The sequence below is a fragment of the Spinacia oleracea genome, chromosome 2 (assembly GCF_020520425.1).
Source record: "Spinacia oleracea cultivar Varoflay chromosome 2, BTI_SOV_V1, whole genome shotgun sequence".
In the NCBI taxonomy this organism is placed as follows: Eukaryota; Viridiplantae; Streptophyta; class Magnoliopsida; order Caryophyllales; family Amaranthaceae; genus Spinacia; species Spinacia oleracea.
Window position 1 is genome coordinate 57,755,306 of NC_079488.1, and position 72,089 is coordinate 57,827,394.

The following is a 72,089-nucleotide window of genomic DNA, read 5'->3' on the forward strand; positions in this document are numbered from 1 at the left end:
CCAACTTGATGGGGAAATAAACGCGGGGTAGGATCGTTTCACCCTTCGGCTATTTTGATTACCTACAAGCACGAGTATTTCCTTCACTATCCCCAGTGGAGTCGCCACTGTGAGGGGGTCGAAAAAGCGCGAGGCTAATGCGTGACCTGTCCCTCGTGGGTGTGACGATTCTTTTTATTCAATCAAGTGTAATTGGATTTCCTGTGAGTATACACCCAATCGACTAGTAATATAGGAGTCGCCATTCAGTTTTTAACGACAATGAGAAAAACTGACAAAACCCGGTTATCGTGACATAAAGGGAGTGCAATTATGTTTGACCACGACGGCCGTAGGTTCCCTTGTGATCCCTGGTGTGGGGATCTCTCAATATACACCCGCAAGGTAGAGATTGAGGGTTCGGGGGACTGTAACTACCGAGAGGAGTAATTCGCTCGTCGATAACTCCAGAGGAAGGATATCCTTACTAGCTCAGCATAAATAATTGAAGGGACATGCGTTAACTATTAAACTAATCTGAATTGATTTTAGCAATATGCAACATATAATACTAATTCGATCGTGATTATCTGATTTAAATAACATTAAGGGACCTAGCATGATAATCCGATTTCCCAAAAATATTATATTTGTTAGGCGTGATAGAACAATCATATTAGGTTAGTTTAACAGTTCATAAAAAGGGCGAGGAAAGCGGTTAAATCATCGAAAAGGGACACATTACGACGCACCCTTGAGAGGTGCGTCAGGGTTCTCAGAAAACTAACCACTTTGACTTTGCTATTTCTCCTTTTTATTTAACGAATCTCGATTATGGGACAGGATACGTTCTGTTCGATTTATGGAACGATTGCGACAGAACGCGTGAACAGTTTCGCAGCGAGAGGCTTAGGCTAAGGGGTTTAAAGTCAATACTCAGAATATATTATGTGTTGTTTTGTGTTGTTTCACGTCGAAACTAGGGGTCTATTTATAGGGAAGAGTTCGTGGAAAGATAGAATTGCAGAGTTCTAATCCACAAAGAATTAGGAAAAGAAACGTACCCAGGTATTTTCAGCGCCCAGGCCTGGGCGCCGAAGATTTCGGCGCCCAGAGCCAGGCGTTAAAAATAGGGTCTGGGCAGTTTTTTGTTTAGTCAGATTCGGATTCTAAAATCCGTAGAGTTTGAGATTAATTTGAGTCTTTTAGCGCGTATCAATTTGTGACGGAATGCGTCTGGGCCCGTTACGAACTCTAGGCTCCTTAGGATTTTAATTAATACGTAACTCTTATTTCCGAATCCTATTAGGAATAGGATTCTCGCGGTTTTCTATCTCATTTAGGATTTATGTTGGAATGCAACACCTAATTCTGACAGGTTTCTATCTTTTATGATTTGCCACTTTTAGAAGCTACCTTTTACGGCAGTTACTATTTTTAGCAGGTTTCCATAAATAGCAGGTTACGGGTAAAATGAAATGGGGAATCGAGATTCGTTTATTTTATAGGAGATGCGTTGTCAAGTGGAGCTTTTATGCTTTCATCATCGAACCTTTCCCTTGCGGGAATGGAGACAAAAGTAGGTGTCTACAGATACGATCCATATTTCCGGCAATATCATCGTTTCCGGAGTATTCATTTCTTGCTTGTGACGATCTCAGCTCCCACTGAAACCAAGATCCGTCGATTCCGAATATCCATAGATGCAGTATTTAATTCCATTAAATACTTGACCCGTTTACGTACTATTTGTGTGACCCTACGGGTTCAGTCAAGAGTAAGTTGTGGATTAATATAATTAATTCCACTTGAACTGAAGCGGCCTCTAGCTAGGCATTTAGCTCACTTGATCTCACTGAATTATTAACTTGTTAATTAATACTGAACCGCATTTATTAGACTTAATATTATATGCATACTTGGACCAAGGGCATTATTTCCTTCAGTATAGTATCATGGCGGAACTGCAATCTGACGGAGAAGAGCCTAACGGCAACTCGGGAGAAAGGCGTCCACGTGAAAGGAGCCAACACCATATAGAAGAAGCAAATTGAGTTGCCAATGCTGGGAACACACCTCGCCGAGTCTAAGAAGCCGAGGTGACTGTTGAAGAAGAACCGGACGTCGAGGCACCCCTTCCAGGTGGCCATCTTAGTGTTAGGTTATGATACATATAAAGCATATATATTTCATGCGGAAAACCATAAAAGCCAGGAATCCAAATTAATTGCCACATAACAATTAGCATGATTTAGGATGCATAGATTTGTAGCGTGCCCTCCCTAGCTGCTGTAATACCTCGTATTTTTATAATATTTATAAGTATAATTTATTATATTTATAAAGAATTTTACGATTTATTAGCATCTAAATAATATTTAAATGTATTTTATTTAAATGTACTTTAATTAATTAAAATATTTATTATTTTAATTAATTACGAAACGAATTTAAATTCTTTAGTCGGGAAATTAAATGGGTTGCAAATGATTTTTAAGGCTTCGGGTTTTTAAATGAAAAGTCCAATTCGTTTTATTAATCGAGCCCAATCAAAATAATTTAATTCAAGTCCTAAGTTAGCCCAATCATTTAATCCCCTAAGCCCAATTCTAATTTCCTAAGCCTAGCCCATTAATACTAAGGAGCCTATAAATAGGACTCCTCATCATTAAATGATCCCCCTGAAATTCATAAACCCTATTGTTGCTTGCTTGCCCATCACTCCAACTCCCTCTCTTTTCCTCTCGTCCGCACGCCCGCACGCACGCAGCCCGTGCTCGTGCTGCTGTGCCTCGTGCTGCTCGGCCTCACGCCCCAGCTCTCGCTCCCTCGCTCTCGCTCCCTCGCTCCCTCTTCGCGCGCGCCCAGCGCCCACACTGAAGGAAATAATGCCCTTGGTCCAAGTATGCATTCAATGTTAAGTCTAATAAATGCGGTTCAGTATTAATTAACAAGTTAATAATTCAGTGAGATCAAGTGAGCTGAATGCCTAGCTAGAGGCCGCTTCAGTTCAAGTGGAATTAATGATATTAATCCACAGCTTACTCTTGACTGAACCCGTAGGGTCACACAAATAGTACGTAAACGGATCAAGTATTTAATGGCATTAAATACTCCATCTATGGATATTCGGAATCGACGGATCTTGGTTTCAGTGGGAGCTGAGATCGTCACAGGCAAGAAATGAATACTCCGGAAACGATGATATTGCCGGAAACGGAAATATGGATCGTATCGGAAATATAAATATTATCCAAGTCGTTGATGTTGCCGGAAACGGAAACATGGTACGTATCGGAAAATATTATCGGAAATGGAAATATTGCCGGAATCAGAAATATTACCGGAAACGGAAATATTGTCAGAATCGGAAATATTATCGGAATCAGGAAATAATTCCGGAAACGGAAATATTAAATATTTGTTCGAAACGGAAATTGATTCCGGAATCGGAAATATTGAATATTGTTCGTATCGGAAATGAATTCCGGAATTGGGAAATTAATCGGAAGCGTGTCGTACGAATTAGCATCGGACGAGGCCTGCCAGACGAAGGCCCAGCACGAAGCCGGGCCATCGCCCAGCAAGCCAGCGCGCCACAAACGCACCAGCCAAGGCTGCGCCAGGCCCATCGCAAGGCAGGCCCAGCGCGCGCCAAGGCTACGGCAGCGTGTGGGCTTGCGGCAGTGGGCTGCGAGCTCGCGGGCTGCGCGCGCGCGCATGGCGCCCCTCGTGGGCTGCTGTGCGTGCGTGTGTGTTTGTGTGCTACTCGAATCCTAAAGCTACCGGGATTTGTCATATGATTAAATCTAATCCTAAAAGATTTAGTTTATTTAATTAGAGTCCTAGTAGGATTATAATTAAATAAATTAGTATCCTAATAGGATTCCAAATCCTTTTCCATAACTCTATAAATAGGTGCCTAGGGTCACATATTTACATCGAGCATTCAAGTATTCAAAGTGAGTTTTTGAGAGCAAAATTCAGTCATACAATTGCCTATAAAGTGCCGAAAATTCTAAGTACCTTAAGGGCGATTCTAGTTGGTCAATCTTAAGGCGGATCCGGACGTGCTGTGGACTATCTACGGAGGGACGACACTTGGAGTCCTAAAGACTTGTTCTTGTTCGGTTCGGGCGCAGCAAGGGAGGGCACGCAACAAAGAGTATGCATCTAAACTATGCTAAATGATTATGTGTAAATAATATGTTTTCCTGGCTTTATGGTTTTTCCGCATGATTTATGAATTGTCATATGTATCATAACCTAACAGTGGTATCACGAGCCTCTTATTATTTTCATAATCTAAAATTGCATGAACATGGTTAAATATCACAAATTTGCAAGAATTAAAAGGGGTGATTAATTTTCGTAATTGTTAATTAATTGCAAATTGCGTTTATTTAATTATACGTACGCAATTTTTCGGCAGTTTCTTCGTTACTCATCCAAATCGAGTGATTTTTGTGTCAATTCCGCATGTAAAAGGCATTCTAAAATTTTGACAAAAAGAGTATTTTTCTGCCGAACCCAGAATTCTCAAATTCGAAGCCTAACTATGACTTTTCGGAGGTTTTAGTTTTTCGAATGCAAAATTTCGTAAATTTAAGATGTTAAATTAAATATTTGCGATTCTTGTTGATAAATCTTGAATTTTTGATTAACCTACTGTATATGTTTAACAAGTTTGAATGCCTAGCCTTTATAATTATGCATTCTAATTTGTAATTATGATTAATTTGTTGAAAATTAGAATAATTTAGTATTAATTTGATTTTCATAATTAATAATAATTTAATTAGATACCTATGATTAAAAACCACCATAAAAATTGTAAATTTATGTTAAATTTTAAATTTTTATGACCTAGACTTGAATCCATGTTAATCGGAAATCAATTGAATAATAAATTTTCGATTTTTTGCCCTAAAATTATGAAATTAATATTATTTATTAATTTGTCATTAATTTTAAATATAAATTTTTAAATTTTATGCGATTCGCTCATATAACTTGCACGCACAAAGCAATGGACGCTACGTGTTACCCTTAAGGGGTGTTGTATAGTGCGGGCATGTGACGACGAGCAATGGAGCTCGTCGCCCATGCGGCACGAATGCAATGAGCAAGGCCATGGTGCACGAGCACAAGGCAGCAGCCCTGCCTTGTGTCGTGGGCTGTGAGCAATGGACGAATGGGCGAGGGCGAAAGCAAGGCACAGCAGTCGTGTGTGGGCAGCAAGCGAGCTGCGCCACAGCGCGCACTGTCTCACGCAAGCGTGCGGAGCCTCGCGCGCAGCGAGCGCAAGCTCGCGTGCCACGAATGCTACGCCCAGCGTCGATGCCTCGCGCAGCGAGCGAGGCTCGCAGGATGCCTTGCGAAGGAGAGCAGCAGCAGCGATGCGACGCAGCGCATGGGCTGCGCGCACATGGCCAGCGATGGCTGTGTGCGTGTGGCCCATGGGCGTGCGTTGCGTGGGGTTGTTGCGTTGCGATTGGATCGTTTTGAAATTTTAATTTGAAATTTTCAGTTTACGTAATTTTAATTAATTTTAAAATTAATAATTTAAATTATTTTCTTGGATTTTAATTTTGAATATTGTAATTATAATAAATTTTATTTATTCTAATTATTTTACTAAAATTAAAATCATGAATTAATTTAAATACGACTGAAATTAAATTAAACTTTTTGGATTCAATTATAAATTTATATGAGCTTTAAATTTTAATTAAATTTGTATGTTTCCGGTTAGACTAGAAATACATTTTTATGTTTAAAATTAGTAAAGCATATGAATTTATTGGTTTAAGTGGGAGCCCTTTTAGTCATAAACTCTTGATTAGGTCTACAAATCCTTAAGGTTAAAACAACTTGATTAGAATTAATAAGGACTGAATAATTGGTAGATTATTGGTGCCCTTGATTAATTGCTGCAAATGTTTACGTGATGCATAATGTGTTTTACTAACCAGCTATGTGGGCCATTCATGATAATGAATGGGTGAATGGTATATATTGTATATGTACTGTTTTGCAGGTTATGAAGTGACTAGTATGGCCCAAATAGGATAGAAAATATGGTCTGCGTACCATTAATTTGAATGTAATTGGTCTAAAGTACCAAAGTTGTTTTTCAATTCAAATATGGTCTGCGTACCATTAAATAGTTGTAATTAGTTTTAATTATAGCTTATCCTATTTGAAGAAAATGGTGCCTCCCACGGAGATTTTCAAGACGGACTTTGAAGTTAAAGCTTCAAGATGAAGTCGGGCCATGCTAGATCACATTTATCTTATGCATGTTTTAAGTTATTTATTGCTTTTAAATATGTCTTAAAATGCATGAGATCAAAAGCTTGATTATGTTGCATGATTAAGGATTTTAGTTCACTTAAAATCTAACCAACATAGTAAGAGCCTTAAGTTCCAAACTTAAAAATTGAGTTAAAAGGTGCCATGCCAAAATATACACTTGCTTGGATATCCTTTACATCAATCTAGTAATAGTTTTCGCTCAGCGAGGTGTTACTTATTGGTCCTAAAGGGGCAAGGTACACAAATAATTGTGAGTACATGTTAGTTTTGGTGAAACTCAACGATATAAGTAAGGAGTCCTTTTATGTCGTGGCAAAATCGATAGGTTTACCTAATAAGTTCTTAGACGTACCTATCAACCAAGAATAGTTTCTAGACTATTAGCAAAAGGCTTTTGCTTACCTAAGATGTTTTAGAATTAAGTCGACAAACTGTGCTTAGTTCTTCAATGATTTTAGGATCTTGGAATCATTTTATTCACACCTGCCGGAACACATAACTTGAATAAAATGCTTAATAAACATTGAATTATGCATGTATGCTAGAATTTAAGTTTATTAAGAGAAACTGTGAATGGTTATTTATTTGTTTATTCTTTTCAATTGTAGTTTTAAATATGGCAAACAACAATTCATTCAACATTCGATCAATTCTCGAAAAGGAGAAGTTGAACGGGAAGTACTTCCTTGACTGGCAAAGGAACTTGCAAATAGTTCTTATGCAGGAAGAAAAGGAGTATGTCCTAGAAGAGGCGATGCCCGAAGCCGCAGGCGACGGGGTCACTCAGGCAGCCCTCAATCGTTGGATTGATGCCAACAAGGATGTGAAATGTCTAATGCTCGCCACCATGAGTGCGGATCTGCAGAAAACGTTCATCAACTCAGATGCTTTCACAATCATCAGTGAGTTGAAGAACATGTTCCAAGATCTGGCTCGAGTCGAAAGATTCGAGACTCATAGGCAAATTCTTGAGACCAAGCTTAAGAAAGGCGAGCCCGTAAGTCCACATGTTCTCAAAATGATTGGACTCATTGAGAATATGAGTCGGCTGGATCAGCAATTTTCTCAGGAAATGGCTATAGACACCATCCTCCATTCTCTTCATAGCGGGTATGATCAGTTCAAACTGAACTACAGTATGAATAGTCTGGACAAAACACTCACTGAGCTTCACGGTATGCTGAAGACCGCTGAAAAGACGCTCAAAAGTGATAAGCAGGATGTGCTTATGGTGCGTGGGGGCAAGTTCAAGAAATCTGGAAAGAAGAGGAATGCTAAGAAAGGTGGCAACAAGGCCAGCCCAACTAAGCAAACTGGCGCCAAATCTGTAAAGAGGAAGGTCAGTCAACCCACTTCTGAATCCGAATGCTTCTACCGCAAGAAGAAGGGGCATTGGAAGAGAGATTGCTTGAAGCTAAAGGAAGATCAGAAGAACGGAACAGTCGTTCCATCTTCAGGTATTTTCGTTATAGACTGTATACTTGCTAATTCAACTTCTTGGGTATTAGATACAGGTTGTGGCTCACACTTATGTTCCAATCCACAGGGACTAAGAAGAAGTAGAAAGTTAAGCAAGGGTGAAGTCGACCTACGAGTGGGAAATGGAGCACGGATTGCTGCATTAGCTGTAGGAACTTACTATTTGTCGTTGCCCTCCGGGCTAGTTTTGGAACTGGAAGAATGTTTCCATGTTCCAAGTCTTACTAAAAACATCATTTCAGTTTCTTGCTTAGATGCTAAGGGATTTTCCTTTTTAATAAAAGACAATAGTTGTTCGTTTTATTTTAAAGAGATGTTTTATGGATCTGCTAGATTAGTCAATGAACTTTATTTATTAGATCACGACAAACAAGTATATAACATAAATACCAAAAGGGCCAAAAAGGATGATTCAGATCTCACCTATTTGTGGCATTGTCGATTAGGCCATATAAACTTGAAACGCTTAGAAAGACTTCAAAAGGAAGGAATTCTAGAACCATTTGACTTAGAGGATTATGGTAAATGTGAATCATGTTTACTTGGCAAAATGACAAAGCAACCTTTCTCTAAAGTTGGAGAAAGAGCAAATGAACTATTGGGTTTAATCCATACAGATGTATGTGGACCAATGAGTACAAATGCTAGAGGTGGTTTTAGCTACTTTATCACTTTCACTGATGACTTCAGTAGATATGGTTATGTCTACCTAATGAAGCATAAGTCTGAATCCTTTGACAAATTCAAGGAATTTCAGAGTGAAGTAGAGAATCAATTAGGCAAGAAGATTAAGGCACTGCGGTCTGATAGAGGCGGTGAATATCTGAGCTATGAATTTGATGACCATCTGAAAGAATGTGGAATTCTATCAGAATTGACTCCTCCTGGGACACCACAATGGAACGGTGTGTCGGAACGGAGGAACAGAACCTTGCTAGACATGGTCAGGTCAATGATGGGTCAGGCCAAACTTCCATTAGAATTTTGGGGACATGCACTAAATACAGCTGCACTGCACTCACTATAAATAGAGCTCCGTCTAAAGCTGTCGAAAAGACTCCATATGAATTATGGTTTGGAAAGCCTCCAAATGTGTCTTTTCTGAAGATTTGGGGATGTGAAGTATACGTCAAACGATTGATTTCAGACAAACTTCATCCAAAATCTGACAAATGTATCCTTGTGGGCTATCCAAAGGAAACAAAGGGGTATTACTTCTACAATACATCTGAGAACAAGGTGTTTGTTGCTCGAGATGGTGTCTTTTTGGAGAAAGATCACATTTCCAAAATGACAAGTGGGAGAAAAGTAGACCTCGAAGAAATTCGAGTCGAACAACAAACTCTAGAGAATGCTCAAGATGACATTCAAGATGAAACTCAGAGATCTTTAGAAGAATCTGGTGAGAATCATGGTCAAACTAGAAATGTTACCCCGCGTAGATCGCAAAGATATAGATCTCAACCGGAAAGGTACTTAGGTATTTTGACGACGAGAGCTATGACGTTCTATTACTTGAAAGTGATGAACCTGTGACTTACAAACAAGCTATGACGAGCCCTAGCTCCAAGCAATGGCAAGAAGCCATGCAATCTGAATTAGACTCCATGTCTGAAAACCAAGTATGGGATTTGGTCGATTTGCCAGATGGCTACCAAGCCATTGGAAGCAAATGGGTTTTCAAACTGAAAAAGGACAAAGATGGGAAACTTGAAGTTTTCAAAGCTAGATTGGTTGCAAAAGGTTACAGGCAAGTCCACGGTGTGGATTACGATGAAACCTTTTCACCAGTTGCAATGCTAAAGTCTATTCGGATAATGTTAGCAATCGATGCATATTACGATTACGAAATATGGCAGATGGATGTCAAAACTGCTTTCTTAAACGGCGTTTTAACAGAAACTGTGTTTATGACACAGCCTGAAGGTTTTGAGGATCCAAAGAATGCTAAAAACGTATGCAAGCTAAAGAAGTCAATCTACGGATTGAAGCAGGCATCCAGGAGCTGGAATATACGTTTTGATGAAGCAGTCAGTGACTTTGGTTTCATCAAGAACGCAGACGAATCTTGTGTATACAAGAAGGTCAGTGGGAGCAAAATTGCTTTCCTAGTATTATATATCGACGACATATTACTTATCGGAAATGACATTCCTATGTTGAACTCTGTCAAGATTTAACTTGGGAAATGTTTTTCGATGAAAGACCTAGGAGAAGCACAGTACATATTCGGCATCAAGATTTACAGAGATAGATCTAAAAGGATGATTGGACTTAGTCAAAGCACTTATATCAATAAGGTGCTTGATAGGTTCAAGATGGCGGACTCCAAGCGAGGCTACCTACCCATGTCTCATGGAATGACTCTAAGCAAGAATCAGTGCCCAAAAACACTTGATGAGCGTAGACGAATGAATGGGATTCCATATGCATCATTGATTGGTTCAATAATGTATGCTATGATATGTACACGCCCGGATGTTGCGTACGCACTCAGTGCTACGAGCAGATACCAGTCAGACCCAGGAGAGGCGCATTGGACTACTGCCAAGAATATTCTGAAGTACCTGAAAAGGCACAAAGGTGACTTCCTGGTCTATGGTGGAGATGATTAATTAATTGTTAAAGGCTATACGGACGCAAGTTTCCAAACCGACAAAGATGATTTCAGATCACAGTCTGGGTTTGTCTTCTGCCTCAACGGAGGAGCAGTAAGCTGGAAAAGTGCTAAGCAAAGCACCATTGCGGATTTTACAAATGAAGCGGAGTACATTGCTGCACATGAAGCAGCAAAGGAAGCTATATGGCTAAGGAAGTTCATAGGTGAACTTGGTGTAGTCCCCTCCATTAAAGGACCAATAGCCCTGTATTGTGATAATAACGGAGCTATTGCACAGGCAAAGGAGCCTAGACACCACCGGAGAGTCAAGCATGTACTTCGTAGATTTCACCTTCTACGAGAGTTCGTTGAAAGAAAAGAAGTCGAGATAAACAAGATTGGAACTGATGACAACATATCAGATCCATTGACTAAACCTCTGCCGCAGGCGAAGCACAACTCGCACACTGCAGCTATGGGAATCAAGCATATTGGAGAATGGCTTTGATGACCCTGTTTAATGTTTTAAAGTTTTAGAGTTTAAATCTTTGTAAAACATTATTGGTTAATCATTCACAATAAATGAAAAGAATTCATTTTTCCATTTAATTTGTGGTTTATTAAATGATGAGTCCCTTCAATTTGACGATATATTCAAGATAGACTGTCAAGACCAGTCCTGTGACTAAGAAATATCTATCAAGTGAACTTGAATGTCAAAGGTTGAAAATGGTCCCTAGTCGGAGTTTTCTATAAAATTGGACGCATAGAAAACATTAGACGACTAGAATGCAAGATGACTAGTAGTTCTGTTTCTTGAACTATGTGGACATGGCAATGTCATAATCATTTGCATAGATACTTACTTTGGGAAGACTAGTATCGGACAAAACCTATGAAACTTTACTGTAAGAGATGAAAATCTGTCATAAGTAAATTTCATTATAATTATTAGACACTAAATCCTCAATACCTGAGTGATTTGAGATTACTTGTTTGAGAACTGGTTGCTTTGACGTTGACCAACCGTCGCACCGTAAAAGGAGGCTATAAAGGCAACGCTCAGGTAATCACCTATCAAACGAAGTCTAATCTCAAGATCGCAAGATTGGGATTGTCCTCCCATAAATCGGGATGAGATGCTTAAAAGTTGTACAAGGCCACTCGAAGAGCTAGAAACTGTGAAATGCATGGCCGTGCTCGGATGAATCATAGGCTATGATTATCTGTTTATTTGATCAGTTGAACTCTGAAACCGAGAAAGACCTCTGGACATAATAAGGATGACAACTCTTACCTTATGTTCAAGAGCAAGCATCGAGCGACAAAGGAATTAGGAAATGCACACTTGTCCCTAAGGACAAGTGGGAGACTGAAGGAAATAATGCCCTTGGTCCAAGTATGCATTCAATGTTAAGTCTAATAAATGCGGTTCAGTATTAATTAACAAGTTAATAATTCAGTGAGATCAAGTGAGCTGAATGCCTAGCTAGAGGCCGCTTCAGTTCAAGTGGAATTAATGATATTAATCCACAGCTTACTCTTGACTGAACCCGTAGGGTCACACAAATAGTACGTAAACGGATCAAGTATTTAATGGCATTAAATACTCCATCTATTGATATTCGGAATCGACGGATCTTGGTTTCAGTGGGAGCTGAGATCGTCACAGGCAAGAAATGAATACTCCGGAAACGATGATATTGCCGGAAACGGAAATATGTATCGTATCGGAAATATAAATATTATCCAAGTCGTAGATGTTGCCGGAAACGGAAACATGGTACGTATCGGAAAATATTATCGGAAATGGAAATATTGCCGGAATCAGAAATATTACCGGAAACGGAAATATTGTCAGAATCGGAAATATTATCGGAATCGGAAAATAATTCCGGAAACGGAAATATTAAATATTTGTTCGAAACGGAAATTGATTCCGAAATCGGAAATATTGAATATTGTTCGTATCGGAAATGAATTCCGGAATCGGGAAATTAATCGGAAGCGTATCGTACGAATTAGCATCGGACGAGGCCTGCCAGACGAAGGCCCAGCACGAAGCCGGGCCATCGCCCAGCAAGCCAGCGCGCCACAAACGCACCAGCCAAGGCTGCGCCAGGCCCACCGCAAGGCAGGCCCAGCGCGCGCCAAGGCTACGGCAGCGTGTGGGCTTGCGGCAGTGGGCTGCGAGCTCGCGGGCTGCGCGCGCGCGCATGGCGCCCCTCGTGGGCTGCTGTGCGTGCGTGTGTGTTTGTGTGCTACTCGAATCCTAAAGCTACCGGGATTTGTCATATGATTAAATCTAATCCTAAAAGATTTAGTTTATTTAATTAGAGTCCTAGTAGGATTATAATTAAATAAATTAGTATCCTAATAGGATTCCAAATCCTTTTCCATAACTCTATAAATAGGTGCCTAGGGTCACATATTTACATCGAGCATTCAAGTATTCAAAGTGAGTTTTTGAGAGCAAAATTCAGTCATACAATTGCCTATAAAGTGCCGAAAATTCTAAGTACCTTAAGGGCGATTCTAGTTGGTCAATCTTAAGGCGGATCCGGACGTGCTGTGGACTATCTACGGAGGGACGACACTTGGAGTCCTAAAGACTTGTTCTTGTTCGGTTCGGGCGCAGCTAGGGAGGGCACGCAACAAAGAGTATGCATCTAAACTATGCTAAATGATTATGTGTAAATAATATGTTTTCCTGGCTTTATGGTTTTTCCGCATGATTTATGAATTGTCATATGTATCATAACCTAACACACACCCCCTTGTCTCTCGCTCTTTCTCTCGCAGCCCGCCCAGCCAGCACGCATAGCTGCTGGTGCTGTGCTGCTGTGTTGTTGTTGCTCGTGTGCACCGCACACCCCTGCTCTCTCTCTATCTCGCGCACAGCGCCCAGCGCTCGCGCCCTCGCCCATCCGTCCCGTGCGCCCCATCGCACTGCTGAGCCTGCCCCTCGCCCGCGCGCACGCACGTCGAGTGTGTGTGTGTGTGTGTTGTTCGTTTGTTCGTTCAATTCTTTTCGCCCAATCACCCTAATTCGTGATTGTTCCATGCTATAGGCCGGATTGGTATAATTCTCTTCTTCCTTGCCTATTCTATTTAAATTCCGTATTTTAAATTATTATATTAATATTGTTTTGAGTAATTAAAATGCTGGGAACCGGTTATGAATACCGTGGTTTGAGGATTTGCGTGTTGTGATTCATTATGTTTGTTTTAATCATTAAAGGATGAATTTTCAGATTTGTTTATTGAATAAAGCATTGATTTTTATGATGATAAACTAGTGTTATTGGGATTTTCAAGTTAGGGCTTTAACCTAGACCTAATGAGTCAATTGATTAGCATAATTAGGTGATGATTTTAATTATGATAATCAATTATATTTTCAGATTTGAATAAAGGTTTAAAGTGTCGATTTTTATTGATTTTAAAGGCGGAAAAAGTATGTTTTTGTACTAGGGATTGATTTTGCAAATTGAGACGATTTTATTATTGAAAAACGATTGAATTCTAAAGTTTAAAGGAGGTTTTAAATTCTATAAAGTTGCTGGAAATTTAATGAACATGGAAATAATTTAAGTTTCATTATTTTGATGATAGGAGGTGATTTCTAGTTGAGTGCTCGTTTTTGCAAAGTGGCCCCTACGCTTAGGTATTCAAGGTACGTACAAGTCTAAGGCGACCACACCTTTTGTCAATGACATTACATGATTGTTGATGATGTGAATTACATTATGTGGAATCATGTTTATTTTGGTGAACGAGCATGTGATTTGTGATGTTGGATTTATTGGATTAATTGTTGAACAAGCATGTTGGAATTATTATGAGTATTGATTTCATTGTCAATCATGTTGTTCAATATTTATGCATGTATGGTTTATTTCACATGCAAGGGATGAATTATTTATTTGTATGCTATTGTACGGGATGTCTAGCATACTTTGAGCCAATTATTCGTACTTCATTGTACTATTTATTTTACCACATGTGAAGGGTTAGCTCACGTAAGCCACCGCACATGTAGGGTTCAGTTGGGAATATTATGTATGAAATGAATTAGGATTTGTCGTGCAAGGGCACAACCCTCATGTTATTGTGCATGATGTGGAGTCTCACCTTGGCGAGGAGGAACATGGTAGTAATATCACAAGTGTCTTGCCTTGTTGATCACAAGTCCTAAAGCATTTAAAATAAGATTGTTTTGGTTGTTGTTTATTAATTGTATGTGTGCATGTTGGTGAGTCTTGAGTTCGCCTTTAATAAAATATTAATAAACGTAAATTGCAACCAGAACAAGCATCAAAACTCTTGGAACGTATATACCTTGAGTATGAACAATGGGGGGAGTCTTGCCGGAAAGCTCGTACTCCTACTAATGATACAAGACGTTGTTTCATTTATATTATGCGCAGGAATTCCGTCGGTATGGCCCGACACTCAGTATGGCGCGATTTTATTATTACATATTTGGTGTATGGTTGGCTCCCATCACCTTTTCCCTTTGTGGATTATTCTTTTGGCCCGTTCGAAGCTTATTCTAATTAAATTGTGAGTCAAGAGTAGAGTCAAGAGTCGAGTCTTGTATTCATGATTGATTTTTTATTATTATATGGCTTTTGCATGTTGATTAGTACTTAGTGAGTGATGCATGTTTTAGTTTCATTCACTCTATGCTTGTAAGTACTCAGCTTTTGCTGACTACGTACTTTGTGTGTTTTGGTCATGGCCTTTGCCTTAATGACCCTATGATGATCTATCATTTGCACTTGCATTGATGGGGAGTAGAATAAAATAGCAGGTTGGTAGATCGGAATCATGTGGCTTGGGATGATCGAGAGAGTTGCATGTTTTCGTATTTTGAACTATTTAATAATACTTTAATTATGTTTGAAATGTTTGAAACTATTTTTATGTTTTGGTTTTGGGCCATTATGGTTCCAAATTGTAGGAGGCCTCAATATTTCATTAATTATGTTTTTAAAAGTTAGTTGACATTTAATTCCGCTGCGTAATTCTGGTAATAGCCTTAACCGTTATCACGGTGGCAGTAATACTTTAGTAATTCCTTTATTTTAAGTTGGAAAATGGTTTTATAAAAGCAAGGAATTATTAGGGTGTTACAGCTGCTCCCGAACCGAACAAGAACAAGTTTAGGACTCCAAGTGTCGTCCCTCCGTAGATAGTCCACAACGCGTTCAGATCCACCTTAGGTTTAATTAACTAGAATTGCACCTAAGGTTTTAAGTTATTCGAATAATTTGTGGCAAATTAACTTTAGTTTTAATCCTTAAAACTATGTGAATACTTGAATTGGAGTGTTTATAAATTGTGAATGCCATCATCTATTTATAGGGTTGGAATAATGGAATTAGAAGTCCACTAGGTTTCAATTAATCTAATCATATTAGAATTAGACATTAATTAAAACTAATAAGTTATTGTTTAAACAACTAACTCTAGTAACTTTAGGTAAATTAATCTTAATCTAATCATAATCGCTTAAGGATTCGATGCATGCACGAACTCAAAGCACACACGCACGCACAGCCCACGAGGGGTGCTGGACGCGCGCGCGCACGGAGCAGCTCGGCCCACAGCGCTGCACGCAGCCCACTGCTTTGGGCGCGCCAAATTCCTTGCGCGCTGGGCCTGGCCTTGTGTGCTGCTTGGTTGGGCATGCGTGCCTTGGCTTGTTGTGTTGCGCGCATGGGCTTGCTAGGCGCAGGCCTGGCTTTGTGCTGGGCCTTGCGTCTAGCAGGGTCGTCCGATGTTTATTTCGTACGACGCGCTTCCGATTAATTTTTCGATTTCGGAATTCACTTCCGATTCGAACAATATTTAATATTTCCGATTCCGGAATTAATTTCTGTTTCGAACAAATATTTAATATTTCCGATTCCGGAATTATTTTCCGATTCCGATAATATTTCCGATTCTGACAAAATTTCCGTTTCCGGCAATATTTCCGATTCCGGCAATATTTCCATTTCCGATAATATTTTTCGATACATACCATGTTTCCGTTTCCGGCAACATATACGACCAGGGCCGGTCCTGGCATTTAGTGGGCCCTAGGCGAAAAAATAATTATGGGCCCCTATATATAAATAAGAATTTTAAATTTTGAATCTACATGATAAATAAGTTCATTAAAATAGTACGCTAATTATACTTTTACGGTGCATTTTGTTACAAAGTACAATACTTTGTAAAATTAAATCAGATGCATTAAAATTCATCTTATTTCTATGAAGTCGTTAAAAGAAAAATAAGACTTTATGTCTTTCATATACATTTCACGAAGAGTATGAATGTGTAAAGGAAACTGATCATAGAATGTGCAAGAAGATTATGACACGTTAATCTTTATAGGGACAAGATTCTTAACACAAGTAAATTTCATAAATGTTAATATTTTTAAAAATAATTTGAATAATTTTATTATATTTTGATTTTGTTGAATTAAAGATGTCAAGCTATTGAGTGAAAAAATTACAATACACTGAGAAACAAATACTCCCATAGGTAAAATAAGAAAGGGGAAAAAAATGAAAAAAAGAGAAAAAAACAAAGGGATATAAGCCTTAGTAAAAATAAAGCGGAGGAGTTATCCGCAGGAATCGAACCCGCGATTTATCAAACCAAATATAAGATAGTTACCACTGAGCCAGAGATTATTATGGTCATTTACTGCGTAATTTTGTATCTATAGATAATTGGGCATGTAGATTATTTTTGGGCCCCCTTTAGCCTCGGGCCCTAGGCCGGCGCACTCCTCGCCTATGCCTAGGGCCGGGCCTGTATACGACTTGGATAATATTTATATTTTCGATACGATCCATATTTCCGTTCCGGCAATATCACCGTTTCCGGAGTATTCATAGTTTGTCTTTGACGATTTCAGCTCCCACTGGAACCGAGATCCGTCGATTCCGAATATCCATAAATGGAGTATTTAATTCCTTTAAATACTTGATTCGTTCACGTACTATTTGTGTGACCCTACGGGTTCAGTCAAGAGTAAGATGTGGATTAATATTATTAATTCCACTTGAACTGAAGCGGCCTCTAGCTAGGCATACAGTTCACTTGATCTCACTGAATTATTAACTTTGTATAATTTAATTAATACTGAACCGCATTTATTAGACTTATCATTGAATGCATACTTGGACCAAGGGCATTATTTCCTTCAGTCTCCCACTTGTCCTTAGGGACAAGTGTGCATTTCCTAATTCCTTTGTCGATTGATGCTTGCTCATGAACATAAGGTAAGAGTTGTCATCCTTATTATGTCAAGAGGTATTTCTCGGTTTCAGAGTTCAACTGATCAAATAAACAGATGATCATAACCTATGATTCATCTGAGCACGGCCATGCATTTTACAGTTTCTAGCTCTCCGAGTGGCCTTGTACAACTTTCAGCATCTCATCCCGGTTTATGGGAGGACAATCCCAATCTTGCGATCTTGAGATTAGACTTCGTTTGATAGGTGATTACCCGAGCGTTGCCGTTATAGCCTCCTTTTAGGGTGCGACGGTTGACAACATCAAAGTAACCAAATCTCAAACAAGTAATCTCAAATCACTCAGGTATTGAGGATTAGTGTCTAATAATTTTAATGAAATTTACTTATGACAGATTTTCATCTCTTATAGTAAAGTTTCATTGGTCTGTCCGATACTAGTCTTCCCAAAGTAAGTATCTATGCAAATGATTGCGACATTCCCATATCCACATAGTTCAAGAAACATAACTACTAGTCATCTTGCATTCTAGTCGTCTAGTGTTTTCTATGCGTCCATCTTTATAAAAAACTCCGACCAGGGACCAATTTCAACTTTTTACATTCAAGTTCACTTGATAGACATTTCTTAGTCACATGAATGGTCCTGACAGTCTATCTTGAATATATTGTCAAATTTGAAAGGACTCATCATTTAATACTAAACCAAGATTAAATGGAGTATGAAAAATACATTTCATATATGATAAATGTTCAACCCTAATGTTTTACAACCATGTGCCTTAAACCCATCTTTAAAACAGTTCATGGAATTCAAAACTATGCTTAATTTCCAGTGCTATAATGCGAGTGTTGCTTCTCACTTGTCGCATAGGTTTAGTTATCATGCTTTGCCAATCTTAATATCCTTTTCATCGAATGTTCTTTGAGATAAGATGATAAGATCTTTTGAGTTTGTTTATTATGCGATCTAGTCTTTCTTACTTCAATATTGGTTCTATGCATTTTGGAATGAAGAACCATCAAGTCAACAGACATGTGATCCACCCAAGTTCAGTGAAGAACTCTTTAATGTAAACAACTCTGTTTTATTGCTTCTTAGGCAATAATTACTTTTACTTCAGCTGTTTAGGTTGCTAGTGATGCTTTGTTTGGATTTACTTATCCAAGCAGTTCACAGATCTTAGGCAATAATTACTTTTACTTCAACTGTTTAGGTTGCTAGTGATGCTTTGTTTGGATTTACTTATCCAAGCAGTTCACAGATATACGGAAGACTTTCCAACTATATCTTAGAACATAGAAATTATTATTTTAATTTCCCACGCAACAACTCATGTCTCCAATCCATGTTGTCATTTCAAAACACGATGCGATAATAGCTCTTGTTTTTTAATAACACAAGTATGTGATTAAAAACGGGATTTGTTCATTAATCCGGTGAATAAATTTGATTTTCGTTAAGATAAGTGTGATAATTATCAAACAACTATGTTAACTATAAATTATGTGTATGTGTTTGTGACGTGTGTTATGAAATGATGAATTAATTTTTAAGTCATGAACTAAGTATAATTGATAAGGAAATGTCATAAGAAAAATTTAGATAGAATATTTTATGAGAAATTGAAGAATTGAAAACAATATTGGGAATTCTGATATTGACATTTTGGGTAATGTGGTGATTCCCGAAAAACGCATTCAAGGACCTAGTTAATGAAATTAATTATAATGGGAACTATTTGGGGAATACATGTGACATATTAGGGTATTAATCAAGGTATTATATCCTCCTAATCACCCATTAAGTCAAGCTTAAACATAGATACTTCCAGCAACATTCTGCAGCAGACCCACCTTGGGAAATGACCAAATTGACCCCCCCTAAAAATGAGAAATTACAAAACTACCTACACCCAACCTTTCTATAAATACAGATCAACCTCTCATAGTTTTCTCCACCCCAGAAGAGTCCGGAAACCCTCTGCCCAGAGCTCTTCCCTCCTCTCCTTCTGTCTCGCCAGTTCTGGCGTGTTCCAGGTGAGGATTCACCTCCAATTTTCGTCCCTTTTCCTTCTGAATTTTTGCATGAAACTTTAGAAAATTGTTCTTTACCTATTTTTTCAGATTGGGTAAGCAATCGTTTGTGGAAAAACCAAGGAAAACCAAGCCAACCGAAGCCAAACCCACCAGCTAAGGTAAATCTGCTAGGGCTGTAACTTGGGTTGAATTAGTACCTTATTCTTGGGATTTTTCTTGTCAAATTCTTATATTATGTTGGTATTGAACTAGGGAAAGTGTTAGGGAAGAAATCTCTGATTCGTGAGTTCATAGTTGAGGAGATATCACCCCACAATTAAGGTACACAAAACAACCATCATAAGCTTCTTTTTAAAAGCTATGCTATTTGATATTTATGAATGAATTTTCGGTGAAACGAATTGTGTGAATTACATGTTGTTCTTGGTGATGAAATATACTTGGTTTCCTGTTTATTAAGTGGTTTTAGTTGCTGGTCAAGTCATGATTTGTAGGTAGTCCAGCAGAATCTGTCGAAACGAACCGTAGTTTCAATTGCAAAGTCTCTTTGTGTGATTTTCTTTTATAAACTAAATCAGTTGATTCACAGAAATTTTGGTGTGGAACCTTTGTAGTCAAGAAATTCATGTATTGACCTGTTTCCTTAGGGTTTAATTAGTTTTGAATAGAAAGGATTTAAATTTACACGAAAACCTCGAAAATTGCTCGTTTTCGCTTAAACTAAAAATCTTAAATTTCAAGCTCTTGTTTCGAAAAGAATTTGTGAATGTTGACAGGAATTATTTGAGAACGAGATTTCAATGAAATATTCACTAACATTATTGACTTTCTATCAATCAAACAAAAATTCGAAACCAAGTATTTAAGCGGTTATTTCAAACTAGATTTTCTAAAAGCACAATTTGAAAGGAGTTATTTTTCCCTTTTCCTTATGAATCACCATGTGTGTTTTTAAATTCGTTAATACCAGACTTGGTTGGAATTGATTTAAAATAAAGGTGTGAAATCTTAGTGAATGTGTTTCAAAGTGTGTGTGAACATTTAGGATCTTGAAGCAAATGAATTCTTTTCAAATACGTTTTGACGGGGAGAGGATTGTGTGTAAATGTGTATGTGTAAATGTACATCTGTACATTTGTGTGGGGACATGTCCTAAAAGTCTTGAAAGCATGTGTCAAAAAGGTAGGGTGACGACCCTCAAACTACTAGAGACTGTGGTCAATCGACCCCTCTCTATTGTGTGCTCCTCCCCCGCTCACAAAAGTTTTAACTATAAATTTTAAAATGTTTGTGAAAGCAAGTTTGAATTTGCGTGCGATAAGATTTCCTTTGAAATTTTTGGTTGAAAAATAAGGTATTGTGAAAATAAGTTCGTACAAAAATTTGGTTATTCAAATATTTGTTCTATATAATCAACCTCATAGCATGTATGTGAATGATGGGAATTTGTGTACCAGCTTTTGCTGATCGTTAATTTTGTTTTGAATCTGTCCTGGTAAGGGCAGACTCTTCTCCGTTGCAGGAAAAATCTTAGAAGGTAGCTTGTCGTGTTCTTTGGGTGAATATTATGTTCCTTAGATGAAGTTTTCTTTTATTACGGCGAGGACGCGTTCACTTTTGCTATAGACAAGTAAATTATGTTAATATGTAAATTAATTTTGGTTTTGCATAACTCTGTAATATGTAATAAGGGCACTAGAAAACTAATAAAACTTTTGAACTGTGTTGTTTTGTTTAAGATGCTAATGTGACCACTAATCGTCCACCTAAGGGAAGATTAGTGAGTCAGTAATGGTGCACTAATCAGCTGGCTTAGCTTCCGCTTAGAACCTAATTGTGCCGTAAATAGCAGCTGATTATGTGGACTGTTACAGATGCTCTTTAGCTCGTCCTTGTCAATGGTTAACTCCAAAGGAATGTTGCTTGATCCTTTTCTAGTGTTTATGCGTGTAGCATCAATATTTAGCATATCTTTATTTCCTTGAATCAAGAACTATTCCTATGTATTTTTTCAAGTACCATAAGTTTTTCTTGATTTCAATCTACTTGATCTTTACTTAGATCAATAGAGATTGGTATATGTTCGTTATGCCTAAAGCCATACGATACATTTTGGCGATCCTTATATTATATCATACATGATAAATTCTTTTGCAGAAATTTCCAATTGAGTTCTATTCATGTAACTTAATTTAGCTAATCTAATTTCAGTAGATACTAAATCCAGCTAAATTCTATGACATATAATATAGGTTAAGAATCTCATTTATACTCTTTGATGTTTAACTTAGTTAATGCTTATACATAGTTCAAACATTCATTACTTAGATTTATTCATATGGGTCGAATATCTCAAATGGAGTCTTTCGTGTTTGATTTAGTAAATTCCATTACTTAATCTAAAAGGATGTCATAAGATCTTTGTAAATAGATCTTAATACCCAATATGTACTAAGTTTCGCCTTGGTCCATCATTGATGAATAATTTCAAATCTAAGTCATTAGCATTTGAATGTTATTTCACAATAGAGAGATATGTGTGTGATACACATAGAACCAATTAAGTTTTATGTACTCCCACTAAACTTCTTATATATCTATAAGAATCATGTTTATTTTATGAAACTAAAATACTTATTAGCTTCACTAAAATACAATTCCAATTCCAATTGCTTGCTTAAATCTGTACTTAGATTTCATAAGCTAGCTTTCCTTTTCAAGTATTTATTTGAATCCACAAATACTATGACACACCATGTACATAGTTTATTCCAACATTTGATTGAGGAATACATTTTGTCATCCAATTTCCATAGTACCAATATGCAATCATTGATTGATTTATAGACTTGAGCATTACGATTATGCATGAGGTTTCAACACAATCCATGCCATGAATTTGCTTGTAACCTTTTAGCAACTAATCTAGCTTTGTGTGTGAACACAGTTCCATGTTTGATGGTTTTTATCCTTAAAACAAACTTGCAACCAATAGGTGTGAAACTATTCTTGGAAATCAACAAAAATTCAATTTTGTCATCAAAACATTGAGTATGTTTTATGGCCTCTAACCATTTAAAACTTTGAGTCTATATATGGCCTCTAACCATTTTAGGGAATATGGGTTTCGTCATAGCTTTCTTACAAGTCACAAACTCATTAATCTACATGATAATAGTTTGACTGCAAGTTGTAGGTTTCTTCACTATCTAATAGAAGAATCTCATAGTTTCATTGACCTGAACTCTATGTTTCTTCACTATCTAATAGAAGAATCTCATAGTTTCAATGACTTGAACTTTATGCCTACTTGGGTATAGACATCAAACAATAGAATATCAACAGGCACTTTGAGAGTCCTTTAAATGTTTTGTTCTCCTTGAAGCACTTGTAAAGTCTTCTAAGAGATGTCTATTCTTTAAAGCCACTTCTAAAGTCCTTAAAGAACATGTGTTCGGATTTTCTAAAGAACTTCGAAAAGCCTCCGGAATGTCTGTTTATGTTTGTTGTTCGCCTCGAAGACTTTCGAGGTCTATTTTCTCCCAATTGTCATTTTGGAAACGAATCTCCAAAAGGACATTATTTCGAGCAAACAAACATTATGTTCTCAAAAATTCATGGTAGAAACAATACCCTTGTGTCTCATTTGAATAAATCACAATGAAACATATATCTAGTCTTGGGCCTTAGTTTGTTGAATAACAAACACTAAGCTCCCACAGATTTTAGCAACTTTTTAGATATATTATATATTATTGAAAAGATATTCTGAAATTACTTTTCAATAGCTTTGACGAATTTGGTTTAGTTTGGTGGTAGTTGAGCATTTTGTTTTAGAAATTATAGGAAAAGTCTTTATGATTCATCATTGATCGAATCAAGTACTAATTGACTTCGATCATTCCAACGTAGATATGCCATTTCTTATGGAGCTAGATCGTGAAATTACAAAACACAATCATTGATGATCATTTTTGGTCTTAAGGTAATCATCATCATGATCTAACCTAGATCTTTATGATTTCTTGCCAAGTGCTGATTTTATACTTCTAAATCTTTGAACTAGCCAAACAGATTCAAACTTATATCACTCAAATCCAGGTGATATAATAAAGTCATAAAATATTTCTTTAGCTTTGAACTCTATTGTCTAGGCGTTCTAACAATAGTTCATATCTTTTGTTACTTTCAACAAGTAAGACTAACTTGTCTTGAATTGATCTAGAAATGAATCAACTTTCAAAAGTCCATCAAAATAGAGCTTGAGAATGTTAACTTGTTGACATGGTCTAAGAAACAATGCTAAAGGGTTAGTGGAACTCAAATCAAGGGATTGATTTGAAACTAGTAAAGTTCTTCTTGTTAAAGAGTTGTTTGTTTTAATCAAGCATATTGACTCAACCCGTAAATGACAATTTCATTCAAATAAACAAACAAACATTGTTTTTGTTTTTCTCGAATGTGAGTCTTTCTGTGTTTGAAAACAGAAAATTAGGTATGCTGATTATGGAACAAAATAGCCATTAAGTTCCAGCCTTTGAAAGGACTTAAAACAAACTAGATGACCCTACAACTAATGTAGCATTGTCATGCTTCATTTCCCACTTGTAGGCCATTAGTGTAGCCTAGCTTCCATTGTTTGAGTTATTACCGAAGTAAGAACCTCAAGCGGTATATGATACCAAGGAAGTTTGATTTCTAGGTCACTTCTCTTTAAACATAAACTTTTAGGTAGAAACGGAATCGTAAATTTCTTTCAGTTGTTCCTTGTTTTCCTATTTCTTGTACCCTTTCTTATAGTCTTAAGAATTGACTTCTCTAGTGTTGACTTTTATACTTTGTTAGACATGTCCAATGTCACTCTAACAAGGTCCTAACCATTTAATTTATGTTGAATATTTTTTTTCAACTAGATGATCTTACCAGAAGCTTCTAAAGTTCTCTAAGCATCGATCTATTCGAATGTCTAGGGACTAGACTCATTCGAGAATTAAATGTATAAAAGATATTAGGTTGTTAACCATTGGTAAAGCTGAGCGTTTAAACTCAATGCTTTATGATCTCAAAACTACATTGTATTTTGAATTCACAAGCACCAATCGGTTTGCCATTCGACTTTGATACTCGAAAACAACCATAAAAAGTCACTAAAAGAAACGTACATTTTAAATCGCTCATTCTCTCATTTCCGTGAATCGTACTTGGATTCACTACCAATCGAGGAAATTTACTGTTACCTTTCTAAAAGGATTTACTGCAGTGCAATATGTTTAATTATAAACAATAATTAAAACATACATTGAAGCAGGGAAAGTCTAAACATTTATCATGAGTAATAACTTGAAAATAAAAGCAATCATGCAATTTAAACAAGTTATTGGCATTTTATTCGAATTTATTGTTCTGGCAGGTGTGAATAAAATGAATCCAAGATCCTAAAATCATCGAAGAATTAAGCACATTATGTATTTAGACTCAATTCTAAAATATTTTAGGTAAGCAAATCCTTTGCTAATAGTCTAGAAACTACTCCTGGTTGATAGGCATGTCTAAGAACTTATTAGGTAAACCTATCCCGTTTGCCACGACATAAAAGGACTCCTTACTTATATCGTTGAGTTTTACCAAAACTAACATGTACTCACAATTATTTGTGTACCTTACCCCTTTAGGATCAATAAGTAACACCTCGCTATGGCGGAAAACTATTACTAAAATTGATGTAAAGGTTATCCAAGTAAGTGTTATTTTGTCATGGCACCTTTTAACTCAATTTTTTTTAAAGTTTGGAACTTAAGGCTCTTACTATGTTGGTTAGATTTTAAGTGAACTAAAATCCTTAATCATGCAACATAATCAAGCCACAATCTCATGCATAATTAAGATATATTTAAAGCAATAAATAACTTAAAGCATGCATAGGATATAAATGTGATCTAGTATGGCCCGACTTCATCTTGAAGCTTGAACTTCAAACTCCGTCTTGAAAATGGATTGGAAATTCCGTCTTGAATTTCACCATGGGAAGCGCCATTTTCTTCAAATAGGATATGCTATAATTGAACTAATTACAACTATTTGATGGTACGCAGACCATATTTAAATTAAAACTTTGGTGCATTAGACCAATTTTACATTCAAATTAATGGTACGCAGACCATATTTTCTATCCTATTTGGGCCATACTAGTCATTTTCCATAACCTGCAAAACAGTACATTTACAATATACCATTCACCCATTTATTTATCAATGAATGGCCCACATAGCTGGTTAGTAGAACATATTATGCATCACATAAATATTTGCAGCAATTAATCAAGGCTTCCAATAATCTACCAATTATTCAATCCTTATTAATTCTAATCGAGTTGTTTTAACCTTAAAGGAATGTAGACCTAATCAAGAGTTTATGACTAAAACGCTCCCACTGAAACCAATAAATTTACATGCTTTACTAATTTTAAACATAAAATTGTATTTCCTAGTCTAACTGGAAACATAGAAATTTAATTAAAATTTAAAGCTCATATGAATAATTATTTGAATCCTTTAATTTATTTTCAGTTTATTAAATTAATTAATTTAAATTTAATCAAGGTTTTAGTTTTAGTGAAATAATTAGTATAAATAAAATTTATAATAATTAAATTATTCAAAATTAAATTCCGAGAAAAAATTAAATTACGAATTATAAATTTAATTAAAATCGTTTTCCAACTAAAAATCAAAATTAAATTCAAAGCGTATCAATCGGGTCAAGACGAGGCCATGGGCTTGCGCCCATGCCCCGTTGAGTCCACGAGGCAGCATCGCCCCACAGGAGTGATCGCACAGCAAGGCAAGAGAGCAGCCACGCGCAAACGCAACAAGCCACGCTTGCGCGCAACAGCATGCTCGCTATGTCGTAGCGCAGCAGCTGCTTGGCGAGGCAGCGCTCGCTGTGGGCGAGCCATCCCTCATTGGGCGAGGCATCCCTCGCTGCGCGCGCGCGCCTGCCTGCTCGCTTGTGCCTTGCCTCTCGCCCATCCGCCCATGCCTCATCGCAGCAGTCGACGCGAGGCAGGGCTACTGCCTTGTGCTCGCTTGCCACTTGCTTGCTCGTTGCATACGTACCGCATGGGCGACGAGCTCCCTTGCTCATCGTTGCATGCCCGCACTATACAACACCCCTTAAGGGTAACACTTAGCGTCCATTGCTTTGTGCGTGCAAGATTCATGAGCGGATTACATAAAAATCAAAACTTTTTAATTTAAATTTATAGACGAATTAATAAATCATATTAATTTCATAAATTTAGGGCGAAAAATCGAAAATTTATTATTCAAATTAATTTCCGATCAAGTTTATTTTCATGGATTCAAATCTAGATCATAAAATTTTAAAATTTACCAAATTTAACAAATTTTATGGTGGTTTTTAATCATGGATTCCTAATTAAATTGTCAATTAATTATGAAAAACAAATCAAATTCTAAATTATTCGAATTTTAACAAATTAATTACAATTACAAATTAGGTTGTATAATTAACAAGCTTAGGCACTAAATTTGTTAAACATATACATTAGGTCAATCATAGATTCAAGATTTACAAACAAGAATCGCAAATATTTAATTTAACATCTTAAAAATTACAAATTTTGCGTTCGAAAAACTAAAACCTCCGAAAAGTCATAGTTAGGCTTCGAATTCGAATTTGGGAATTAAAAACTAAAACCTCCGAAAGGTCATATATTGCTCATCCAGACTCATTTTGGGCCTATAATAGCTTGTTGGAAAGCTACGAGTTCCTACTTTCTGACCCAATTGCAATCATTGGATTATCATTTGTAGGACTTGAGATATGACCTAAATAGTGAACCACTTGCAGTTTTAGAAAACGACTCATAACCTTTTCGCTACAAATCAGAATCGAGCTTATGATGTATGGATGGAAAGCTTACTTAAAGGGTTATCCAACCATGAAAGATTCAATGGATAATAAAAAAACTAATGGATGGAATGAAACTCAATTTTGGTTAAATCGGGCTTATCTGAAGCTTGATCGAGACAACTTCAAGGCTTAGTCGTTGGACTAGGCCCGAAGGAATGATTTGAAAACGTATATAAAATGCATAATGATTAATGAAGATGTGAAATGACGTTTTTTCCCTTTTGTGAGCGAACCCATATGATTAAAGTCGGACCAAGTAATCAACCTTGAATTAAGTCCGATCATATGATACTTTGGGGAGACACTTTTTAGGTGTCTACAAATACCTTTATTCTGAATTTGCAAATTTCCACTTGACTCAAATTCATAAATTAGTTTGTTAAGATAAATATGTGTGATTTCTGCTAATTAATTCTCAATTACTTAAGAACTTTCCATTGCAATTCAATGTTGTTATTCGATTTTCTTTGCCGAGAGGAGAGATAATTCCATTGAAGTTTGATGAAGGAGATGGTGTGGGCTGAAGAGTGAAGGTGAGGCGCAAGCTAAATGTTGGTGGAAGGGAATTGCAGTTTTCCCTGTATTGTTTGGCACGCGTGGGCTTTGGGTCCACGATAAATTTGTTGTGGATCAAGTCCCCACAAGAATTTTCCACCTTAGGATGTTAGGATTAGTTAAGTGATATTAATAGATGCAATTTTGAAATTTGCCCAAAATTATGAAATAGGATTCAGAATCCATGTAATAGAAAATCTTTGATACTTCCCCTTTCGCTGAACCTGCTGCTATTGACTCGCGTCTTTCTCTGTTGTCATGTATTATGCTGCCAGAATCAGACTCCGGAAACAAGAGAACAGTTTTCCTATCATTTGTGCTTTAGACAATTTCTTTGAACCATCATACTTCACTATACGTTGAACTATCCTTGGCCAGGACAGTTTTCAGTTTTCAGTTTTCAGTTTTCAGCAACACAAATTGCGGTGATTTAGTGCCAATCCAGCAGGGAACACTACCTCTCAATAGGGTTTCACCAATCTTCCTACGCAGAAATATTGTGGTACAATATCGAAGAATCATGAATTTTAAAGCATCACAAATAGCACAAGTGCACTAACGAATACAAAGTATTAAGGTCAAAAAATCGGTATGAATTATGTGGAGTAACTCCAAGTTTACAATGACTAAATATGACCCAAGGTGTACTCACTTCCTGAGTTCCACATACATCACTTTACAGAAGTTTTGATACATCAATAATGTATTAAAGAATGCATTTGTTTGAATTTCCTACATCTTAATTGATGATTTTTTTACAACAATTGCAACGCTGCAACATTTGAACCATAATCAGATAATCATTAACATACCTGTTCAATTAGTTTCCATTGTTTTATCACAGGTCAGAAACTTGCATCCTCCGTTGTTGGCCGTCTCAAGAAGTACCGCAGACTATTTGCAATAACCTAAGCCATTGCAACTAATCAGACTAGTGTCTCGATCAAAACGTCATAAGCCTTACTGAAAATTCTAATGCCTTTTACTAAAGTTTTACCTGCTGGAGAGGCTTTATTAGGGCTTTACCCCGATAACTGACATGAAATTTGGCCTTTGCAAGTAAGCCCTGAATATTCATGGAAAGACTTGATTAAGTGACCAAAAGAGAACAAATATACAGCAAATGGAGGAACCAAGGCGTAAACATTGTAAATTTAATTAATTACGGAAAAAGACAGATAATACTTAGTTAAAGGTTTACTTTTGGACTGCTCCAAAATACCCTATTTAGTGGCTATTACAAGTTACAACACTTTTTTCTTTCAGCATAAAAATAAAAAATACTCAATTAGCACACAAATATCAACACTTTCTTCTTTCAGCATAAAAATAAAAAATACTTATTTAGCACACAAATATGCAGATGTCCAACAAGGGACATTTATTCTCAACTCCATATATTTACAGAAATTAAAAGGGGATAAAGGAGGGAACAAAAAAAGAAAGTCGAAGTTTCACCTCAGTGTCAAATTCTCCAGATTCAACAAAAATGTTAATATCAGCTATTGTTCGCACTAGATCCACCAACAATCCAGGATGATCAACGGTTTCAACATAAAGCAAGCTGCAAGATGCACATTATTCTGTTAAACAAACACCTTTTCAGGGAAAATCTCAGGTGATCTGCTGTGCTTAATCTTTTACTTGAAAGATCTGTAGCTTAGGGTCTTAGGCACACACATAAACATAGTAGACTAAATGCTGTATTGTTGTTATCCCCAAATCAATGAGGTGTTCCCTTTATTTAAAGGGGTAAGGAGGGATCACACAAAGGAAGAGGGATAAGGTAAGTAAAATCCACCCCTTAACTTCGGTGGAACCAAATCCTCATCATTTGGTAATGAAACTGGACAAGGAGGCAATGCTGCTAAGCCCAACTCTCATTAATGGTATCTTCAATAAAACATCAACAGATATTCACTACTCTACTATACAGCAACAACGAATAATCATCACAGCCTTAATCCAAAAGAATGAGGCTGGCTAAACAAAAATGGATGTCATCCCCGTGAGTCGCTCATGTTAATAGGTATTCAAAGTCCATTGCTATAAGCAACTATGCAAACAATGATGACATTTTCTTTTAACAACACTGTATGTTTCAGAATTCAGGTATGCAATATTAAGAATACAAAGGTAGAATAATAAACGTTGAGCAATGGTTCTTGCTGAAATCCAAACGTTGAACAATCATTCGAGAATCAATCATTTATGATCGGGAGTTTGGAAAGTATGAATCTACTATGTACATTGCATTTTAGAGTTTAAAACTGTAAAAAAAAAAAAAATTAAAAAAAAAAAAAGAAGGGAAATGTGAGGAATCCAAAAGCATTTTATGACACTACAAGAGGGTAAAATTTTGTGGGAATCCAACTCTAGATTTTGATCTAAGACCTCAGATTTTTTGGCAGGTCTCCTTACTTTTACACAGTTTTGAACCTCAAAAGTAATGAAAGTAGTGGAACACTATTAAAAATCACTTGTAAGCCTTTTGGTTAATACAACATCTAATAGATACCTTAGTTTCTGTGGTCATGCTAGAAAAAATTTCAACAATGTCTTCCACTACACAAGTTTAATTCATCAAACTATGGCAGAGATCCACTTTTTGGTAAACTTAATCAATTAAAATCAATTTAGTATAACACAAATAATAGACATGCAGGGCATTTCATTACCTGCGGTTTGGACCGTCATCAACAATACTTATGTGTGTTGCTATATCCACATCAACCTGACCAATTTAAAGTTAGTTGAGAGATCAGAGAAAAAGAAGAAATTTATATCATTCAAAATAGCAACTGAGGCATCACTCGGGTCACAAACTAGTTAGCCATTAAACCAAAGATTTACTTTTTTCTGCAATGTCTCTCTTGGGATCTTTAGGAAAAAACTTGGCAAACTAAAGCATACATATAGTCAAACAACTTAGCAAACATGTAACTCTGATGAATAAAAAATAAAATAAAGTCAACACTATCAGCTGACAAAGAAGCAATGAGAGATAATTGTCTACTCCATTTAAAATGAATATACCATCCTCTTCAATGAAAACAAACTGTGTCTTACTTTTCTATGATACCCTGCAGGCCTACACTAGTTTAAATTTCAAAGGATGCTTCACTAATGTGACTGTTCTCTCATTGATTCAGTTTTTCCAGAAAATACCTTTCAGTTTGTCGAACGAGAAAATGAAAATGAAGATAGGGAAAATGAAGATAGGAAAGATCAAGAGGAACAAGGAAAGGAAAAGGAGTGTGTTTGCGTGACAAGATGTCAAGATCCATTAGGTAATAGTAATTGTCATATACTACAGGAACACTGCAAAAACCCAAGACAGAATTCATAAGAGAACATTAAGCATTAAGATTATTAGCAGAGGTGTAACCTCTTGTTTTGGAGGGGTGATTCCAAAAGTTGCTCCCATCGCCAATTGCTCACTTGACTCCTAAAAGACAAGAGCGCAATAGAGAAATGTACGATAGTTATTTTTCCTCTGATGTCACAATGTATCGAGCACTAGAGAAAAGTTAGGTGTCGGTAAATACCGGATGATATTGAAGCAAGTTGTTAATAATAGTTAAGCGAATTGACTCCAGCAACTCTGGATCGTCAACCTTTCGTCCACTTTCACTACAAGAAATTCCCAAAAATATATTAATGGAGATGCAGTTCACCACACACAAAAAATATAAAAAATAATAGAGCAAAACTTTAATCAATCTGAAACATGAAAAGAAGATTTAACAACAACAAAATAATGCAGAATTATAACATAAAATAAAACTCATTCCAAAACACGAGAGCAGAAGTTAAGGTACAACCGTACAAGTACTGGGTAAAACACCTAACAGCTTGCAAAAGCTCATATCTGGAATCAATCTCAGTTCTAATCCTAATATACCGTTTAAGGAGATACAAAGGAGCAAAAGAGTAATTCACAGAAGCTATTAAGTATTGACACTTAACACTGAAATGATGGCATACATAAACAAACAATTCGTAATAAAAATTGAAAAACATAAGGATAGAGAAGATGAAGCATATGAAGACCTTTTACCATCGGCATTGAGCGTTCAACAAAAACAGAAATAACACTGAAAATTACGATGAGTGACGTGTAACATAAAACTTAAAAAAAACAAAGAAGTAGAATCCTACAACAGCACCAGACATACGCTTTAGTGATGGCAAAGGTGTTGTGCTTCCCAGATGAATCCAGAAAGACATTTGCCTTCACCACATTGAGCCCGAGATTTTTCAGTGCACTCATCTGGAAACCAGATTGTAAGGGGTCACATGATAGTCACATGAGTACCATAGCAGAGAAATCACACTAGTCCATATATACAAATAAGTAAAAAAAACAAAACAATCAAAATCAGATATATGCATATTGTGTGTGTGTGCGTATGTGAGTATAACAAAAAGCAATATGAGTACTTGGTATCATACAGTATCAAGAAGAGCACCCAAACGATCACCAAAGGTTATCTCCACAATAGTGGCATTAGGATCCGAATCCTGATCAATTATAACTTTTGGGGTAGGAACATCTTCCGTGTCGCGGTAGCTTCCATCCTGACACCACCAAAAGAATCAATCAAACCTGAAATTCAGCTATCTTAATTTTTAAAAATTCAACCAAAACCCATAAATCGAGTAAATACCTCCACAGCAGTAGTCAAGGATGATTGTGGACTAACAGTGATTGGCGCTGTCAATACTGGGAATCTGTTGCAAAGAATACTACTTTCAATTCTATGCTAAACAACATAATTAACAATACCCAAATACCCAATTAAATGTTTTAAGTTTTAAGTATGAAAATAATTTTTTCATTAATGGCAAAAATTATGCTACAGTATCTACAACAACAAGTCAACAACCCCTCAAAAAATTCTACTACAACATTATGCTGAAACCCATATTCATCACAAAAACAACGAAGAACATAATTAACAATGCTTAATTAAAGTAATTAACTAAGAAGATATTAAAAGTTCGGTCGTGGATGTCAACTAGTTTAAATGATTAAAGTGTTGGTGACAATAAACCAATGATCAAAGATTGAATCTCGTCTACATCATTACATTTAACACTCACTCTACAGCCAAACAAGAGAGAGAGAAACATACTTTTGCCGGGGGGAAATGTAGAGCCTCCGAGAAGAGAAACCAAACACGGCCTTAGAAGAGAAAGGGATTTCAGTACTTCTACAAAGAGTATGAGCTCTTGATAAGCTTCCAGAAGCCATGGCAACAGCCATATTTGCTAAAATCGATGAAATTGAACAACTAAAATGAAGAGAAAACTTAAAACCAAGATCTGCAAAAGAAATTGGTGAGAATAAAAGAGGGGAGAATTCTAGAGGAACACGGGAAAGTGATAAAGAAGGAAGAAATGGACGAAACTGAATTCGTGGGGGCGAATGAAAGAAGAATATGTAGTGCAGTTGGATGATGTTACTATTGGATTATCCGCCATGGGTGCGTGTAGGAGAGAGAACCAAGAAAGAGACTTTTTGTGTGACAACAAAAATTGGACATTTTTTTCCTAAAAAAAAATATAATAAAAACAAATAAAAACAAATGGACTTCTTTTACCTTTTCTTTTTTTTAAAAAAAACAAACTATTATAGGAAGTACTAAAAGTTGTATTTTACCATACAAAAATTACTCCTCGGTCCTTTTTTAAATGACATAATTTTTAAACACGTTTGTAAGTATGATTTCAAACATTAATATCTTCAATTTATGGGGGAAAAAGTTATAAAAAGTTGATATTTAAAAAATATTTATTGAGACGAATCTAATAAGATCTCACATGACTATGTTTTTTTCTTAAGTATCTCTATTCATAAGAGACCTCATGAGGTTGTTAACGTAAATAAACTTTTGGTATCCTCTATAGAAAAGACTAAAGCACCTCTTTTAACCACAAGTTATATTAACATTGATTATTAAATACAATAGAAAGACAAAAAGAAAAATTAGTCTGCATACCAATTTTATTACTAATAAGAACAACACAATTTTTAGCTTTTTATATAATCTCGCATGCATTGCGTGTATAAAATACTAGTAAATCACAAAAGAAAGTTAAATGAGCTTGTGTGGATAGTGTACAAAACTCAATTGTGTCATATAAATAAAAACAGATGAAGTATTGTCTCCACTTAACGGATTTCATCCTAAAATTCGTTATGAACCCAAATCATCATTTACCCTCTCTTTTCCACGATTTTCCTTCTTCCTCTGCTCTTTCACTTTCTTTAACCTCATTTCACACAGAAAAATCAATCTCCCTCCTTTTCTTTAATTTCTTTGCATTCGTAGCTTCTATTAATGAGTTTTTTTTGTCAATAATCCTTTTCAGTGATAATTACTATATAAACGAAAGACTATATTTTCCTTTATATGATTTGAAACAAAGTAGCCAGCTTAATTAATAAGGAAATAAAAACTAAGTTAGTCTCTGACATATGACTAACCTAACTCATCCTTCTGGATTATTGTGGAGAACAAATCGTTACAAGAGTTAAACCAATAAATCATAGAAGGATGATTATGACCGTAACTTTTCCATAAAATTCGTCGTCTGATTTGCCTCCCGAAAACAGTGGTGAAAAGAGACCGACTCGAAAATTGAAAGATCTTTCTCCACATCAGCAATAATGTTAAAGATCGTCCAAGAGATCTTCGATTGTCGCTTGATAACGTTGATGGTGCAAATTTTGTTGCCTTCAACAATGAGGTCCCCGAGAACAATGGCTCCTTGATACCTTCTCGAAGCGCCAAAAAGTATCCTAACAAGATTCTCGGGTTGGATCCAATGAATTTGGCGTCTGGAAGATTAAGGGTAACGAAATGATTTCTAATAACAGACCTTAGGGTTGAGTTCCCATTTGAGAGAAGGGAACCATCAAAATTTAGCTTAAATTAGCTAGGGGAAGGAGGGGATTGCCAATAAATTTATTTGTTTGAGAAACTCTTGTCTTTTAAGCTAGACTTTGACGGGGAGATAGTTGGCCCAGGTTTTCTAAATCCAAAATTTTTGTGAATGGCCAATCTTTATAAAACTTTTTTAATTAACTCCACTCCTTGAATAAGAGTAACACTTTCATTCCTAAAAGTAGTATTATTATGGATAAATCATACAGTCCACCACACAAAGGATATTTTGGCAAGAGAATTTAACCCTAATGCATCTTTACAATGGTCTAAATTAGAAACTAGGTCCATGGAATGATCTAAAGGTAATGGCTTTGGCCATTTATCTTCTTCCTTTAAAATGGCAAAGAGGTCTATGGTGAAAGGACATGAAAACAAAAAAAATGAGAAGTATCTTTTCGATGATGGTTATAAAGGGGGCATTCAAGATGGACAAAATATAACTTTTATTCAAGCGTTCTTTTGAAGTAAGTCCATCATTGCAAATTTTCCACAAAAAGTTTTTAATTCTTGGAGGAATATCGAGATTCCAGATCCATGTATAACTAACTTTTGGAGGAATCAAAAGTCATAATCCTTGTGCTAACCAAGCTTCTGATTTTGTAGAAAATATACCATTAGGGATGAGACCCCCAAAAAATTTGTCGATGTCATTACTAGAAATTGGAATTGAAATGGTTGCTTCTAATAAATGGGAAGGAATTAACTCTTGAAGTTTAGGAATATCCCATTGTTTTTCCATTGTAATAAAGTCGCTAACTTTGATTAGATACGCATGATAAGGAATTGGAATTAGATTTATAATGCGGAAGGATTAACCTAATTGTCATGTCAAAATATAAATTTTTGCCCCATTGTCCACTTGTCATCTAAGTCCTTTTCGAAATAAAGGACGAATTTTCATCAAATTTTTCCATTGCCACGAGACATAGTCCGAAGGAACATACTCGAAAGTACTTTTATCTTTCAAGTATTTCTTGGTTACTAGTTGCACCAATGATTTTACGGTTCAGTTAAGATTCTTCATAAAGGTTTCATTTGCATTACTATATTGTTTGCTTCCGATTTCAAAATTCAAGCCCCCCGTGGAATTTTGGTTTACAAATGTGATCTCAACCTATTAAATTGGGAGATTTACTAGTTGAATCTTTTTCCAAAAGAAATTGTTTATTTGAGTAGGAATAGAGAAGCTTTGCATTTGAAAGTTAGCCTTAATAACTAAAGTTGATTGTATTAGCACTAACTTCTCTGCTTGGAATGGTGAATTTTCCTTCCACTTAGAAAGTTTTGAATCTATTTTTTGAGTATTATCAGCAAAAATCTCCTTAGTTACTCTTTTATCTATTATGGGGCATCCTAATATTTCCTAGTGAATTAGATTGCTCAATGTTGAGAATAGCTTTGAATTCCTGAATTTGGTTATCATTAATTCTCTTTGTGCATTGGAAAGCTGATTTATGGTAGTTTACTAATTAAACAGACATTGAGCATTATTTATTGAAAATTTTGTCTTATGAGTAAGAAAACTTCCGCTGAGACTTCTGCAAAAATGTGATTTGTAAATAGTGCAAACAACATATTATTTTCGTAATTAAATATGTAAGAAAAGGGAAAAAAAACCAATAATGCAATGCCCGAGTCATTACATGTATAATTATAATAATTCCTTTTTGCAAAAAATTAAAATAAGCATGATTAACTCCTACTTTTATAAAAAAAAAAAAAAAAAAAAAAAAAAAAAACAAATAATAATAAACTAATCTTATATGCACGCAATGCGTGGAGGAGTAAATAAAAAGAAAAATCACGCTATTATATCTAATGAACACAATAAACATGTAAGAAAAATTGTTCACAAATTTGTTCTTAAGAAAACAATTATAACCTTTGCTTGATATTTTTGATTGTAATCCGTTAATATTAAGCAATAATTTTGATTGGGATTTTTTTTGGTGATGGCCGGGGAATTTTTGGTGTGTGATTGGAAGTAAGATTATTTTAATTATTCTTGAACAACATTTTCGTATTTGATGTTGCCATATGCGTCCACTTTTGGATGCAAATTAATGGAGGTTATAACAAAGGAAATGTTGACTTTTTGATTGAATTTGCATAATTATATATCCCTTAGTTTAAGTACTACTAGTCTTATATGGACGCGATTCGTGAGATTAACACACAAACTAAAAATTGTGTTATTACTACTAATTACCACAAAAATACGGAAGAAAATTGTTCACAAATTTTGATCACCTAAAGAACAAATTTCGTATGTAGCATATAAATGAAACCCTATTGAAACCTTTTAATGAAGTGTTCAACATGAGGCAGGAGAATAGTACATTGTATGCCCTCACCCTACCAAAAAATTAAAATGAAAACAAACAGTAAAAAAAAGTTAAGATATAGAAAAATAACTAAATTTGACTGAAATATAAAACATTTGTTTAACATCTAAAAAAACATTTACCAAATTTGCTTAGTTCTTCCTCAATTAGTGTAATTGAAAGTATCATAATTACGAATCAATCGAGCTCGTAAATCATGTGGTTGTACACCGCTAGAGAATAAATGCATAAAGGTTGGATAATGGTACTTCGTCATCCTGTAAAAGTATTTTATAACAAAAGTATAATTAATAACATAAAATGACACAATACATGAACACTTATACCACGTAAAAATAAGTTATGTAACTGAATAAATTTAATTTACAGTGATAGAAATTAATAACTCTCAGGTCACAATTCGCATACAACATCATTGAAAAGTATTTTAAAATAAAATTATTGAAGTACTTAGAAACACGACTAACATTGTCGTAACGAAATATTTATTGAAATACAATTACATTTATAACAAAGTTGGGAACTAAAAAACTTTATCCTAATCATAAGACCCAAGCAAAGGATTCTCTCGAAGGAAGGTCTAAGGTCGTAACTCATTTAATGTAAGTTATTCAAAAGTTAAAGCCCACTAAGAGACCCTTAATCCCTAGTCTTATTGAAACATCATTCACACTCACTCTTCTCTCTTTCTAATAACAACAACATCCTCAATAAAGAAGAAGCAACTTTGAGCAAAAAGTGGCGACAACAAAAGACTTCATATAATTGTATATCTTCATTTTCTTTCCTAAAAAATCCCGCCTCTCTCTCCTCCCCGTATGACCCGACTCTCTCTCCTTTTATAGTTCTCTCTCTGTTGAGTTCTCTATTTCTTGTCGAAGCGCCAATGATTAGAACCGGCCACCAAGCACATATGTATTCCTCCTCGACAATGATGTGGAGTTTTGGAGAGGAACACGATATTAGGTTTGTTTGATTTACTCTGTTTTCTTTGGATTGTTTAGACTTATATCACTGTTATTTGTGGCAATTATATAATACCCGGATTTTAAGCAGCTTCTAATCTCATGTTAAGCATATTTACCGTCTTGAAATCGTCTTCAAATTTTCTTTTAAATCTAACTTGAGACTATGGTTTTGGAATCACATTAATTTGATAAGTAAATTTGAAATTTTTGTGATCTCTTGAATTATTCCTCTAATTCAAATTAACTCTTGAATTTTTACTGCAAGGAGAATTTTGGAAACTAATTCGTTTAAAGATTTGATATTTTGTTATGTTAAAAATAATATGTTTAAATTCAAGGATTAACTATGAAATTTAGATTTCTATGTTAAATCGAATTAGTGAAAATATATTTAACTTTGTAAATTTATTTTCCTTAACAATTCATCAAATTAATAGAATGAGGGCAATTATTTTGGGAGAGTTGTCTAGAGAAATCTCCTCTTATTTTACTCACACACTCACGCATCTCACTCTCTCCCCGAGTTCTCTCCTCCCTCTCCTCGGTTCACCGCCCTTCCTCTCCAATTCAACTCTCTCTCTCTTCTCTGTATCGTCGTTTCCGAAACTCCCCTGGATGGCCGCCGATTAGGTGGTTAGTTAAAGATCTAACTTGTGGGTTTCTTAAAGTATATTAAGAATTTATAATGAAAACTATGAGGAGGAACTTTTTGAGAATTGGAGAAAAGAGTTTAAGGTGATTGTGGGATTTATTGGTTGATTCTCGGCGTATGTGAAAATTAGAAATTAATTATCGATGTATGTGGAAAGATGGTAAATTTTCCTCATCTTTATTGTGACTGTTCAGGGACTCTCGGCCACCATAAAAGCTAGAGTTAGGGGGTGTGCACACTAGAGGTTATTGAAATTAGTTGGCCAACAAAGACTGAATGTACCGTTAGGGGCTCCCAAGTACATCTCAAATAGACTAATAGGTTCTCCTTGGTCTATCTTTTCTAGATTGTTAGGGACTCGGAATCTACATAGAATAGAGAATTACGGGAATTTGGGATATAAGAGATAATGTTTATACGATTAGAGAAGAGCCCAAATAGAAAACCATTAGTAAATCTCAATTACTCGCTTAATACTAACATAACTCAGTCGTTTTATATTTTGTTATTCAAAGTTATTTGGGAATGATGTCTTGAATTTCGTGTGTACTCTTTATTGGTGTATTATTTTAGGTTACTTAAAAGTTTACATGAGTTTTCTCAAGACTCGATTAAGGTAGGGTTATGGTACTCAGCTTTTGTTGACACGTGCATTTCCTGTTTGTTATTTTGTTGTTCTCACATCTGGGATTGAACCTGCGACGACCCGTTTTATTATGGTGAGCAGATGACTATTATGTCCACAGGTGTTGTTGATTTCATAAGTTACTTCGAATGAGGACGACAATAATAGAAGTAAATGTTACAAAATGAGTTTTCAATCGTAAATTCTTAATAGAAAATTTAATTTATAAGTTTTATATAATTGTCAAGTTTTAATTGAGTTAACATAAAAGGGTTGTAATCTTGATTTTATTTTATTGATCTTGAGATTTTGTAGCTTGTATTTGCCACTAGTTAATGCGGCGGTAATACTCCGATTATTTATTATTGCTTCCGTTTATGTTTAAAATTACACAGGTTAAAATTCCCATTTTGGATGAATGTTGGTGTTGTTGAATTTATTTCAGGTTTTTTTAAAAAATAATCTCAAATCTGGGTTTGTTCGATTTTTGAAACTCTGCTGGATTTTGTACTCAAATTAATATTTTATTATTCTAAGTGATATTTTAATAGGGTCTAGAATCGGGGTGTTACAAATTATCAATCACATAATGTTAGAATATATGGCAATGTATTCTCATTTATTACAAATAATATCTTTGATTGTGATTGATTGCCTTTGATTGTAATTGATTATATATTGTTAGTCAAAGTAGCCTAATTTAGGTAGAATGATTGGCGTAATTTAGTGAAGCATAATAATCGTCACGATACGCTCATTGTACAATGTATATATGACATATTCAGGAAATAATTCTTCTGGTATAGCATTTTGGCAATTATCACAAATTTCGGGATATTTATTTGATAATTTTTGTTTCTTTTGACTTTTATAAAGAGATTTGTAATCGGAATATTTTACAAAAGTTTGTATGATGCTTCCTTGAAAAAATTGAGAGATATTACAGTCGTGATTGTATCTGTCAGCCTGTCATTACCTATTTGTAACGGAATATTGCTAGCGCTGTTGACCTTTTTTCCTGTAAAATTGTATAATTGCACAATTGCTTTTTTATGCGTTGGACTTTCATAATTAGTGATTAGCATTAAATAGTCTGAATTTTAAATTAATTAAAATTTATAAAACAATCAGTTTTTTATAGGAAATATCAATGGGTATAATGGACTATTCTATAAGGAAATACCAAAAAGTGCAATTACTAAATTGACCTTAGGTGTTCCCTTATAGAATAGAGATTCGATCCTTAAATATGATTTGCAATTTTTTTAGTATAATCACCTTCCTTATTTGCAGTTCCTTGTTTTACCGTCTTTCACATTCTAAGTAATCTCCTTTTCGATTTCTTCCGCAATTAAACACTCGTTGCATTTTACAATAAACAAAAGCCTAATAGAACTATTCTTAAGCGGAACACCAAAATTATGTCATTTACTGTAATGAATAATAATGACATCAGGAATTCCGTTATAGTGTAGAGATAATTGTTCTTTATGTTATAATCACTTATCATATGTCATTTGCAAAAGATGACGTAGAATATGACATAGCCTAATGAATTAGTGTTTGAGTCATGAGATTATGAGTTTGAACCTTTTTTAAACTATATATATTTCTAATTTTTGAAACATATGTGGATGACATGGAACGACAAGCGTCGAATAGAAGGGGGAGAATGTCATGTGGCAATGTATAATGAATATTTTAGTCCCACTTGAAAGTCAACAAGTTGTTTAGCTCGTGAGGTGTGCGGGCTTCTTTTATTAATTAAAAAGCTAGTCATTTTTTATGTAATAAAGGGGAAGAAGAATGAAAAATAAAATATTGAAGCAACGGCAGAGAATCATGGAGTTTCATACAAGTTGTTAAATTGAAATTGGAATGTTAAACTAATAGAAGTGAATGAAAAGACATGATAGTTTTATTAATATGAACACGGGGGAAAAAGAAAAGGTAAACCGATTTTTTTTTTAAATAAGGGAAAAAAAATTAGAAATATAAGAAGATGAGGACAGTGAAGGAAATATGTCCTTCACCCAAGGTGCATTAGTCTAATACCAAGGTTCAGATTAATTACGAACAATTAATTTAGTGAGATCAAGTGATCGGGACAGCTGGCTGGAGCAATGCTTCCGATCAGTGAGTTCTAATCTATATTAGGCTCACACCTTACTCTTGACTGAACCTATAATGTCACACCATTGGCATGTAAAAGATCACCGGATTAAATGAATCGGAAATTCATTTAGTAGCTTTTCGGGAATTAGTTCAGAAAAACATAAATATACGATATGACGTTGGATTGGAATCGTATATTGTATTGCGTATATTCGTAAGCTAGGCGAAACGAATAATCGTATATGCACGACATTGAATCGTCAAAGGACTATACGATAAATAATCGCCGGAAGGCATTAGACGCAAATACGAGAAGACAACATTGTCGGCCCAACGAGCCAAGCGCGCAAGCACGCAAGGCCCGTCGAGGCGCAACAACGTGTCAGCGTCAAGCAAGGCCCATGCACTCGGCTGGGAGCATGCGGGGACAAGCAGCAGCAACAGCGCACACGGCAAGGCCCATGGCCCAGCTCGTGTGGTTGTGTGCTCGTGGGCTTGTGCGAGTAATGCTGGCCGGTTCTTGCCTTTGTGGCTTGGCCGGTTGGTTTTATAACCTTAGGGTTATAACAACAATCCACCCTTATGTTTTTCCACACACTTTTTCCTAATCAGTTTTAACCTAAACAAAAGAGAAAACCTAAAGTCTCTTTGTGCCTCCGTTACAAACTGTTCTTCCCAAAAGCAAATATCTTGAGTGACTTCTATGCCATCGATCTCAAGACAGATCTGAACGTGTCGGTGAACTAAGTAAAGGAACGACATTTGGAGTTCTTGTTCGTGTTCTTGATACGTTGAATCTAGGGAAAACACGCTACAAACGTAAGTCTGCTTGATCTGTACTTTATACATGATTCCTGGCTTTGGGGTTGTTCCGTTATTATGTTATGTATTTAACTGTAAATCCCTACAGTGGTATCATGAGAAACTTGTATTTAAAGTAAATATTGGCATGTTATTATGTTTGTGATTATTTTCGAATTTTTCTGATTTTTTTCGTGAATTCTTCGAATTTTTCTGGATTATTGGATAAGTCGTAGAAAGTATCTGAATTCGTAAAATGTCAGAAATTCGATTTTTCTGACCCTAATCTGATTGAAAACGGCGTTTTAAGATCAAATCCTGTGAACAGAATCTCAAAAACAGACCCCAAAGTGCGATCTTTTGGGCGTTTTTGTTAATTAATGAATTAAATCGTTAAATTTGGAAACTTTTTCAATTAATTTCTTGACCTAATGAACTCGGAATTAATTGAAATTTTGCCCTACTGTTCTTAGGTATATTATGGAATTATGGTAATCTTTTCATCCATGAATATTAAGTATAAACCATAATTTTATTTTACCTAATTTAATGAATTTTAGATCGTAAATCTATTTTGTTAATTATTTAGATCTGAAAATTTATTTAGGTGAGAAGGAGAATATGATTTCATGTTTAAATGAAAAATTTTAAAAAATCATGGATTAAAATTTTGATTGGATTCGTTAATTTTAATCATCACCTAAACCAATCGAAAAAAATCTAATTTTTTGAATGTTTAGAACGATTTAAAGCTTTAGATTTGATTATCAAAATAATTCAAATTTTTGTTGATGTTGCATCGTACGTTAAATTTGAATTTTTCAGTTAGCCAAGATTTATAAATTTTTCAAATTGGATTGTTTGAAATTTGATAAAATCACCCACTTTATTATTTTTCGTAATATGAACGATTAATTTTGTAAAAATTATAAAAAATAATGTCATGCAAATAATGTTTCGTGATTTTTTTTTATTTTTTTTATGGTTGGCTCGTAAGGCACGAGCCAAAAGGCACGGAACATAGGGGTGTGCGGCATGTGCGGTTAGTCGTAGCGCGTGCACGATGCACTCCGTGGCTTGGCGCAGCGACGCGAGGCAAGCGTGCCAACGCGTGCTGGCCGAGGTAAGCAAGCAGGCAGCAGCAGTAGCTCGAGTGCTGCGTGGCTGTGCGCTGCGCTGTGCGAGGAGAGGGGCAACGATGCTCCTTGTCTTCGTGTGGCACGCAATGCACAAGGCTTCGATGGGTTGGGCGCAAGCCTAGCCATGTTGCACATTTATGTTATTTTCTTCGTTTTAAGTCAAGGACTAATTTTGGGCTTTGGGCTTAATTTTGCATGAAGGGGCTAACAGTGAACTTTTTATTTATTTTATTTTATTTGACTTGGGTCGGGCCGTAAGTTTAAATATTTAAAATTAAATATCCTAATTAAATATTGTTTTAAGTGGGAGCCGTTTAAATGAAATTATTTAAAATAATTAATTCTAATTATTTTTCGTAGGGCACCATTATTTTAATTAAATTATATTTTGATTAGAATAATTTTAAGGATTAATAATTCGGAATTGATTAATCTTTTAGGACGCGTTTTACGTGAACGTGATTTTTAAATAAATCATGTAAATACTTGCATATTTATTTGGGCCATTCGTTTTAGGACACGGATGGATGAATGCATAAAAATTATTTTATGTATTGCAGGTATTGAAGGTGACTAGTATGACCAATCTAGGATAGTTAAATACGGTCTGCGTACCGTTTTATCTTTGAATGTAAAGTTTTAAATATGGTTTGGGCGCCATTGAAGTTTTGATGTAAGTTATTATTTCAAGTTCTTCTAGGATATTTAAAATTTTAAGTTAGCTTTTGAATGGAGTTCAAGACGATGCCAAGCTAACAAGGTGAAGGGAAGATTGGATGCTTCAAGACCAAGTTTTTAGGCCATACTAGTTCACCAAAGTTATTTATGCACTTATATATATTGAAGGAATGTATATTATGCATGAATGTTGTTTGTATTTTTAATTAGATTTAGTTCACTAAATAATCAAACCAACATAGAAACAACTAGGTCCAAAGTAATATTGAGTTTACAATTGCCTTCCAAATCAAGGACTTACAAAAATCTAAGGGCCTAAGGTAGTATAGGTTTCCGCCAAAGCGAGGTGCTATTTTAGTATACTTAGATGGTAAGGTATCCCAAAGGAACACGTTGATTGTGGTTTTAACTCAAACAACAATGGCATATGTTGTGGAAAAGGGATAAATTATGGTATTAATTTATTAACCAAGAGTAATTTGGAGATTACTAGCAATTGGTTTTTGCTTACCTAGAATCTTAAAAGACTTAAGACAAGGCAAAGCATGCTTAAGAATTTAGGACTTTTAGGGTCTTGGAATCGTTTCATTCATTATGGACCATGTTTTATTTTGCATAAATGAAATGTTTAATATCTTTAATGATTGCTTATATTTCAAAGTTATTAAAGGATTATGAATGGTTATTTATCGCAAATTCTTTTCAAATGTAGTAATCAAATGGCCGCAAACAATAATAACTCATTCAACTTCCGTTTAATTCTCGACAAAGAGAAGTTGAATGGAAACAACTTCCTCGATTGGCAAAGGAACTTGCAAATAGTTCTAATGCATGAGGAAAAGGAGTATGTCCTTGAGGAAGAGTTACCGGAAGCCGTTGGGCCGGAGGTAACTCAAGCTGCCCTTAACCGTTGGATCCAGGCCAACAGGGATGTCAAATGTGTGATTCTTGTATCCATGAATCCTGAACTTCAGAAAACGTTCATTAACTCAGATGCTTATCAAATCATCTCGGAGTTGAAGAACATGTTTCAGGATCAGGCCAGAATCGAAAGATTCGAGACTCAGAGGTTGATCCTTGAGACTAAGCTCAAGAAAGGAGAACCATTGAGCCCGCATGTTCTTAAAATGATTGAATTTTTTGAGAACATGAGAGCTCTAGATTCTGATGTCTCAAAGGAAATGGCCATTGACATCATTCTACATTCACTTCATAGTGGATATGATCAGTTCAAGTTGAATTACAACATGAACAGTATGGAGAAAACTCTTACTGAGCTTCACGGTATGCTGAAAACCGCTGAAAAGACGCTCAAGCAAGAGAATAAGCAAGACATGCTTATGGTCCGTAAGGGCATGGGTTTCAAGAAATCAGGCAGCGGAAAAGGCAAGAAGGGTAAGGGTAAGGCTTCGCCCACACCTAAGTCCAACGGCACCAGTTCTGGTAAACAGAAAAAGGTGACTCGTTCTCCAGCCGACTCTGAATGCTTCTACTGCAAGAAGGGGCATTGGAAGAGGGATTGCTTGAAGAAAAAGGAAGATGAGAAGAACAAGAATGTTGCTTCTACTTTAGGTATGTATGTTATACATTGTAATCTTGCAAATTCTACTTCTTGGGTATTAGATACTGGTTGTGGCTCACACTTATGTTCCAATTCACAGGGACCAAGGAGAAGTAGAAAGCTTTATAAAGGCGAGATGGATCTACGTGTGGGAAATGGAGCACAGATTGCTGCATTAGCCGTAGGATCTTATTTTATATCTTTGCCTAGTTGTTTTGTTTTGGAACTAGAAAACTGTTACTACGTTCCTAGTATCACCAAAAACATGATTTTCGTTTCAAGTTTGGATTCTAAAGGTTTTAGTTTTCAATTTAAAGACAATAGTTGTTCTTTTTCTTTGAATGAAATGTATTGTGGTTCAGCAAAACAAGAAAATGGTCTATATGTGCTAGATACAAGCAAACAAATCTATAACATAAATACAAAAACGGCTAAAACTGGTGATTTCGATCTCACATATTTGTGGCATTGTCGATTAGGCCATATAAACACAAAGAGAATGGAAAGACTTCAAAAGAAGGGCATTCTAGAATCATTCAACTTAGAGAAGATTGATCAATGTGAATCTTGTTTACTTGGCAAAATGACAAAATGACAAAGCGACCTTCTCAAAGGTGGGAGTAAGAGCAAGCGAGCTACTAGAGCTAATACATACGGACGTATATGGGGCTATGAGTACGAAAGCTAGAGGTGATTTCAGCTATTTTATAACGTATACAGACGATTTCAGTATATATGGCTATATTTACTTAATGAAACACAAGTCTGGATCGTTTGAGAAATTCCGAGAATTTCAAAATGAAGTAGGGAATCAAAATGGCAAGAAAATCAAAGCTCTAAGATCAGATCGAGGAGGTGAATATCTTAGCCACGAGTTTGATGACCATCTAAAAGAATGCAGTATTCTTTCTGAATTGACTGCTCCGGAGACACCTCAATGGAATGGAGTGTCGAAACAGAGGAACATGACCTTACTTGATATGGTCAGGTCAATGATGGGTCAAGCCTAACTTCCTTTACAATGTTGGGGACATGCGTTGCAAACAGAAGTACTCACACTGAATCGTGCTCCGTCAAAGGCTGTTGAAAAGACTCCATACGAGTTATGGACTGGGAAACTTCCAAAGTTGTCTTTTCTAAAGATTTGGGGTTGCGAAGCATATGTCAGACGATTAATTTCGGACAAGCTTGCACCAAAATCTGACAAATGTTTCTTCGTTGGGTATCCAAAAGAACTAAGGGGTATTATTTCTACAACAAGTCAGAGAACAAAGTATTTGTTGCTCGTGACCGTGCATTTTTGGAAAGAAATCACATTTCCAAATTGACAATTGGGAGAATAACAGACCTCGAAGAGATTCGAGATGAACAACGAACCAAGAACTATTTAGAAGCATTTCAAGGTGAAGAATCTCGAAGGCCTTCAGAAGAGCCAGTGGGAGTAGTTCCTCAAGACGTTGTTGCCCCTCGTAGGTCACATAGAACTAAGGTTTAGCCGGATAGATGGACAGGTGTCCTCTTAACTGAAAACTTAGATTTTATCATATTAGATAGTGATGAACCTATGTCCTACAAGCAAGCTATGACGAGCCCAAGCTCCATAAAATGGTTAGAGGCCATGAAATCTGAAATAGACTCCATGTCTGAAATTCAAGTCTGGGATTTGGTTGATTTGTTGGATGGGTTTACACCTATCGGAAGCAAATGGGTCTTTAAATTGAAGAAAGATGGAATTCTATACATATACAAAGCTAGATTGGTAGCAAAAGGTTGTAGGCAGGTTCACGGTGTTGACTACGATGACACCTTTTCTCCAGTCGCTATGCTTAAGTCTATTTGGATAATCCTTGCGATTGTCGCGTTTCATGACTATGAAATATGGCAAATGGATGTCAAAACTGCCTTCTTGAATGGTGTTCTTGAAGAGACTGTGTTCATGACACAACCAGAGATTTTTATTGATCCAAAGAATCAAGGAAAGGTGTGCAAGCTTAAGAAATCCATTTATGGATTAAAGCAAGCATCGAGGAGTTGGAATATACGATTTGATGAAGCAGTCAATGAATTTGGCTTCATCAAGAATCAGGAAGAATCTTGTGTATACAAGAAAGTCAGTGGGAGTAAAATTGCATTCCTAGTCTTGTATGTAGACGACATACTGCTTATTGGAAACGACATTCCTATGCTGGAGTCTGTAAAGACTTGGCTTGGAAAGTGTTTCTCAATTAAAGACTTAGGAGAGGCACAATACATTTGGGCATCAAGATCTATAGGGATAGATATAAGAGGATGATTGGACTAATCTAGAGCACTTACTTTGACAAAGTGCTAGCTAGGTTCAGTATGATGGAAGCCAAGAGAGGCCATCTACCCATGTCACATGGTATATATCTAAGCAAGACTCAGTGTCCCAAGACATCTGATGAGCGTAGAAAGATGAGTGGAATTCCACACGCTCCGGCTATTGGATCCATCATGTATGCTATGATTTGTACAAGGTCGGATGTTTCGTTCGCACTCAGTGCAACGAGCAGGTACCAGTCAGACCCAGCTGAAGCGCATTGTACTGCTGCCAAAGATATCCTAAAGTACCTGAAAAGGACAAAGGATCAATTTCTGGTCGATGGTGGTGCAGATGAGTTGATTGTTAAGGGATATACGGACGCAAGCTTTCAAATCGACAGAGATGATTTTAGATCACAGTCTGGTTTTGTGTTCTGCCTCAATGGCGGAGCAGTAAGCTGGAAAAGTGCTAAGCAAAGCACTATTGCGGATTCTACAACTGAAGCCGATTGTTGCCTCAGAAGCAGCAACGGAAGCCTTTTGGATTCGGAAGTTCATATAAGAACTTGGTGTTGTCCCCTCCATTAAAGGACTAGTGTCTTTGTATTTCGACAATAGTGGAGCCATTGCCCGGGCAAAAGAGCCTAGGAGCCACCAGAAGTCCAAGCACGTACTGCGGCAATTTCACATACTTCGAGAAATCTTTAAAAGGAAAGAATCGAGATTTGCAAGTTTGAAATTGACGACAACGTCGCGGATCCATTGACTAAACCGTTGCCACAAGTGAAGCACAACGCACAAGTAGCAACCATGGGAATAAAGCATGTTGGAGAATGGCTTTGATTTTCTAAGTTTTGTTTTAGAACATATGTTAGATCTGTGTTTAAAATAATTGATTGAACCATTTCATATTTATGAAATTCTTTATTTCATATTCATTTAATTTTGGTTTAGTATTAAATGAAAAGTCCAAGTGATTCAAAACATTCAAATGGGATGTCAAGATGGATTCTTTCACAAAGAAACACCCGTAAGTGAACTTGAATATTGAAGTCACAAAGGATCCCTAATCTAGGTCACTGAAAGGTTGGACGACCATTGACTAATGAACATTAGATTGCAAGTAGATTTATAGTTCAGTTTCTTGAACTAGATGGACATGTTATGTCAAAAATCTTTTGCATAGGTACTTATTGGATCTTGTATCGGATTGACCATGAGAACACTTTAAGAGATTAAAGTCATGTCATAAGTAGTTCTCATTAATGGTGATTAGAACCATTCCTCAAAACATGAGTAATTATGATTGCTCGTTTGAAGATTAGTTCGCTTTGATGCTCGCTAAACGTCGCATCGTAAAAGGAGACTATAAAAGCAGTTATTGGGCATACTTGTGAATCAAAGTGAGTGTTCATAGATTGCAAGACTGGATTGTCCTCCTATCTTTGATAGGATATGGTGTTGTTGTGTAACAAGGCCTCTCGGAGAGTTAGATACTTTAAAATGCATGGTCGTGCACAGAATGGTTAAGGCTTAACCTTCTATAAAAGTTTAACAGTTGAACTCAGTAATCCGAGAAACACTTCTAGACCTAATAAGGATGGCTTGGATCTTACCTTATGTTCAGTAAGTAACACTAAGCGACAAAGGAATGTGAATGCACACTTGTCTGAATGACAAGTGGGAGACTGAAGGATATATGTCCTTCACCCAAGGTGCATTAGTCTAATACCAAGGTTCAGATTAATTACGAACAATTAATTTAGTGAGATCAAGTGATCGGAACAGCTAGCTGGAGCAATGCTTCTGATCAGTGAGTTCTAATCTATATTAGGCTTACATCTTACTCTAGACTGAACTATAAGGTCACACCATTGGCATGTAACAGATCATCGGATTAAATGAATCAGAAAATAGCTTTTCGGGAATTAGTTCGGAAAGACATAAATATACGATATGACGTTGGATCGGAATCGTATATCGTATTGTGTATATTTGTAAGCTAGGCGAAACGAATAATTATATATGCACGACATTTGGTCGTCAAAGCATTATACGATAAATAATCGTCGGAAGGAATTAGACGCAAATAAGAGAAGGCAACACTGTCGGCCCAACGAGCCAAGCGCGCAAGCACGCAAGGCCCGTCGAGGCGCAGCAGCGTGCCAGCGCCAAGCAAGGCCCATGCACTCGGCTGGGCGCGCGCTGGGACAAGCAGCAGTAACAGCGCACACGGCAAGGCCTACGGCCCAGCTCGTGTGGTTGTGTGCTCGTGGGCTTGTGCGAGTAATGCTGGCCTGTTCTTGCCTTTGTGGCGTGGCCAGTTGGTGTTATAACCTTAGGGTTATAACACCAATCCACCATTATGTTTTTCCACACACTTTTCCGTAATCAGTTTTAACCTAAAGTCTCTTTGTACCTTCGTTACAAACTGTTCTTCCCAAAAGCAAATATCTTGAGTGACTTCTAATCCATCGATCTCAAGACGGATCTGAACGTGTCGGTGAACCAAGTAGAGGAATTACATATGGAGTTCTTGTTCGTATTCGTGATACGTTGAATCTAGGGAAAACACGCTACAAACGTAAGTCTTCTTGATCTGTACTTTATACATGATTCCTGGCTTTGGGGTTGTTTCGCTATTATGTTATGTATTTAACTGTAAACCCCTACAGACACGTGGCATCATGGTAGCTAGGTAAATTATCCTACTTTAGAACTAGAAATTTTACCAGTGCAATGCACGTGAGCATTATATAAAGTGTTTGAAAAACTTAATTGTTTGACATACAATTTTTAGGTATCACAAAATAGAATTTGTTTATGGTACCGCAAATATTTAATTAGTGTAAATAGAACCATTTTATGTCTATTACTCTTTCATTTACATTAAGGTATGATTATTATAAAAGTATTTGAAATAAAATTTTGAAGAAACAATCAACAACAATGGTTTTCTTTTTGGGATAATGTAGCATACAATATAATTTTGTCCAAAATATTAAAGAAAAGGAAAATTTGTAATTATTAATCCAACATTTGCTCGGTTTTCTTTAATTAAGCCTACCTATGCGATATTTCTAAATAATCCAACCTTTATGACTCAATTACTATTATTAAGCCTAACAAGTTACTAACCTGCTGTAAGCGGTATTCACCTTTACGTGGCATATAACAGTTATAATTTTTTGCCCCCTCCTTTTCTTTAATTGTTGTTTTAATTTTCGTTCCTCTCTCCTCTGCGATTTTTTTCTTCATCTCTGCACTCCTCTCCATTATTACTCTTCTACCTCTTCTCCACCATTGTTGATCCCTCATACCTCTCCATTCGAAATTCATCAAAAATAATCAGCAATTGCTATGGCTGGGGTAGAGCAATTGCCTGTTGGATCTGGATCTTCTTCATATAAAGGTTTTTTTTCTAAATTTTCAACAAGATCACAATAAACAACATCCCACAACATAAAACATACATATTATTGCAACAGCTAGGGTTTTTACGAACTGGCCATCAAGGAAGCCCAAAATTCAAAATTTACCAAAAAAGGAACAAAAACGCTAGGGTTCGTAAGTTCACCTTCAATTGTACGATTCTGGAGACGAATTTGAATGCGCGTGGATGAAGTCACCTATTTCCACAAGAAAATCGTTGATGATGTCATGAACCAGTACAATTGTGGTTGAAGCAGCAGTAATGGAGGAGTGAGGAATTGAAATACGGTACAGAGAAGAGAAGGGTAAAGGGTTTTTTGAAGAAAAAAAAGAAATCCTTGTTTAGGTGGCAAGTGATGATGACGTGTCCAATATTTTAGGAAGGAAACCAACTTTAGGTTGTCAACGTTTTTAACGTTGACTTTGTAGTAGGTAACCGATCATCCAGGCTTAATAATAGTAGTTGGGTCATAAAGGTTGGATTATTTAGAAATATCGTATATGTAGGCTTAATTAAAGAAAACCGGGCAAAGGTTGGATTAATAATTACAAATTTTCCTTAGTTATATACCTACATTTTTATTATGGATGTCTTTTGAGTTGTTTATGTTATATTTTTTTTTGAGAGAAAAACCGAGCCACTTTATTAATTTGTAAGACCAAGTTGTTTATGTTATATACATGAATGTCTTTTGAGTTTTCTCCATTTTAACACAAGTATTTAATATTGAATGAACAGTAAATGAGTCAAATAAAAAAGAAAAGGAAAAAATGAAAAAAAGGATGAAGATAATGGAGAATGTGACACATGTTAGTGATGTAACTATGAGTTGGGTTTTTAAATATTAGGTATAGATATTACTCGCTCCGTCTCTTTTTATTCTTTACGTATTTCATTTTTATGTCACATTTTAAACTTTATGCTTGAAATATTTTCTTTTTTATTATCACATAAATGCCCTTAATATTTTATAAAATGTTATCCCAATTGATTATTTTAATCTTAACTTCGGTAGGGCATTTAATCTCTCTTACTTTTGCATTGAGACGTTAAATCTTTGACACTTTTTCAATGTCAAATTTTGGATAAAAGTGGAAAAATTATAAACAACAGTGATTTGCATTGTTTAAATAAAAAATAGAAGTAATATCAATCCACATAATCTATACCAAGATATTAAAAGGTGTTGCTAAAAAGATTTATATGCCACGTAGAACTCTCCCATTTACGTCAGATCATCCAGTCACCATGGTTGTGTGATCTCATTGACAAAAAAAAAATCAATATAATAAGGTTCGAATCCTAGACCTTGAGTTTGGAGAATAACTCTCATTACCATTTAGACCAACCATTAATTGTTGTTTATCTATACACGTTAATTTATAAATACATGTTAACATGAAGTTTAAAACAACTAAATGTTTATTTTACCTTTTATTTCCTATGGACTATATTGGAATAAAATTAATAATTAAAGCGGAAAATCATGAATTAAATATGTTATCATAAGTCTCATAAGCATCAACTGTAGAAATGCCCTACATATATCTAATTTGATTTTTATTGATTTGAAACACTTAGTTCCATTAGAAAATAAATTAAACGAATCGTAAGATGATCTAATTAAAAATTTATTTGGCATGATAATGACGTAGTGTACTTATGTAGAACTTAATGAATATTTTCACTTTTATGGAATACATGTATTTTGGTCCACTGTTGAACTGAAAAAGAATCTCTAATTTTAATTATTCCCAACCGGGGCATCGCCCGAGCCACACGCTAGTTAATCTTTAAATCATGTGCTTGATACCAAACGTAATGAACAAAAAGGGATGGAGGGAGTAGTAAAGATTTGTTTACAGTCATGTCTTGTTATTTGCACTATTTATAATTATGTCATGTATTTTGTGTTATTCATACATACAGTTATTGATTTAGAAGCACCAAAATAAAATGGTCTTTTTTTTTTTTTTGATTGAAAATGAAATGGTCTTTTAATTAGGAAAATCATTGTTATCCAAAAAAAAAAACACGGAAATCATTAGTTTTAAGAAATTCTAATCATAAATCATACTTTAAAGAAGATTGAATTTCCTTTGCAAATCTAGAAAAGACTATCAATTTGAGAAACAGTACTAATTATGTGAATTAATGGGACGAGAAGGAAGCAGGATAACTGGTAACTATATACTTTTTTACTCTTATAATTATTATGTGTAATATGGTAATTTGTTCCAATAATATTATACGAGTTTATTTGTAAAAGATAGGGAGGAGTATAAAATATTAGGAGGAAATGTAGGGGTAATTGCCAAGTAGTGATAAGGAGGAAAATGAGAAACAGTGACGCGTTTGGTCATCCAAGATTGCAAGCCAATTGTGTTTGATTGCCTTGTAATGAATCACTATGACTCAACAACTAACGCATATTTATCCAATCATATCCATTTGGCTAGATACTCCGTATTATAAAACAAAATAAAATAAAATCCCTATTTCGTTTGACGTAAGTAAGTAAACACGAAAAATTGATTTTACCCAAAATACTGGTAACTGACCTAACTCATATGGAAGAAAGATATTATACTCCGTACTCGTAATTGTTATTTGTAATTCCATCTCACAAAAGTAGGTGAAAGATGATATAATATAAAATAAAATAGGAATTTTTGTTATAAATGACCTTTTATAATCCAAAAATTGTGATAAAGGACCTTTTAAAAAAAAGTTGTGAGATAGGATCCAAATCAGGTTTTTTGTTGTGAATAGGGACCAAAACCCATTTTCCGACGGTCAAAGCCATTTTCCGGCGTTGACCTCCACGTGCACGGCACGTGTCCCATATAAAGATATATTTTTTCAGGTTTCCCCCCTTATTCCCCCTTTAACTAATTGAGAAATATTAAAAAAAAAATTGGATTCTCTCTCCTCTTAACTGTCTTCTTCGCCATTTTTACCTCAATTTTTTCTTCCATTCGTTTTCTGTAGTGTAACAAAAAAAATTCGCTCAATCCCGTTTGATTTTCGTGGAATTTCGTATAAAGTAACCATGAAAGCCCCAAATTTTTCGGTCAAATTTCTCCAATTTGTGAACTCTTGAAATTAGGGTTCATATGCTAATTAATTTCTTGATGAGTCTTTTATACAAGATGAATTTCTTGTTGATTCTTTTATACAGGAGTAAGTCAGAGTATGAAACGGGTGGAAGATCTTATGCATTCTCAACTCCTGACTCGTTAAATCCTGAGGGTTACTTTGTCCCTACTGCCTAACTTTGGAACAAACTTTTACATTCATTACTTGCAAGTTTTATAGAATAGGAATTTGCTATCTCTGTCAATTTGATTCTAAAGATTGATAATAAAAGTATCAAGTTATATTTGATTTGGATTATGCGAAAGGTTTTGGAAATTGTTTCCATGAGCTTTATTGAAATTGTATAAAAGAATCAGCAAGGTAGTGTCCTAGCAAGCGCATGAAATGCAACGAAAATCAAAAGGGATTGAGCAATTTTTTTTATTATACTATAGGGAACGAATTGAAGAAAAAATGGAGGAAGAAAAATGGTGAAGAAGACAGAGTTAAGAGGAGAGAGAGTAAGATTTTTTTATGTTTCTTAGTTAATAAATGGGGAACAGAGGGGGAATTCTTGGAGTGAAAAACTGGAAGAGAAAAAAAAAACGTTAAATGGGGTCACGTACCGTGCACGTGGAGGTCAACGCCGGAAAATTATCTTTGACCGCCGGAAAATGGGTCTTGGTCCCTATTCACAACAAAAAACCTGATTTGGATGCTATCTCACAACTTTTTTTTTAAAGGTCCTTTGTCACAATTTTTGGATTATAAAAGGTCCTTTCTGACAAAAACTCCAATAAAATATCTTGTGCGCACAAGGTGTACAATAAATTTAATGTACACAAAGATAACTTTTAATAGTTTTTGTAACTTTTACTATGTTTTGATTAACTTTTATATTAGAACAAAAAAGGTTAATGGATAAACATTTTAAACATTTAAAAAACTAATTTTATACATTATTAGTGATTTTGCAGAAATATTTTTTATTAAAATGAAAAAAAAATTTACTTAAAAATGTATAACTTTTACATATATAAAGGCAACTCTTAAGCATTTTAAGTTAACTTTAACTTTCCCTCAAAAAAAAAAAAAAAAAAAAAAAAGTTAACTTTAACTTTGGTGTACAATATTTGTAAATAAAAATTTCTAAATACAAGGTTGTATAAAACGGATATAACTTCAACTAATTAACAACTTGAGCAACTAACAACACTCAACACTGTCTATAATCTTCTACTTTCTACTGTAACAAACATCAAGTCCTTTTTTTATTACTAAAAGTTAATGGGGAAAAAAACATTTGTTTATACATTACGAAAATCATTGATGATGAATAATAACAATTTGCTAAAAATAACTTTTTGTTAATATTTTAGATAAATGGGTATATTAATAATGACAAATATATTTATCAAAACATTTAGTTAAATTAGCATATTAGTATATCGAATATTTTAATCAAATTATCATATTAAGCCTATAAAATAAGTAACAAGTACCCTACAGATGATTAAATGAGTACATGAAGAGAAATATTTTGGTCAAATATATGTAACATATGGTCACATAATTTTAGAATATCCGTGCGTGCATGAAACCTAATTTATTTTTTGACAGCCATAGAACAAAACTAACAAACACATGCAACAGGCCAGGAGATGTAATCCAGTTTATGTTAAAAGACTAACTGTCCTTCCTTTGGCTGTCTATTGAACTGAGCACTCAATAATCAGTAAAGAACACATGCAACAATAAATTTCACAAGATGAATTATATGTAAACAGATCTAGAGAGTCAAAAGACTTGGCGAGCCAAAAATACAATAGATTGAACAAGCTATCAGAAAAAAAGAAGGATTTCTGCCTCAGACACAACTGCTGCTACCAAAATTTCAGATAATAACACAGAATAATAACTTGAACCTTAAATTATACAGCAAATATTTTCCAAACAAATGCAGCGGCTTTTAATCTTTTCCTCACTTCTGGCTTTCTTTGATATTTCGTTTCCTAGACTCAATCACGTCAACCTTAGCCTTCTTGCGTTCTTTATTGATACGTATTGATTCATAAAGCCCTCTTTTTCGGCGCGACATTGTCATTTCTGACATATCAGGGTGCTCAGATATTTGCTCCTTATCAGATTCATCTGGATCAGTAGTAACCTTGACATTCTTAATAGTGCCAGTTGCAGGGCTGACACCCTCAACTTCCATTTTCAGCTCATCGTGAAACTGTTTCTGACCAGCGGACATCTGCAACCAACAACCAATTAAGAGCTTAAGCTTGCTTGAGTGGAATATATAGAAGCATAGGCCACAGTAAGAGACACGAGCCCCCTAGAAGGGAAGTTACTGATGAATAAGATTATGAAGCAATCCATACAAATTCTCCTGTTGGTTTCTGCCAATTCATTATTTTTGAAAAATCAATAAATTGCCAAAAAAACAAAACAACCTACTCGAAATTGCAAGTCCATATTAAATGGACAAACGAAGTAAGCCACAACTACATCCCCTTTAAGCTATTCCAAAGTACTTGCCTAGCGCCTTATCTCTAGATCCCGTCACCTTGTTACCTCTCAATCTCTCATGCCTCTTAAACCACTGATGTGATCAAATTGACCATATGAATAAGATGACCAATTAGGCCCCATACAGCAATAATCGGCTAATCATGTTATAATAGTTGACTAGTTTTTGTACTAGGTTGAATGTAAAGATCATTGTTCAAATACAAATTTAGGAATTGGTAAACTTAATGTTAAGTTATTATTAAAAAATAGAATCTATTTTCACCACAAAACCACTTTTTCAAAAACAGTCTTGTACCACTTAAAGCTACCTTAAAATACTACCTTACCAAAGTACTAAGGCTCTGTTTGTTAAGGGTGGAAAATGATTTTCCCAAATGTGGAAAACAACTTTCACCAGGGAAAACCAACTTTCCCTTTAAAAAGAAGAAATGCCACATTTCCCACTCCAATCTCTTACATTTCCTTTTTTCTCCTCTCATTTCCACCTCTCCTTTCCACATCTATGTTCTTTTTCATTATAATTTTTCTTCTGGGAAACAAACAAAGGAAAACTATTTTCTTGTGATGTTTTCCCTTGAAAATTGTTTCCCATGGAAAATCACTTTCTTTGAAAATGTTTTTCGTTGAAACAAACGGAGCCTAAATACCAAAATTTGAAAGCTTTAGACAAGATACTCACCAATGGTGTATTAACCTAGTATCCAGCTTCTAAACCCAGATTGTCTCATCCCCCCACCCCCACCAAGCATTTTAAAACAATGATAAATAGGTCAAACGACTATCAAGAGCAATTTTGTAGCCAAGTCCACAATTTCATGCAAATCTTTTAAGCGGAAAAAAGCAAAGAAAAACTAGTCATCCACAGTTAACACTTGTAAAATGGGATACCTACAATGAGCTCCAAATTACAAGCACAATGGGTGAACTGGAAATAAATCCAATTGTAAGCAACAAACTTTTTAGCAAGTACCTTTTTCTTCATCTCTGCTGCCTTGTTAGCTTCTATACGATCAGCAACACCATCCAACACTATGTTCTGGGTGTTATCCTGATGTTCATTCCCAACTTCTGGTACTGGCATGATTCTAGCAGCATCCTGCAGTTGCTTAATTTTCTGTGCATAATCAGGAATGTACCCCTCTGCCTCATTGTCAACAAAGGGAGAAAGATGTGGTGGAGGAACCCTGCACAAATGTACAGAAAACATAAAGCCTCTTACCGCCTGACATTAACTCATTGCGACATGCCAAACAAACCAGAAAAGTAGACGAGATTCTCATGATTAAGGATATATAGACATTATTCATCTTCTGCATATAGAGGCTTAGCAGAAATTAACAAAAATTACCAGACCAATCTCATGGAAAGGCAGGCAGCATCTGCTTTTCGAATGTTAATCTTATACCCATGTCTACATTACTATCTCCAATCTCATGGTCACAACAAATACTTTCTAAACAAAGACGCATTCATGCTTGTAGAACAGCATGTGCTAGGCAGTTGCTAGCCCCCTTATCTAAAAGGACATATGTGTTTGAACAAAATTTTGTGACCTAAAAGCTGATTTATCCGAACTCTTAACAACCCAAAAGAAAATGTGTCAAATTTGATCGAACACGTTTTCAACCCGACCGACCAAAAATACTTGTAATTTTAATAATAAAATGAGATTATTATGACTTTTCTGCACAATAAACCTTGTATAGCTACTATTGTGGGGTGTATCATAATTTTGGTTGGACTACACAGTACACAGCATACTTCGTATTTTAAAAAACTTGTTTGTTTGCCTTTATGATAATTTGTTGTTTTGTACGCATATTTTGTATCTCCTCTTTTTTCTAGTTGCAAGTTGCAACGTTACACATTATACATTATTCACACATCCTATTTTTACTATTTTGGATGATACTTCCTCCGGTTTTTTTACTTGCATCATTTGCAATTTAACACTATTCACTCTTTTATCAATTTGTTGAGATTTATACATAATGAATTATATAGTCATGTGATATCTTGTTAGAATCGTCTCGATATATATTTTCAAAATACCAGCTTTTCATAATTTTAGCTAATATATAATTAGAGATATTAATGGCTAGAGATTTGCATTAACAAGCGTGAAACATCAAATGATGCAAGTTAAAAAAAAGGAGGAAGTATATACTTAAGAAAAAAATAATACATACGGAGTATTTAAGAATAAACATAGTCATGGGATCTGATTAGATTTTCTTAATGCACATTTTTATAATATTAACTTCCATAATTTTAACTTATTCGTAATTAAAAATATTAATGATTAAAATAATACATGGTCAAGCGTAAAAATAAAAATGTTGTATCTAAAAAAAATATACTAATTAATGAAAATGTATAATCTTTAACCCGTCGAGTCAACCTAGGTTGGGTTATAAACAAGCATTGATTTGACTCGAAGATGACGTGGCCCTACAATAACCCAATAAAGGAAATAATTTGACTAATCCAACCCAATCGATCCCGTTTGACAGATCTGTCATGCGCCAAGGCCCTTAAATGAGAACCCATAATGCCTTTTTCAAGTTACTTGCAAAGGCACAATATATGAAAAACCACAGGGTAAATAAAAACAGTGCTCACAAATAACAGCCATAAAACATTCTTGGAATCAATTTGAGTAAAAACAATGGCACAATGGTGGAATAAAATTGAAAACATATTTCAAGCTACATACCTTCCAACCACATAATCCTCAGTCGGCAGTATAATACGTGCATTTACGGAATCAAACACCCATTGAGGCTGAATATACGCTCTAGAGAGGAACATGTGATTCTGAGTTGGCCGATCAACAATCTACAGAATCGAAATATAAAATAAGAGTACAACCCATTCTAACAGTACATACGAACACAACGAGATAATAGAAAATTGGGGGCGGGTGCAAGACAACAAGGTACATTCATTATAAACTCCGAACATGTAAAGAAAGTCCTATGTAGGAACACACGATCTAAGATGACCAAAACATGCAACTAAACCTACTAAGAAGAACTTCAAAAGACTGGCAAGGGCAATGCTAGGTGGTATAGGGTATTTTCTATAGAGCATGTGCTACGTAGACTACACAAACCACACTACCGTAGCAGCTTTAAGACCATTGATCACTTACAACAGCATTGGTCCTATCTTGATGATAATGCATCTTGCCTTGTAGACAAATATATTATGATTTCCTTGAATTTAACTTAATACAAAGAAGCAAGAGTCATGGTAGTAGGAAGTACCCAAAAGAAAAGAAATTATTGATATTTATTGTTCAGCAAACAATTGTCTGACAAATCCAGTACTCTATCTGACCCAAAATGAATTTTTGAACAGTTACAGTGCAAGGAGAATGACCTTTTGCAAAACTAAGAGAGAATGCTTTCGCAAATTTACACTACAACACTTTTAAACTGAACTTTGACAATACTTGCCAACCACAACGTTAAAATAACTTTTATATTTATTTGTACATAAAATTCACCATTTTGACCTCACTTCGATCTAAAGAACTCAATTAACAACTTTCGTTTCTTTAGTAGACACGTTTCAAAGAAACTTCTGCGTATAGTTAAAAGTCAAAATGTGTTAACTAAAAAAAACGGAGGAAGTATATATTTAGGAAAATTTCTTAGATATCTAATTTTAAGTTGCAACCAAGTGAGGATCCCAAAAAAAATCCCCACTGAAAAATCCACTCTTCAGTTCACATTTGACAGGGTTTCTTCAATTGTTTTCTTCCTTCTTTTTCACAATTTTGTTAGTTAATTGCACATTTGATAAAAATTAGTTAATTGCACAATTTTCACAATGAACTCTGATCAGGGGAAAAATAAGAATACAGATCCGCTCTGTGTGCCAATATCACTAAACTGAACATGTGAATTTGGGCCTGCCAGCTTACCTGATGAGTAATGCTCGGGTCAGACTCCTCGAATGGAGCTCCATCTCCCTCCCAAGAGATTGTTCCACCAAAGGCAGTGATCACAAAAAGCAACGGCTCCCGGGGAACCTATAATTCAAATATTTAACATAGGAGTGAATCACTGCAATGCAACTCCATTTAATCAACGAAGAGATGTAATGCCATGACAGAAGAACAAACTAAACAGGGATTTGCAGTTGAACATGAGCTCAAAGTTAAATGGTAAAATTTTGGTCTATTTTAGAAAATTAGGTAACGGATTGCGACTCAGTATCCATTCTCATCTAGCGAATCAGGTAACAGTGGTCAAACAAACTTAACAACAAGCATCAATAATAAGAATATGCTCCCTTTGTGCCACGGATTGGGCACGTTTTCCAAAACAACTTTGGCTGTCTACATCTTTAACAATCTATTATCAAAAATTATAAGAAGCTGGTATTCGAAAAACATACACTAAGACTAATACAAAAAAACATTTTTTTAATAACATTTGTTGTTTATACATTAGTAAAAAAAATGTAGTAAAAGAAAGCACGTGAAATCATGAAATAGTGCAAAAAGTCAAAGTGGTTAGCCTTTTGTCGGACGTGGGAAGACATAGAACCAAACAAGTAGTAACAAAAAACTGTTCAATCCTTATAAAGTATATACTGGAGAATATATTGCCAGACTCGTGAAACATGGTACAAAATAAATCTTCAACTGCATCAATTCTAGGGCTACAAAAAATTTACTAAATTCAATATTAAAAAAATCACCTCTCGGCCCAAGAAGAACTTTGTGTCCTTGAAAAGCGACCTGCACTCCTTTGTTTCTTCATCAGCCTCATCCACCGTCTCCGCTTCTTCAATAAGATGCATTAGCGCTCCAGGCTCACTAGGAGCAAGCTGATGTTGAAGTTGTGCAAGCGTTAGTTGTGATTCATCTACTTGACTAGCCAATTCATGATTGTCTTGCTCCTTGGATCTACTGGCAATGTACCTTGAAAGTGCATATAGATCTGCAGTAGAAATTAAATAAATTAGCCCTAAAGGAACTCTAGCATCCTGCAATTGCATTATTAGGATTATGATCCACATATGCAATTGTTAAATAGATTGAAGATTTATTGACAGTACGTTTGGTACTTTCTTGGGGTTTCACAATTATTTTACCAGCCTCAACAGTGGAAACTTTAATCTCCTTGTCATGCAAGACAGACAATAATGCACATACAGCATAAGGCTCACGAAAATCTCATGAATGATTTTTGGCTTGACTCTACTTCCATGCATACTATATCTATACTTATATTAAATCTCCAAGGTATGTCATGTCATACTTCCTCCGTTCCGGAAATATCACACCATGGTTGACTTTTACTCCTTTAACCATTACTTTGACTCTTAATATCTCAAATCGCGTGCAAGTAAAAATTATAAAAAATTTATATTTAGAAAATATATATCGATACGAATCTAACATGACCCCACCTGACTAAAATCTTCTTACGTATGAATCACAAAAAATAGCCAAAGTCGTAGTGTGAATAGCGTAAAAAACAAATGGTGCGATACTTTCGGAACGGAGGAAGTATATAAGTTTTTTGATCATGAAAAAATGTTAGTTATAGTTTTCGAACACGTGACCTTCATTTGTTAGTCACATATGATTACAGCTATGCCACAACTATTTTGTTGTTTCTTATATGTTCAAAATTATATTAAGTATAGATAATTAGATAAATGATCTGAATCATTTCTTTATAGTGTCACATCACTAATTAGTCATTACTTTTACGAGTTACTAATTCTTACATGATAAAATTTATTAAAGCATACTCAAAGCAAGATATATTGTAATGTAACAAATTAAATTAGACTCGAAACGAGTTATATAATAATATAATTGATCCATTTTTCTACTTTCCGGGGCATCGCCCGGGGCACTAAATAGTTTCTGTCCAAAATCATCATCAACAGATCCTAACCAGATTATCACCTTCAAATAAATGAAAGCAAGAATCATCGGGGTGTGTCTACAAGAAAGGAGGGGGGGGAGCAAAATCCATCAACACCTGCTGTTTGCTATTAACAGCCTCATGATTTCCCCCACCAGCTACAAATGGTGAGATTCATACGAAGAAAAAAAAATCCTTATGTCACATCAAACAGGCACTCAGGGAGGCAAATTTAAAAGATTCAGATTCTACATCACCGTCCCAGGTATGAAAATTATGAACCCCATTGCTGATTCAACATAAGTTTATATGCCGGTAAAAACATGGCCCAAGTTAGAAAAAAAGATACCAAAAAATAAATCGAACACTGTAAATCTGAAAATGCCCAATGAAGCTGTTTTACAACCAAAACGTATCTCTTTTATATACCTGCTGCTAATGCTTCCAAGCGAGGATCAAGCATCGGTGGATACTTTACATTAATAGAGTGGTAAAGTTTAAAGTTCACAAAGGCAAGAAGAGTCTGCAGAAATAATAAACAAGTTAGTAGGTAATAGCTGAAACTTGTAAAGCTGCAAACAGAGGATAAGATAAATTTATATAAAAAATACACAGGGTTCACGGCAGTACGGCACAGCACTGACAGCTGTAATTATTCTTGAGAAAACTTAAGCCTGTAATAAATAGTAAATTACCAAACCCTACAGATATCATTCAAGTTGTGACATAAAACCACCAATTGCAGAACATAAAAACATTAAAATGATTTTAAAAAAAATGTAATCTTGGTTTTGTTAAAAACATTTTCTGTCCATTCAACTGAAATAAAACCCATAAACCCAGCATTAGCTTTGGGACACCTGGGAGAGAAAGAAATGGAAGCACCATTACCTCATAGTATTCCAGGAAGGTTAACATGACATTAAAATCAACATCTTCAGTCAAGACTTGTTGGATTGAATGAGGGGCTATCCATGTTATTTTTTGTCCATCAACGTCTGCCTAACACGTGTATACAAATTTGAACATAATTAGCATATACACATTTTGTAGAACTACTAAACATAGAAAGAAGCAACAGAAACCAATGCTTGATTTCTTAACATGGTTTTAAGTCTCATATAAAGTCCCAATCACAACAGAAGTCACAGAACCACTGTAACGGGATATGCAGATGGCTTGAGTACTAAGATAACAAAAATCTTCACACTGCAGCAATGCAGTGATGTGGCCAAGAATGAATACCATGATTATGACTGGAAAGATATTATGTCAAGACATGCCTCAGTACCTGATAATAAATGCCTTTCACTGAAATAAAAGTTTTGCGTAACTTGTGAGTGCGTGAAATGTATGCTTGCCATTCATGACTCAACCTAACAAAGCCAACAAAACATGAGTATGAAAGTCAACAAAGACAAGTTAGGCAGTGAGGCGGCAAATTTTATGAGCAGACAAAATAATCTCTGCTACTTACCTACGGCAGCTATGGATATGTTTTACTTCAACTTTTTCATTCTGTAATGTGGGCAAAGCAGCAAACAGGTGCACCATAGTCAGACAGTCGTCCAAATCTCCAAGAGCATCAATAAACCTTGGGTACCTATATCCCCACAAAACACAAGAAATTCAGATTGATGAAAAAAAAATAAAAAAGAACATATGGTCATAAATACTAAATACTAATACATGCCTCTCTATGATAAGCCTGTCTAAATTGTAAGTGGGCTTGTGTTCTTCTAGACGGACAGCACGGGGCTTATTTTTTTTCGAATAAGCCTTTTTAATCTTCTTGTCCTGCGCCCTAATATCACGGTGTATATCCACAAGTGGATCATGATGGAGGAAAGATATGTCCTTCGTATGATAATATGTTTGATGATTCCCTTTTATTTTCTTCTTCGGGTCTCGAGGGAAAATACCCTTCCAAATGCACATCTTCCTGGTAATAATAAAGAAATAAATCAGACAAAGTTAAAATCTAACACCCTGTTCCACAACACAGCAGGCAAAGCTACAAAAGCTACGACTCCACAGATAAATCAATCAATTCCAATTTCCCTCCACAACTAACAACTCAATCGTGCCTTCAAGAGTGTTAATTTACAGTACAGATAGATATTTTTTTGAAGAGTTCCAGGTAATATTGCAATTGAAGATAAACCCATCATTAAACATGCAAAAGTAAACCTTACAACACTAAAAACCATGAAAATACAATAAAATCTAGGGTTTAGATTAGAAAAATGCAAATTAGAAAATAAAAAAACAGAGCAAATTAGTACAAAAACACAAATACAACAGCCAAAAAGAAAAAAAACAAATTAAGTACTTGATAATAAAATCAAGATAAATTAAGTACTTGATAATAAAATCAAGATAAAAGGAAGACCTGAAGAGAGGGAGGGTAACTTGGAGACCTTTGACAGCCTGCGAACGAGTAACATATTTGGCGGCGTTTCCTTCCTTTTTCTTGCCCTAAAATCAATGGAAAATAAAAGTAAGAAAATTTGAAAAATTGGTAAGGATAAAATCAAGGGTAACCCATGGAAGTTGGTGAAAGTTACAGTGAATTGAAATTAATGGGTAGAGAGAAGAACTGACCGCAGGTCTGTAATGCTTCGGCATCGTTGGTTTGATGTCGAAGGAGCTGCAGGGAAGGAGGAACTGAGGAAGGAGACTGGTGAATCAAAATAACCCAAAACCCTCAAAGTAAAGGGTCTAAGGAGTTTTTGTACTATGTAAGTTGTTTATAAACCCTAAACCGCCGTTTTCCTACTTCTCTCCCTTTCTTCTGTTTTCATACGCATTCTTATTACCCTTTTATTGGAAAACTAGTGTGTTGTCCGGGCGTTGCTCCGGGTTTTACTTTTAGTCGGGTTTACGTTTTCTAAAAATGTGCCCAATTACATTTATATATGAAAATATGACAAACATTGTAGCTAGTTGAGATGGTAGGAAGTGGAACTTTTAATCCATGAGGTTTGATGTTCGATCCTTGCTACATGCGCGTAATACGGAGGGAATCTACGTGACACATATACGTTTTCACAAACGCCTTTTAATATATTAGTATAGATTTGGTAATATTAATTCAATCTTTTACCGGTTTTCTTTTATTAATCTCACATGCGGTATATTTTTTAATAATCTCATATGTATTACCCAATTATTTTTACGGTTTTTTCATGAAATGCCCCTGAGGTTTTAAAAAACGCACCAAATACCCTCGCCTGTTTCGATTCACATAATATACCCCTATTTTTTTCCAAGTTTGCACCAAATACCCCTTAACTGACCTTCCGTTAGTCCTCCGTTAAGTCGTGTTTATAATTCACAGTATACCCCTTTTTATAAACTTAATGCATAATATACACCTATTTTAAAATTAAGTTGCACTAGATACCCAAATTGCAGGAATTTGAATTTAACGGCTAGTTTTTAAACCTAGGAAGCAAAATATAGCCGTTATGTTCTTGCTGCCTATAAATGCTACTAGTGTTCACCTCACTTGCATACTTTCCCCTCTCCAAATTAGCCATGAGCTCTCATTCAAAAACCGAATCTTCTTCCATCCCAAATTTAGCATACATTAGAGTTCCTAATAAAAATTGCTATTGCGGGAGAAGATTTGCAATTAGGAGCTCGGAAACGGCAAAAAATCCGCAAAAGCTTTACTACAAGTGTGATCCTTGTGATAATTTCAAATGGTGCAAAGGTTTTCTTGAGCACACAAGTGATGAAGTTCAGAGCAAGGGAAACAGAGATGATGAAAACAGGGGAATGCAAGAACAAAGCTGGGGAATGCAAGAACAGAGCAGGGGAATGCATGAAGAGTTGAAGCTATTGAAGAAGAAGATCAAACAACAGAAACAGCAAATCAATTTTGCAATAAAAATTGGTGTATTAATGTTTGCATTTCTGATTTGGATAGCAATGAAGTAAAGTTGTAACAAATTTCATGAAATAAAGAGACTTTGTTCCATAAATACTTGTTCAAGCAAATAAGCTTTACATAAACTGAACTTTAAGTGGACAAACACCACTGAACTGCACAAAAAGAGGTGTTCTAAGCATTTCACTGTTTCCAAAAAATGATCTCTGCACAATTGTTTCCAAAAACTGATTCTAACTAAACTGATTCTGACTAAACTGATTTGACTAAGTTAGTTTAGCTTTGTGCACTACAATTCACAAAATATAGCCAACTGAGGTGACTATGCAGCTGCCTTTGACCTCTTCCTTGTGTTTGGTCCCCCATTTGATGTACTTGCTCCTGCTGCACCACTCTTTGAAGTGCTTGGTCCAGTGGCACTTGTTCCTCCACTCTTGCATGTTCTTGAGTTGTGACCAAACTCTCTACACTTTCCACATTTCACATTTGTGTTCCTCTTCCCTTTCTTTGGTTCATTTGCCCCTCTCTTTCTCTTCTTAGCAGGTCTGCCAGATGGTCTTTTGATGGTTGGAGGCTGAATGGAAGGAAGGCCAAAGTCAGGCCACTGAGATGGATCTGCCATAGGATGAATATGTTCTGCATAGGTTAGCTTGTATGCAGCAGCCTTGAACCATGGGGATATGAAATCATGGGGGTTCATCCTTTGGTCATATATGACCCTCAGTGCATGCTTGCAGGGGATTCCACAGATCTGCCACTTCAACAAACGATATTTTTCCATGTCTCCCACTCTAATATCAAAACTATGTGACCCATAACGTAGTAACAACCAAATAGCACTCATCCTAAAGGGAAAAAATAATGAAACTAACATCAATTTTCATTCCAACAACCACAATTGACCAATAACCAACAAGAAATTTGCGCAATTTTTTTAAAAAAACTGACAATTTCACAAACCCTAACCCTAATCGATTTCGCGAAAAAAAAACAAGTTTACCAGCAAAATTAAACAGAGGAGAAGAGATTATTACCTGGAAGTAGACTAACCAACTTTAAAATTCCCGTTTCCTCTTCAACACTAACTCAGCTGGAAATCGCCTCAAGTTTCTCCCTTTTTTGTCGCGATTGAAGCAAAATCACAACCCACGAACTCGCCTTTAAGGTGCGCAGCAAAATTCACAAAAATATTGAAGATCTACCCAGAATTTCTAGGGTTTGAGTAGGATTAGAGCTTGAAGAAGAACAGGGGAGAGGAGAGAGAAAGAGAAAAATGTGAACGGTTTTTTTTTTTTTTGGTCTTTCTGTGAAAGTGAAGGAAGTCAATGGCGCTAAACCAAAATTAAGGGCAAATAAGTAAAACACCACTAACGGCAGACTAACGGCGTTAGCTGACAGGTGCATGTCATGAACAGTACGGATAAATAGGGGTATATTATGTGAATCGAAACAGGCGAGGGTATTTGGTGCGTTTTTTAAAACCTCGGGGGCATTTCATGAAAAAACCGTTATTTTTATTGGGTCCAACAGGTAATAAACATGTTGTAGGCGGTAATATATCCTTACGTGATAGTATTCTCTCACTTCTCCCTCGATATGTTCAGTAATCATCATCAATTCATCACCATCTCGTTAACTTTTTCACCGTCTACCGGTCACTTAAGTCAAATAAAAGTTGTTGGGTAGTAAAAGTGATTATTAAAAACAATGTCGTAGTTATGATTAATAAAAGAAAATCGGCCAAAGGTTAGATTAAAATTACCAAATTTTCCTTTTTTCTTTCTTTAAGTTTGGTATTATATACGCGATTTAACAATTAATTAATTAATGCGTATTGAGATTCTTCTATTTTTTATTTACATAAAAAAATTACTTTTATTTATAATGTTTTACTTTTGTCAAAAAACTGATATTGGATAATTGCGTTTATTTATAACGTTTATTTATAGTGCTTCAATGGGAGCGATTTCCTACAATAATGTTGGAAGATGCATTAATTCTCAAAATCCGCCACATTATAATTTATTTTCTACTCTACCGTCCACGACAACAAGACAAAGACAAAATTTTTTTTTTTTACCGGTTCAAATTTGAACCGCCAACTCAAATGACGGTTTGGTTTTAGGCTAAACCGCCATTTGAATTGGCGGTTAAGTGGACTAAATCGCCAACTCAAATGACATTTTAGTCTGAAACCAAACCGACATTTGTGTTGGTGGTTTCCTTTGCCTTGCTTTCACAACTTCCTACTTCCAATTTCAAGTTTGATTTGTCATTTTGAAATCAATACGAGAGTGATTGATTTTCTTTTGTTGTATAAAGTGAACCGCCAACTCAATGGTTGTTCATTTAAAAGCAAAACTGCTAATTGAAATAGCAGTTACTTGTTTCAACCGTTATTTCAGTTGGCGGTTTTGCGCTGGTTGATTTAAAAAAAAAATTAGACCGTTTTTAACGATGAGGTGGACGGTAGAGTGGGAAATAAATTATAATGTGACGTAATTTTGGAATTAATGCATCTTCCAGCAATATTGAAGGAAATCTCCTTCAATGGAAAAGTGTGAAAGGTTAAATGCCCTACTAAAATTTAATTAATTAAAATAATCATTGGATACAAATTTTGACACAATAGTAAGGCATCTGTGTGATAATATAAAATGAAACATAAAGAACAAAAAGGGACACCGAAATAGCATACGTAAAGAACAAAGAGGGACGTAATGAGGGATCTTTCTACTATGATCATAATAAAAAATGATCATTGCCTAGAATTAATATGGACCACATAATATGCATTTTTTATCTTTAAATTTAACAAAAATAATATATTTTAATTATTTTTATCTTTAAATTTAAATACACAATATTTATGAAAATATTCTTTTTAATTTTAATTTTCCGAAATTAATTATTTGTATTTTCTAAAATGAGGAAAATCAATAATTAGGATAATTAGGAAAGTTAATCAATAAGTAATTTAATTTCTCTCTCTTCTTTCCCAAGCTAACCCATTACCTAACCGGAACTTGTTGTCGGCAAACCTCACCCCGTGTCACGTGCGGTGGGGGTTAGAGGAGAGGTTCGTGGTGGGGATTCGCAGCAAGAGTGGGCAGAGGGGGTTCGCGGTGGGTTGGCGAATTTGTCCAGAAAGAGGTCGCGGAGGAGGTTCGCGGAGGAGGTTCGCAGGGTTGGTGGGGGTTCACGGAGGAGGTTCGCTGGGTTGGTGGGGGTTCGCGAAGGAGGTGGTCGTGGAAGGTGCGGTCGGAACTCGAGAAACCGGACGGATTTTGCGGAAGTCAACAGATCTTATGCGACGGAGGGAAGGCGGCAAATCGGACGGTTGTTATTTGCGGTGGTGATGGCGGCTGGAAACTAATTGGCTCGAGTATTCTCTTCTTTTTTAAAGCCTTGCAGTAAAACGTTAATGCATAATATAAATAGGTAAGTAATAACACAAAATGATTCTGCCTTGGTGGTTACAAACATGCTAAAATTTCTCATTTTGACCCCTAGGTCTGGAGTTGAAATCTTGATGAAGCCAATTTTTTTTAACAAATACTTTTTATAAATAAATGATTAAACCTTCATGTGTTATCTTATTTCAATAAATAAAAAACATTGCACATATAACGATTAACATGAAAAATGAATCACTCGCGAGATTAAAAATATTATTTATATCACTCGCGAGATTATTTTTATTTTTCGTAATTTAATTTTCAATTTAATTTTCATTTTAATTTTCATTTATAGCTTAATGAATAAAAAAACGTTGTTGTTGGTTTTTGCGATGGTAAATGTCCGTCTATATTGTTGGTAGTTACCTTACACTGTTTTTAGAACTAAGTATTGACAATATGTTGAAAATATGTTATGATAAAAGTCCATCTATATTGTTGGTAGTTAACTTAAGCTATTTTTAGAACTAAGTATTAACCATTTTTTATGTTTTTATTTTTTACATTTACTTGATGTAACCATTTGTTTTCTTTTTATTTTTGTGTCTTTATTTTTGACATTTACTTATATCTTCTAAATAAAATGATAAATCTTATGGAATTAATAATCTTTTAATTAAATATCAAACTTTTACGTGATATCTTATTTCAATAAATATAAACGCTTGGACATATAACGATTAACTTGAAAAGTGAATCACTCGTGAGATTAATATTATAAATATTTATATTGCAATCTATTCGTTTGAGCTAACTTGCAAGAAAATATAAGGACATTACCAAAACGCAAATATAGATGGACATTGTTGTTGATTTTTGCGATGGTAAATGTCCATCTATATTGTTGGTAGTTACCTTACTATTTTTAGAACCAAGTATTGACACTATGTTGAAAATATGTCAGGGTAAATGTCCGTTTATATTGTTGGTAATTACCTTAAACTATTTTTAGAACTAAGTATTAACCATTTTCTTATGAATGTGTGTTACCATTCTTATGTTCTTATGGTTATTACCAACATCATCCATGGATAGTATCCAAACACAATATAAATAGTATCCATCCTTATTTTTCGTAATTTGATTTTTCATTTTAATTTTCATTTATAGCTTAATTTGTTTAAGCTTTTAATTACTTTAATTTCTTATTTTTCTTTTTTAAATATAATTCATATAGTGAATTACTATTTTTATTGGTTTTAGTGATTAAATAAATTATATAATTACGAGTTAAAAGAAAAATTTCGTTATAAGCTACAAAATAATAAATAAAGGTGTCAACACACTCTTCATTATCTTCTCCCCTCATACTCCCAGTAGCTTCCATTGCTTCATAAGCACGTTATTGTTGGGTTATGTCATGGTAATTTTCATCTATGTTGTTGGTAGTTACCTTATATAACTTTTAGATCCAAATACTTCTTCATCGTTTTCTTGGTTTCCCCCCTAACTTTAAATGAAAATTCCATCTAAGCTCGTCCAAACTCGAAATCAACAAGC

At 35.3% G+C, this 72,089-nt stretch overlaps 2 protein-coding genes and 1 long non-coding RNA gene across 3 annotated transcripts; 1 reads left to right on the forward strand and 2 right to left on the reverse strand.

Annotated features, from left to right (window-relative positions):
• Positions 1-19,600: 19,600 nt before the first annotated feature.
• On the forward strand, positions 19,601-21,609 carry LOC110785204 (uncharacterized). The gene is made up of 4 exons (XR_002532532.2): positions 19,601-19,680; positions 19,768-19,838; positions 19,933-20,001; positions 21,186-21,609. It is a non-coding gene; the product is annotated as an uncharacterized lncRNA (long non-coding RNA).
• Positions 21,610-28,742: 7,133 nt separating this feature from the next.
• LOC110785211 (ACT domain-containing protein ACR11) lies at positions 28,743-33,669 on the reverse strand. Its single transcript, XM_021989645.2, has 10 exons — positions 33,309-33,669; positions 32,841-32,904; positions 32,626-32,751; positions 32,349-32,443; positions 31,719-31,803; positions 31,559-31,618; positions 30,849-30,904; positions 29,629-29,734; positions 29,168-29,236; positions 28,743-29,078 (listed from the first exon to the last, which is right to left on the reverse strand). The coding sequence occupies exons 1-10, from the start codon at positions 33,437-33,439 to the stop codon at positions 29,016-29,018; spliced, it is 855 nt and encodes a 284-aa protein (XP_021845337.1). The 5' UTR covers positions 33,440-33,669; the 3' UTR covers positions 28,743-29,015.
• Positions 33,670-56,533: 22,864 nt separating this feature from the next.
• LOC110785212 (pescadillo homolog) lies at positions 56,534-66,013 on the reverse strand. The gene is made up of 12 exons (XM_021989646.2): positions 65,841-66,013; positions 65,629-65,714; positions 64,930-65,178; positions 64,714-64,839; positions 64,528-64,612; positions 64,128-64,238; positions 63,666-63,759; positions 62,056-62,297; positions 61,274-61,381; positions 60,059-60,180; positions 58,313-58,526; positions 56,534-57,061 (listed from the first exon to the last, which is right to left on the reverse strand). Exons 1-12 carry the CDS (start codon positions 65,862-65,864, stop codon positions 56,786-56,788), a joined length of 1,737 nt encoding a protein of 578 aa, XP_021845338.1. The 5' UTR covers positions 65,865-66,013; the 3' UTR covers positions 56,534-56,785.
• Between the last annotated feature and the right edge of the window lie 6,076 nt (positions 66,014-72,089).

Coding starts and splice junctions, on each gene's coding strand:
- LOC110785212 (XM_021989646.2), bottom strand. CDS start 65,864: ATGCCGAAGCATTACAGACCTGCG. Junction 64,613..64,713: donor CATATCCATAGCTGCCGTAG/GTAAGTAGCAGA, acceptor TGGCTTTGTTAG/GTTGAGTCATGAATGGCAAG. Junction 57,062..58,312: donor CAGCAGAGATGAAGAAAAAG/GTACTTGCTAAA, acceptor TGTTGGTTGCAG/ATGTCCGCTGGTCAGAAACA.
- LOC110785211 (XM_021989645.2), bottom strand. CDS start 33,439: ATGGCTGTTGCCATGGCTTCTGGAAGCTTATCAAGAGCTCATACTCTT. Junction 31,619..31,718: donor ACTTGCTTCAATATCATCCG/GTATTTACCGAC, acceptor CTTGTCTTTTAG/GAGTCAAGTGAGCAATTGGC. Junction 29,237..29,628: donor CTGGAGAATTTGACACTGAG/GTGAAACTTCGA, acceptor ATGAATATTCAG/GGCTTACTTGCAAAGGCCAA.